Source organism: Protopterus annectens, chromosome 10.part0 (assembly GCF_019279795.1).
Source record: "Protopterus annectens isolate FY-2018-M chromosome 10.part0, PAN1.0, whole genome shotgun sequence".
In the NCBI taxonomy this organism is placed as follows: Eukaryota; Metazoa; Chordata; order Ceratodontiformes; family Protopteridae; genus Protopterus; species Protopterus annectens.
Genome location: NC_056744.1, coordinates 1,221,618,950 through 1,221,691,038, shown reverse-complemented (window position 1 = coordinate 1,221,691,038; position 72,089 = coordinate 1,221,618,950).

Sequence of the window (72,089 nt, the reverse complement as noted above, 5' to 3'; positions counted from 1 at the left end):
AATATGTAGAACAGCAATACTTACAGTATATCTCCATGTCTGGAACATCCCACTCCTGTTTGTTGGCCTGTCTCCACAGTGTATGTTGTAAGAGGTGTTTCCAACTACCCTCTGTGATGCTGTTTGTCAGACACCCACATGAAGTCCTGCTCACAGAGACGGAAAAGGGCCAACACCTACATGAAGTGCTTAGTTGTAGGAGTGTGTTTCCATGCAATTGGCTATAGGAATGATACCACAGCTGTTCCATATGCAATTAGCAAGTGGGAGACTGCAATTCATGCACAGGCCATCAACTGATCATGAGCATTACATACAAAACTCAAGCTGCTGCCTATGCAAAACAGATGCACTTTTTCACATCCACCAGAGAGGTAGAGAGAGAGAGAGAGAGACAGAGACAGAGATAGAGACAGAGAAAAAGTAAGAAAGGAAGGGAAGGAGTAAGAGAGCACAAGCCAAGTGTGTTTGTGTATGATCCATGGGTGGAGAGTGGTATCTGGGTATTGTAACGGTTGCCTATATTGTGTACTAATCCATACTGTCACATACAAATTGCACATGGTTGCACACATTTATGGCTGAGGATTGTCTACAACAACTTCTACAGTGTTTGAAAACTGTTGGCCTTATAATGTGGACATTGGGGCATATAGGTCCTCAATATAATGATGTAGCAAAAGCCACACTGCAATGGATCCTGTCATTACACAATCACCCCAACAGGATACTGATGACACACACAAACACCAGTACTGCGTTTCAAGCCCCTACCTGATTATGTATTGCTATTACAGTGTTACACAATTATTGCGCACGACACGGAGCTTACATGTTAGAGAGCTGTCCAAAGGTATCTTTGAAGGTGAGTGACATCAGCAACAGTGCTATAGGAAGGGTAAGGGAAGTGCAGTAAGTGTGAATGTCCACAAAATCAGGTGTCAACGAAGACACATACACATTATCACAGTTGGCAGAATCAGGATTAGAACTCCTACCTAACTAGTTTGCTACACTATAGTACTAAGCAGTTATCACAAGCGCCACAGAACTTATAGGGCTGCAATATGGCCAAAGAGTTATTTCAAGGTAACTGACATAGCAGGCATGCTAAAGTAGGGCAATGGGATCATTCATCTCCACACACACACACACACACACACACACACACACACACACACACACACACACACTGGCCAGTACTGAGTTGCATAGGTTCACTCCTTCACAGGTGTGTAGTAGATGAATTGGCCTGAAGGCTGTACAAGGCTAGGCAAAGGGAACACCTTGGCATCAGGCCAAATGACAATAGTCTCCAGTGTGGCTCAGGGGTGTAGTCCCTGGAGTGGTCCCCAGGAGTGGATATTGTATTCACCATCCACTCATCTGGGTTACTGTTGTGGGTAGCCAGTGATGTGCACTGCTTCCCATGTGTGTGATCTATATTACATAACATGGACAGTGTCTGGGTTGTGCACATATCCCACACTCATGTTCTTTGATGTGTGAAGTGTACTTGAGGTCTCTGGAGCATGTTGTGTGGACAGATTATCTTCTGATGAAGCATTTCTGACCTCATTTGGTGAGACTTGGCTATGTAACTGAGGTTCTGCTTGAACCTACATTGACAGCATGATACAGGTATTCAGTGGAGTTAGTGGCATCTGTCCATACATACAGGGTATGTGTATAAGGCATGGTATTCCCTTTGTGGGTTACATTTGCAGACTCTACAGTTGTTGCAGGTGTCCAGTGGGGAACATAGCAAAAGGGCCACTGTAAGCATTTATTTGCCTACTGCGGGGATGAAACAGGGTGCCATGTCCTTTTACTTGCTGGATAACACACAGTCAGGAGATGTAACACATCAAAGTACTTTCTGATGTCAGTGGCACTGTTGTGGTCAACAGGCATGTAGTCCACTGCAATCACACCGTGGTTATTATCTGTGAGGCAATATGCGGGGAACTACCAATATAGTGGTTTTTGCCTAGCCAAGTGTGTTTGTGTATGAGATGTGGCTGGAGAGTGTTCTCTGAGTAATAGAAGGGTTGCCTATATTGTTTACCAATCCATAATGTCACATGAAGGGCTATGGAATGTCTACACTAACCTCTCTGGTGTTTGACATCTGTTGCCCTTGTAAGGTGGACATTGTGACATATACTATGTCCTCAACATAATAATTTAGCAAAACCCGCCCCATAATGGATCCTGTTATTACACAATCACAGCAACCTCCACACAGGATACTGATAACAGACACGCACACACATGCTTGCCAGTACTGAGATTCAAACCCTTACCTAGCTATGTATTGCTACTATAGTCTACAGCATGTGCCACAGAGCTTATAGGATGGATGCCATCCCAAGGTACTTCTAAGGTAAGGAACATCACCAGCCCTTGTAAATACTGGCATTAGGTGATGCAATGGGTGAGAGATCCCAAAAACAATTTTACCCTACACACAAATTTACATTTGCCAGGGGTGAGGTTCAAACCTCTACCTAACAATCTTTATTGATCATTATGTTACGCATTTTCCACATGCACCACTGACCTGACATGATTTAGGGATGGTAACAGGTACTTCAAAGATGGATGACATCTGCAGGACTGCTAAAGTCAGGCTCTGAGATGTGTACTGCGTGTAAATGGGACCAATATCTTTAAAGTACAAACATACATATGTACACACACAAACACTTGCCACAGTTGAGATTCAAACCCATACCTGTGTAGTTACTACTACTACATTGTTCCACATTTATGGCATGCCTCATGGAGCTTACATGTAGGAGAGTTCTCCACAGGTATCATTGAAGGTGACTAACATCAGCAGTAATGCTAAAGGAGGGGTAAGGGGAGAGTAGTAAGTGTGAATGTCCATAACATCAGGTATCATCAAGACACACGCACTCTCTCCCACAAAGACACACAGTTTCACAGTTGCCATCTTGGGGAGTAGAACTCATACCTAACTAGTATACTACACTATAGTATTATGCAGTTATCACAAGTGCCATGACACTTATGGCACTGGCAGTTCTCTAAAAGGTTATTTCAAGGTGACTAACATCAGCATGCTTGCTAAAGTAGGGCAATGGGAGGTGTACTGACTGTGAATAGCCTCAAAATCATTGACCTCTACACACACACACACACACACACACACACACACACACACACACACACACACACACACACACACACACAGTTGCCAAGATTGGGATTAGAACTCCTACCTAACTAGTTTTCTACACTACAGCATTACATACATATCACAATTGCTACACAGCTTATAGGGCTGAAACTCGGCCAGAGGATTATTTCAAGGTGACTGATATCTACCAGAGTGCTAACATGGGCAATGGGAAGTGCAGTGTGTGTGAATGGGCCATAAACTATTCCTCTGGAAACACAAATGCACTCAGTCACACACAACTTTACATTTGACCAGACTGGGTATACAAATGCTAGATGAATACTGATTTGTACTATCATGTTACACAGTTATCACAAGCACCGCAGACACTATAGGACTGAGGGCTACCAAAAGAAATGTCTACAGTGATTGACATCAGCACATCATGTGATATTGGCCAATTGGATGTGTGGTGGGTGGGACAGGCCTCATGATAGAAATCTCTCTGTCACTGTCTGTCTCTCTCTTCCCCACATCTCTGTGTGTGTATGTTTGACATATTATAGTGTGTTGGCCTTGGATATGTGTGAGTATTCCTATCTAATGTGTGTGCAAAGCATGAATGGTGTACAGTTTGGTGTGTGTACACAGGCATCTGCAACTGACAGATATGTATAGTCCTCTGTGTTGTCAGACATGGGCTTCATTTCTCTAAGTGTAGCAGCATGCCCAGTATAACCTTCTGTATTGAGTGTGTGAATCCATTCCAGTTAAGTTGTACTCCAGTCTAGGATTTGGTGTTCTACACCTACAGCTAGTAACCTGGTTCTGCAGGATATCTGTAGATAGGTTGACAATATGGAGTCACAATGGAAGACAGATAGTGGGATACTGTAACTATTGTGTCTGTGCTGCCTGTGTTACATGGTTGGTGTTAGCAGAGATATTCAGACATATGTACTATTTTACACTGTGATGTATTATGTCATTAACTACTAACAGATATACTTATTTGTTCATAGTTATTTCCTGGGAAATACAAGATGAATGAAGCTGTGTCCATTACTGTGGTCTGCAGCCTACATATTCTTGCACAGTCATGCCATTCTGGAGGTGTAGCTGCAGACACTTGTTGATGGGTCTGTGTAAATGGTCCAGCACCTTGGTACTGTGGTGGCTGAGGATCCCCTGCTTGTACATTTATCGACATAACAGAATGGCTATATCCTGCTGTGGACATACCTCTCATCTGCATAGATTCACACAGGTTACCCAGAGGCAGGGCTCATATATTTGGTCAATTTCCCTTCACATTTTGGTTACAAGCAGGTTTGTAGCCACCCATTACTGTGTTTGCAGGCAGGGGTAGTATGAGCACACATCAGAGTTTTAGACTTCACACACTCCATGACGTCCATGCTTCTACACCCCCCACTCTGTTATTCTATCCTCATCCTAACATTATGCAAGCGATATCTGAGAAGTATCCCTATAGTTGTCCCTTCATCCCAGCGGTATTTAGGGGTTGGTCCACAGTTCATGCAGTAGGACATGATGGGCATGCTACCGGGATTTGTCAACATGGCCTTGTATTTGTGTTCTGTTGACTGTTATATTGTTAGTTGGAACCCCATGAGATAACATTCATTGGCAGTATGGATGAGACACAGACCTTTGACAGAGGACTGTAGGGCATTTGGTAGTGATGTAGGCCATCTGAAGTAGGCCAGTGCACTCTGTCACTCCTACATTCCCAGGCTGCGAGCCACTGGATTCTCCTGGGGTGACAGGCTAAGTGTTTGAGGTGTTAATGGCAATAGTTCCTGTCCATATTAATCCATTGGTCTGGATGCTAGCAGGGTGCTGCTTACAGCTAGGATCACACCTACATGGGACACCTCTTCATCATGCTGCATTCTGTGGGTATTCCCATGCAGAAGTGGGGGTCATACTGTACTCATTCCCAACAGCAGGGATATGACCTGTGATAAACCTGTGGCTGATGGTGAGGTGAGCTGAGTGCATGTGTGATATGGAAGCTTCTTGCAGCTGACTCACAGATATACCTCAGACATTCGCTTTATGCTGCCTTGTGCAGGGATATAGGCAGTCTCTCATTACTTCGTAACTGTGCCTTTTGTGGTCTGCCACTGATTGGCCAGACTACATCAGTATTCCATACTACATAGACAACTAATATGCTGCTAACCTGTATGTACAATTTCAAAGGTATGTGCAGTTGACAGTTACATTTTATGTACTCTGTCTAGGGTACTTTCACCTGTGTACTGTGTGTATGTCTGGGCCCACATTCATGGCATGTCCATCTTTCAGATGGTGACAGATATTGATATCTGGACAGTGAGTATGGACGACTGCTGACATGGGTATTGCTGAGATGCATTGTGGTTAGCACTGCAGTTGTTGGAACATGGCCCTGTCATCAACAGTACTGGCCATAGGCGACTGAGACACAACCCTCCATTCCTACATGCTTACCACTTCCAGACAATATTGAACACACAACAACCTAACACATGGATCCCTGCATATTGTACACATGCAACAATCTATCCTGTAAATTGGGCCAGCTCAGGTAATATGTGCTCCACTGTTATTAAAGCCACACGTTCATGTTACTGCATTTCTACATAGGATTGTGGGGGGACCACACCTGACAACTGTAAACATTTGCTATGACTGTACTGGTATTTCTGTTACTCTGCTGGCTTCCATTTTGTTTTGCATTCTGACCTATCATGTAGACTAGAGGCATATCAGTAGAGTATAGATCTTAGGTTTTATTGACCTACATTTCAGTTTCAGACTTCATACCCTTCAGAACTAACATACAACTGCCAGACCTGTTGTAGTCTGTCTGTGTAGGTCTGGAAGGGGGCTGTTCACCATTGCCATCAATTGGAGGCCTTAGCACAGCCTTTCTTTATGGTCATCTACACCTGTCCTGCTGGCTGAGGCTGGTGTTGGGTATGTGAGCCTCACTGGCATGCATGTGTGTGTTCTATGGACACACATTTGGGCCACCACATGTACTGCAGTGGGATTTGTCACCTTGTCTAGTATTGCCTACTTTGTTGACACCAGTATTTGTTATGAATTTCATGCTGCCCATATAGGTGTCCACTATCTGCTGCCATCCCATTCAGCCATCCGATTCCCTTGTATGCTCACATCCGTACAATAGATACAACTAGCAGAACATACTATTCCATTCAGCAATTGATAGGAAGAGTGACTTACCTTGTGGCTGTGCCAGTATTGAGGACGATGCTGGAGGGCTGACTAATGGCTAAGGTGTTTGCCTTACAAACATAAGGTGCAGGGTTTGAGTCTCACAAGGGATAATTGGCTAGGCTTAAAATGGCTCACAAGGGCAGGTAGCCTAGTACTAACCTATGAACCTATGAACCTATGTCAGATGAACATAGTACACAATCTATACATGGTAAAGCATAGGTACTGTCATGTTTGGCATCCCCTTTTACTGTATGTGTGAGTCAGGGAGAGGTATCATTCCCTGGGTCCCTACCATATCAGTGTATGTGCTATGCCTTGCCTCTTTCCCAAAGCCTGGGCATACTTGGCATGCCTCCTTCAGCCTACATGGGCAGGCTCAGGTTGTTCCTCCTCCAAGTCCCTCTGTGCCTGTGATGGCCTGGACAATGGTGGGGGACTGTATGGCCTTGTGCCGTGCTGTTCCTGCTACAGCTGTTTCCGCAGGATCATATTGTGTGCCATGGCACATACAATGAACATTTGTGTACATGTAGCTGGAGAGTACTGCAAGGCTCCACCGGATATGTCCAGGCAGCGGAATTGTGACTTGAGCATCCCAAACACACGCTCTATTATGATTCTGGTTTGTGCGTGTGCCTCATTATGGAGTTCTTTTTTGGGTGTGTGTGCATTTCTGATGGGTGTCATCAGCCATGGCTCCAGTGCCAAACCAGCATCAGTCACTAGGTAGCCATATGGGATGTCCCCACTGGCAAATGTTTGGTACAGCTGTGTCATATGCCAGTTATGGGAGTCATGATAGCTTCCAGGGCTGCCAGCACACACATTCAAAATAATGCCCTGGGCATCGCACACGACCCGGCAGTTGATGCAGGGGAAGCCCTTGCGGTTTATGTAGACCCTACCCCACTCACTGAGTGGTGCTTTGATGTGTATGTGTGTGCAGTCTGTAGCACCCACTGCTTCAGGGTATTCTGCTATTTGGTGGAATAAATGCATATTGCTGGTCAATGCCTCATGGGTGTTGGGGAAATATATGTGCTCACCGGCATGTGCTGACATAGCATCCAGGAACTGGTGGAGTACCCTGGATATTGATGCCTGTGAGATCCCCATGATATCCCCAGCTGGCCTTTGGAAGGTACCTGAGGCTAGTATTCTTAAGCATACACATACCTTGGTATCCACTGGGATGAGTTCCCCCTCTGTTGGTTCTGTGTGTGAGACATGTCCGGCATTGCTCAACATTTTGCTGTAGAATGTCCCTGTCTACCCTATAGCACTCCACTATCTCCAGCTCATGTAGCCCCTGGTAGGTTACCCTGGTCTGCACACTCTTCTCCTCCTCCTCCTCACTGTGAGTTGGTCATCAGCATTCACATCCTCACCACCTCAGTCTCTTCCACATATTGATGTATGAGAGCAACAGCAGCCCCTAACATTTTGTTAGTTTCGTCAGGTAAAATTTCCCTATCTGTGTGGGAAAAACCAGAGTGAAAGGTGTTTGCATAGTTTTAGAAGTGTATTGGACTGGGCTTCTGCCTGTGTAATTGGCTGATTCTGATACATTTCACCTGCCAGCTATGCTAGTTCTCCTCGATTGCCTTCCTACTGCTGTTTTCCCTTCCCATTGCCTTCCTGTTTAAGCCCCAAGGTGTGCCGCACATACCCAGTGATTAGATGTGAACAGAGATGCTATTTTCAGTGGGGTTTTTTTTGTTGTTGTTGTTTAAAACCCAGTGTTTGGCACGCACACCTGTTTAGGCAATGTAAACACTGCTAGGCAGCCTCAGACATAACCCCTTCCTTAGCTGTGCTTAGCTAAGGGCAAACATGTGCCACAGAGCTCCAATAAGCTTACAGCATGCATAACACTCCCCCTTATGAAGTCATTTACCTCTTATACTTATACCATGGTGTTGCTGCACCTACATGGTTGGGTGCAAGCTAACACTGAGATGAAATCTATGATTCAGTATCAATCCCCTCATTTGAATAAAACAGAATGCTAATTCATAGTTACCACACTCATACTGAGCCTTACCCCTTAGCAACCACTATTCCCTGGTATTGTTGTCTTATACATGCCATTGACTATCATGGCAAAATGCTGATTTGGGTTTAAAAGCTTATTTCCAACTTTTCTTTCATATTTTCGGGCCGATCCTGTTTATGCACCGCTGCCCTACACTTAAATGGCCAAAATTGGCCAAAACAATAAATAAAAGTTATTTTTTATAATTTTGCAACTATTTCCCATGCCAATGGCCATTGCCGTGGCTACTACATTGAATACATGCTTTCTTTGGAGCTGTCATGCCTCCATTTTGTAATTTGCAGAAATGTATTCGGTTAGTAACCGAATACATTTCTGCAGGTTACACTATTCCTGCACATATCCCTGCCTGCTTCCTGGATCGCTAATTCACCTCATTTGTATGGTTTTTCACCAGCTAATGGGGTAATTAGCATATAGCAGTGGTGTCTGTGCAGGAATAGTCTAGGAGCGCTCATGCACATCCCAGCAGCTCATTCCTGGATCGCTCATTGGCCATATTGTCTGCAGCAGCTCTTGCGCTATTCCTGCACTCCGTGTAGAGCTTGCTGAATCCCAGGGAAAATGTAAGATACTCAAATATGATGGGTCATTGCCAGTTATAAAACTTCTGAACCTTGTATTACAGTCTCTACTACTAGCTAATCTACAGCTTAATAAATATCATTTGTATTTCACATGTCCTCCATTCCACTTTCTTACCCATACACCCACCTTACCTCTAGTCCCTAATCTCTATCCTCTTTTCTTCCCCTCTCTACACCCTTTCCCTCTTTTACCCTCATCAGAACTAGTGTATAATCTGAAATTATTGTATATGTGCAAATTTAATAAATTCTTCAATACTTGTCTGTGTACTACTAACTTACTGTATTATCTCACATATTCACTTTAATGATGTATGGTACAATATGATAATCCATTTATTGTTCTGCTTTTTTTTCTTGCAAATTGTGCCACTTTTCTTTTCATTCTTTACAGTACCTCTCCTGACTGAACCTGAAAATGGTCCCTTTGGATCAGCATTCTACCCCAGGTAACAAAATAAATTAAAATACTGTCAATATAAGATTTAAAATAAATAGTGTAGCTAATACATGTCTGTGAGTCATTGCTGTATAGAAACAACTTTACTTGCATTTCAGAGCTTCAGATGGCTTGCAATATAAGCTCCAACATACAGGTGGAGTTGATCTGTAGAAGCAGAAGAGTGGGGCGCTGCCTGTGGATCTCATGCATGCATGGAACTCTATTGCACAGCCATCCCTTCTTTGTATGAAGAGGATTGCACAGCCATCCCATCCATACACAGAGACAGCTCCAAATTGTATTATTAAAAAAAAAATGTAAACTGTGGTTATGCACTTCAGCCCAAAAGCCTTCCCCAGTGTAGTTTGGGACAAGAGGCAGCATCAATGATAATTTTACATATCACACATACAGTATTCTGGTTTACATACAGGTGTTACTGTAGGGTTGAATACATTTGTGGGTTATTTGGTGCCAAGCTGCAAGGCCCAGGGAGAAACACTTCAGATGCATGTTTTTGGAACATAGGAGGAAAATGGAATACCCAGAGAAAACCCACATGAACGCAAGGCGAACATGCAGACTCTGCATGGAAGGCACTTCAGCCGAGAATCAAACCGGAGAATCTTTTGCTATGAGGCGACAACACTACCACTGCACCACTGCACCTTCCGATATGAGTCCCAACACCTGTTTGATCATGTATGTATTGTACAGGACAGTGCTCCTGATATTATGTCTAAAGGTAAGTAAGTATACTCCACTCCCCAGTATGGCATCATGGAGCAGGACTGAGCAAGGGATGGAACTGGTTTTCACATTCAGTGTAGTGCTGCAGTTTGACTTTGGCTCTCTGCATTGTTACTTTATGTGAACTCTGTTATTAAGGACTATACGTTTCATCCTAAAGTAACAACTTCTATGAGTGCCATATTAATCTCCTATTTCAATTTTGATTAAAAAGTACAGAGAGCTGAACATTTCTAACATGGGGTAGATCTTTTTTTGTGGGAAAGTAATATATTTCTTTGGCTGCAGTCTGTGTATTTATTGTCTATTACTGTCCTATATTATTTAGCAAAGTTACCATTTACACATATTTTTTCTATTGAATTGACTGACAGATTTGTAAAAGTATGTCCAGCCACATTTTCTATACAAGACATTATTAATCCTTTTATTTGTGATTAATTAAAAACAAGAATTAGTAGCTTATACATGGAATTTGTGTTTCATAACAAAGGTTGCTAATATATTACAGATTCATTAATCTTAGACAAACTTCTTAAATAGTTTTGGCGTTTTATCACACTTGCTTATATTATTATTAATTCATATTAACAGACAGCACTTTCTTCCACTGATCATGGCAGAATTTATAATTGTTAAATACTGGTATAACTTTTTCCATGAAAATGATGTTTACCCCCATATTTAACTATTTATTTTCTCAACTTTCAGTCTACTGAGTGATTTTTTTTTCTAAATGATTCAGGTTCAACTAGCAAAGTTACTTGGACTGATATCACTATTAATGTATCATAAGCATCAGTGTTGATAGGCTGGTTGCACTTACCTGTATGGGTCACTTGTAATTTCCTGTTGATAACTGACTTGAGATCTGCTTCAGCTTTTGCCAGCATGCTCTGGACATTAAAGTAAGACAGGAATTATTTGAAGATTGCCATAGGGCAGTTCACAAAGGTCGAAAAGCACCACTCTGCCCTTTAATAACTGCAGTACATCAAGTATTCTTATTATACTTTCTTGCTACACAGTAGTCTTAAGAGGAAAGGTTCGTGCTTTCAACCCATGTTTTCTGAACTGCTTCTAGCTTATATACACATTAAGAAGCCATGTACTATTCATTATAGTTCTTGTAACAATCATGACCGGAGCTGTATTACATTTTCTTTAGACCATACCTTTTACATTCATCTGCCATCGTAGAATGATACATGGTGCTGATGCTTATTTTATATTAATTTATACATCTTTGTTTGCTGCTACCACTTCTACAGTAATATTTAAAGTATTTTCCCTTATTCCAGTGGCAGTAAGACAAAATCATTTTATCACCAATATAGATTGACTTCAAACCTAGAATAGCAGCAATGTTTGAGGTTACTGCACTCAAAAGTTTTTTTTTGCAGTTTAGCAGCACAGAAAAAAATAGTGCAATCAAGGAAACTGGATGCGACCTTGTTACGCAGTCCTGTCTCATAGATCTGCTGAAGTGCCTCTCCACAATTTCCATTTTAAGGTCATTTTCTCAGCTAAGCCATTTTTCTTATATGAGACTCATATCTATATCTCTGAGCCATCTCACCATTTTTATGTGAAAATGAGTTTGTAATAAGTATACCACAGTTTAAAAGTCACCAGGCTTTCCGGGATGGAGTAGATTATTCATTAATTTGTAAGACTTAGTTTCATACATAAATAGAAGTGCACTTCATTTTCTGCCTACATTCATAAGTCAGATTTGCAACTAGAAATTGTTTCAGTATTTCACAGTATTTTCAAGGAAGTGGAATTTCACATAAAAGTCAGGTAAAGCACTTAAACTTACCATTTTAAAGTTGATACAACTGCTAAAACACTTTAACTGACTTCATGACAGAAATGTGAAATAGCTGAGCAACAGCAAAATTACAACAACAAAGATGTGAATTTTCAGATAAAGATTAGCTCTTGAGACTTGGTAGAGCACTTTAAAGGCCCCAGCACCCATAATGTTAACAAATAACAACTCTGAAATTCTCTCCTTCATGTGCATGTTATATACATGAATATACCAATAAGTACAGATGAAGGGAAGCTGCATATTTACAGATGCAGACACACGCACATACATATGCAGGAATTCACACACACATGCACACAGGCAGGCACGCACACACACACACACACACACGCACACACACACACACACACACACACACACACACACACACACACACACACACACACACATATATATATATATATAGAGAGAGAGAGAGATAGATAGATAGAGAGAGAGAGACAGAGACAGAGACCAAGAGTCACATTTCATTCACTGCATGTTTCCACTTTAAAAATGAATTAATTTTACATGGAACCATTGGATGTTGTTTAGCTGTTGTGATTACTATACCTTTTCTCTGCTGTGTAAAAGACAAGTCCCTCTGGATTGGAAAATGTGGCTGATGGTATAATATTTAAAAAAATGGGCAGGAGGTCATACAGAAATTACAGAGGGATCAGACTCCCCAGCCACCCTGGAAAATCATGAGTCAATGTGCTAAAAAGGAAACTGAGTCTAACAAATGTGCTTCTGATTTAAGAGGAGAAATACAAATTGCGTCTTCACAGTGGAAGAACACAGCAAACTTTTACCCTTGTATAGCATATTTAGCTTAGTCTTTAAGTTGAGTAAGACATTCACAGTGGAGGCCTTTTCCATGTATATGTTTGTTTACATTTACTTCAGGGATTACAACTACTAGAAGCAAGCTCATTTTCAGAGGTGACCTGAAAGGGAGCAGCCCACAGATACAGAAATTCAATACAGAATATAATAGGGGCAGTAAAGCAGTACATACTTAGAAAAAGTCAGTGTAAATATGTACCTGATACACATCACCAGTGAATGCACAAAATACTACACTGACTCTGTTGCATTTATCTTGACAAATGCAGCCTTATATATTTCTTTACAGGTCTTCATAAATGTGATAGCCGCCGTTTTCCGGTTTATGATGAAATGCATTTTTTATCTTCAGAAGAGAACTTTCAATCTTGCTTTGTGAAATGAGCTTCTGGCATATCTGAAATTATATTTCATTCTTTCTTTGATTCCCAAAACAATATGATAAAGATAAATCTGCTGAAAACTTTCAGATGTGTGATGCAGCATGTAATCAAAAAACATAGCTTCCTAATTCTGTCAGTTTACAGAGTTTTTCCCTATAGTATTTTTTTAATCTCTTCAGGAATATTGGTTAAATGCAATTTTTCTACTAGAAAATAAGACGTTTTTCATTTGAGACGTTACTTTCTTTGCCACATGTGAACTATTTTCTTACATATGTTCATGAAGAATCATTTCAGAAATATTATGCTTATGATTTACAACAAATCTAAGGGGCTTTCAATCCAAATAAATGAACAAAGTCCTGCCTGACTGCTTTTGCTTATCTGTAACTAATAAACAGCAAGAGCACCTTACATCCAATCACCAGAATGCTAGGCAAAAGGTAGAGACATATTGTAATCAGTTGGTTATTCACCCACAAGCATTGACAGGGCCTTAATATCAACTACCCCACTTCCTACCACTCCAGTTCAAATTACTTAAGGTGACGTCCTTTCCCAACCAGTAACACGTATTAAACAATTAAATTAATTTATCAGTTATGCATCTATCATCTTTGCCATCTAACCCTATACAGTTTCAGCTACACTACTTCTTCTCTTAGATACGCACAGCACATAATCACTTCTACTGAAATCTGCACAACTTCTAGTAAATTCCATTCAAACAGTACTTTGTTTTTTAATCAAACTCATTCTCACTATTGTTCACTTGTATACATTTTCTACAGTAATCTATTTTCTAAATGTCTTCAAAAACAACTCTACCTCTTTTACAAACATCTTTCTCCATTTTCCTTCATTACTTCCCCTCTCTCCCTCTTAATGTCTGACACAAATCCACTGCACTAATTACATAGTAGTTAATACTTCTACAACTATAATTTATGTGTTGCTCCAACCCACAATGTCTAACTTACTCTAACTCCACAACAGTTGAACACTCAAGACTAAAGCACTAACAATTATGGTATAATCTATAATCCATCAGCAGACTATTACATAAAATTATTAAACCAGCAGTCAATAAAATGAGCAGCAAACTGCATTCAAAACAAAAACACCACTTAAACAATTTAATTACTGGTAATTATATCTATATCCATATCTGGGTCTTCTTGTCTTCTTTGAAAATACACTTCTTCAAAGAACAGATAGCCGAGACCTACTTTAACGAAAGTGCACTTAACTGTAAATCAGTTAACCAAATTTATCCTTTCCCCATTGTAGTGCAATCTTGCAGTTAGTATATATAAGTGGTGGAGGTGTGTTCGGCAAAGTAAAACATATTTTTGCAGGGGGGCAAGCTCCCCTGCATCCCATACCCCTACTACTTATATATACTAACTCTGAGATCACAATACAGTGGGGAAAAGTATATATTTCCTTATACCCACTGTACCACGCTTCAGTTAACTGATTTACATGAAATTGCAGTTTCGGTTAATTGCACGTTCATTAAAGTGGGTCTCGGCTATCTGTTCTTCGAAGAAGTGTGTTTTTGAATAACAGAAGTAGACCCCTATATCTACACACACACACACACACACACATATTCCTTCACAACTAGCACTGAGAAATGTCTGGTTTACAATCTGCTATAATAGAATATCTAGTAGATGGACGTTGGCTAGAAAAGCCACTATGGGGTAGCAAAAGTTTTAGCCCGTAAGTGAAAGCCATGGAAGAGAGTTACAAGCCATCCGTGGCAAACATAATAGCTTGCCAATCCTTTCCTCCATTGCTGCCACAATCTGGATTCATCTATAATAATAACAACTATCTGACCAATTGTTAAAGACAATTATTTTTGTCTTTGAATTGAGGCATTATTCTAAGAGATATGGCCATACTATAATTGATCTAACACCTACAATGTTGATACACAAAACACAGAGTCAAATATCTAAAACTCATAATATCAGCAGATGAATGCCTTACTGGTGTAAGATCATTGTTATAACAGGACAGGGAATATGCCCTTTCTCCATTATTGTGTGTATTGTGTGACCCACAGTTGTTGATATATATATATATATATATATATATATATATATATATATATATATATATATATATATATATATATATATATGGGTCTACTGCTCTACATTAAAAATACACTTCTTCAAAATAGAGCAGTGGACCCTACACTTCAGCGAAAGTCCACTTAAATGAAAGTGCACTTTCACTGAAGTCTAGTTCCTCAGGCTACCCAAAATAAAAAAAATAAAAGATTAAAACATGTATTTTCAGGGGGGCAAGCCCCCCTGCACTCCCCATGTGGGAGGCTGTGCCTCCCACATACCACACTACTTAAATATACCAATTCTGAGATTGCACTACAGCGGGGAAAAGGGAATATTCCCATTCTGCGCTGTAGTATGACTGCCGAAGTCAATGTTCGAAGTTTCACTACTTCAAACAAGTGGTCTCTGTGAAGTGGGATTCGAAGTAGTGAAACTTCAAACATATTGATGGATCCCATATATCTATATATATATATATATATATATATATATATATATATGGATCCCTTTCAAAACATCTAAAGTTCACCCCACTGTAGTGCAATCTTTGAGTTGGTATATTTAATTTTTGAGGGGTCTGGGGGGTGGGGGGCTTGCAGAAACGTAGTGCAAAGTTTGTTTACTACTTTGGTGTTGTTTTAGGTGGAGGGGATGTTATTTACATGTGATTCATAGGTTTTGAAGTTGTGATGCAAAGGTTCAATGTTATGAAATTCGATGTTATGAGTTTTAGACGTTATGGGTTTTAGATGTTATGGTCTCAATGTTCTGAGCTTAGATGTTATGACCATTCAATGTTTTGAAGAGGATCCATATAGATATATATATATCTATATATATATATATATATATATATATATATATATATATATATATATATAAATATATATATATATATATATATATATATGTGTGTGTGTGTGTGTGTGTGTGTGTGTATGTATACATATATTTTATATATATATATATATATATATATATATATATATATATATATATATATAGCCATTTAAATTTGACTTCCAGTTGAGGCATCATTCTTAGAGAAGGTAGAATGATGCCCAAGACTAGTGTGTTCTCTGCCTCAGACACATGAATAGTAAGTGTCAGCATGTCTTTCTGCAGGCTTCACATTGTAATTCCAAGACCCATAACTCTGAGCCTGGAAATTATGAAAAAAATACAATAAAATAACAGGAAAACAGTGAATGTTAAACCTCACTGTTCTCTTTTAATTTTACCTTTTCCATTAAGCAAGCCACCCCTACATCTCCCCAGTGTGGGGGCAGTACCCTCAATACCTTCACATACAGTATACTAACTCCAAAGAAAGGGAAGAATACTCCAAGATACACAGTCTTGGATATTTTATAAACACACACACACACACACACACACACACACACACACACACACACACACACACACACACACACACACACACACACACACAATCCTTTTATCACACACTTAGTCTCACTGTTCCAGGGTTGACAGTTACAAGTCTACTGAATTAAAAACAGAGACCCTCTCTGCATCTCCATCTTTGTGGACCACCTATGATAGTTTACCCCCAGGTTGATTGTACTCATCCGTATTGGATTGGAGGGGTACCTATGATCCCTTTTCTCGCCATGAATGTTTGTATCAGACAGCTTACTGTCACCCTCTTCTTGTCTAACCTGGTAGGAATGAAATCAATGTGTCTAACTATGTAGTTATCAAGAAATAATGTTTATCATGGGTGGATGAAGACTTTGCAGGCCTAACGGGTTAGGTCTGCTGCCCTGGTGACTATAAGAGGTGGTATGCATGTATGTGTGGTAAAAAGATAAAGTGGATGAATTATCTTGTGGTGATGCCTAAGTGGCTTAGATAGGGATTTATTGTATTCTTCAGCATAAGTTAGGGTAGTGGTAGTTTGTAATGTAGGTTGTATGGGGGGGGGGGCTCACAGACTAGTTCTATGTAAGAGATTAGCCTCCAGTCTGAACAAATACTTGTGTCAACTACACAGACTGTTGATAGGTGTGTGAGATCGCACATTCTCATGGTAAGGAAATATGCCTTTTCACTGATAGTGTGCAATCTCAGAGTTAGAATATACATTTACCAGAAATTGCTGGGTGTCAGTCCCCTCTGCAAACAATGATATTTTATTTATTTATTTTTTTTTTTTTTGTTAAGTTTAAATTTTGCATGCACCAAGACTGTTGCACAGCTCATGCATAGTAGAGTATCAACATTTTTAAAGTTAACTTTTTGTGGTCGACTTAGTATATGTTGGTCTTTGGATGCTTTAATTAATTTCAGTACACTTACAGATATAGATATAGATGCAGATATAGATATAGATATAGATATAAATATAGATATAGATATATTTTTATAATCATTTTTTCATACATCCAGTCTCACTGTTCCAGGCTTGACAGTTACAGGTCTACTGAACTGAAAACAGAGACCCTTTCTTCATCTCCATCTTTGCGGACCACCTATTATAGATTACCCCCAACTTGAGAAGCCACCAGATTGTACTTATTTGCATTGGATTGGAGAGGTACCTATGAGCCCTTGACACATCATGAATCATTGCAACAGACAACTTACTGACCCCCTCTTCTTGTCCATCCTGGTAAGAATAGACTCAATGAGTCTAAGTATGTCCTCGTCAAGAAATAGGAGGTCACCATGGGTAGATGCAGAGTGAGAATTTAAAATCAAAAGCAATTAGGATGAGGAAGGTGAAGCCTTCTAAGTTGAACTTTATACCCTGAATATAACAGGCATGCTTTGTTCTTCTTCCACTGTTTTCTGTCTTCAGCTGTATGCCATCACACTGTCCTCAAAGTGTCTAGTGCACCCATATTATTTCTTCTTTTTTTGTCTACACTCAAATGAGAACAGATTTAGCTCCTGTAACCTTACCTCATATCCTTTACCCTAGTTCCATTTCTTAACTCTGTAGCCATGTTCTTACCTTCTTGACTAGCTCAGCATCCTTATCCCTGTATAGATACAAGCCATGACTACACCATTCCAGATGAAGCTTGAATGAGAATTTATAGATGGGTTATATTCCTTGTTCATTAAGTCTGCAGCCCTGATGAATATTGGAGGTGGTATGTGGAAGTGATGAATGTGTGAGTGGTACATGTGTATGTAAGGTAAAAGGACAAAGTGGATGAATTCTTTTAAGCTGGTGCCTAAGAGGCTTAGACAGGGATCTCTTGTCTTCTTCAGCATAAATTAGGGTAGTAGTAGCTCATTATGTAGGGTGTGTGGGGGCTCACAGACTAGCTCTATGAGAGAGATAACCCTGCAGTCTGAATAAATACATACATTTCTCCCAGACTGTATTAGTGCTGAGTAGTGGAACTGGATGGTCGTTAAGTACTAGACAGTTGATATACAGTATCAAAGTGCTCAAGTGCAAGTACGCTGGACACATAAGGGCTAGCGCAGACAGATATCCCATGCTGAAAGACATAGCTGATAGACAAGTTAATTAGTAGACTGATATGGTTAACAAATATAGGTGGGTGCAGGCAGTGCAGGTTAATAGACTGGTAAAAATAGGGTACAAGCCAGAGAAGATAGGAAGAGCTACTTTTAGTTGGTAACATGCCGTGGTTAAAATTAGTTAAAGGGAGTGTTCAGTTTATGCAAATTAGTGTTGAAACTGTTAGTTAAATGGAGTAATAAGTTTCTGGAGCTACAAGGTTATAACTTAAGTAATTTTGAACAATAATCCCTGTCTAACTACAAAGATTTACTTACCACTCCAGTAGTTACAGTGCATAATAATCTGCTGTCAGGTGTAACTTCCACTGAACAGCAGGAAGTACAAGCAGAGTGACAGTGTAACCTCGGTGCAATACAAAAGACAAACAATGAGTGTAGCTACAAGGTGAAGTCTATTGTTTTTGTTATAACAACTCACGAGGAAGCAGTTAAGCACACCCCTGAAGATGATGCTATGTAAAAACTGAATGCTATGTAAAAATGTCAATAATCAGCCACATATATGTACTAAGTTCTTGTGATAGGGTCTACTTTAGAACAGCAAACAATGTGATGATCCAACACTGTTAGAGCAAACACAACATGTTGAACCGGCAAAATAGCGAACGGCCGGAACAGCAAATTTTTTCCCAAGGAAATAAATTGCTGGGCCGGCTGTACGGGTTGTGCTGTTTCCTCCACTGTAGTGCAATCTCGGAGTTGGTATATTTAAATTGGGGGAGTGGGGGGTGCAGCCCCCCAAATGAGTGGTGTGGGGGGGTGAAGCCCCCCAGTTTATTTAGTGTTTAATGGTTTGTTTGTTTTTTGTTGTTGTTTTTTGGGTTGTTCACTGTTTTGGATTTTCGACATTTAGGGGTCGATATAACAACGTTCGATCATCTGATCGTTCATTGTTATAATATAGACCCTTGTAATACCAGATCAGTGTAACATGATGTTTATTTTACTTTTCTGTAAGTAAACTGTGGCTGAGAAGAAACCCTTGATGTCCCATCTGTCTACCAGTTCAAAATGAATATATTAATAATGAAAATTATAACAATTATAAACAATAATTTAATATGACAATTGCAACCATTTATTTTTGACATGTTGCACAATATTATCCCAAAAATACCAAACAGAAACTTCCTTAGAGGCCTTAATGGCAATAAACTCTTGTCTTTTTACACAAATAAAAGTTCAATCTTGGTTTCAGAATCTTTACCACTGCAACATGGGGCATTTGTTTCTGTCAGGGTTAATGAACTATCCCAATAAACTTGTTCTATATTTTACAGAGAAAAGATCAGAAAAGAAACAAAATCAGAGTGACATCAGTTTTCAAAATATTTACTTGCAATTTACAATATATTAATTTCCTTTATTTTATTTTTATATTATTTTACATTTGATTACTGGGAAGGTACACTAATCCCAAATGATAATTGTCAGGTTCTGCCTGGGTAACCACATTAGGAACATTTCCATATGACCAGTGTTTGTTTAGTGGATTGGGTATTAGAGGAGCTGATCAGGGGAGCAGGGAAATGAGTGGCCAGTGTCAGCTCACACATCTTGGAGTGAGAAGAAGCAATCCATCTCAATGCTTGGCTGACACAAAAAGGAGTGTCTGTTTGTGTCCATAACAATATGGGCTATAGTGTTCCATGCTGCACAAATGTGTATTACATTTGTAGGGGGTTGGCATGAGCTTTTGCATGCTTGCATGCACACTCTGTAATCAGTGAATGCAGCTGCATACGGGGAGGGGCTTAGAGAGGATTGAGAGCATGACTGGTAGACTGGTCTATGCCCTCACAACTGACAATTGCTTCAAGGGGGGGGGGGGGTTGTCTGACCAGGATCTCACTTTGTCAGGGAACATTTGTGATGCAGAGCCATTGCCCTGCTGGGGGAATGAAAGGGCCGGGCTCTCACCACAGTCGAAGAACAGATCAGTCCATTGAATATAAGAAGGGGAAGGCAGACCTCATGTTTCAATTTCTAACATTCAAATGTTAAGCCACAATACTGACATTTTGGAGGCAAATGCACTGCTGATTAGAGTGATAAGTCTCACTTTGGTCTGTACACTATATGTTCAGTCAGCACTTACAATGCATTTCAAATCTAGAACAAACATAATGTTTTTTGTGCGTGCCAAAAGCAATTATTGCATTCCCAGTGCAAGACTACTTTGTATTCAGCTAACATACTATATCTTACTTTATGAAAGAAGAATGGGAACTACCAAGGGATGAGAAATGAAGTTGTCAGGCATAACCATTTAAGCATGACAGTACCAAAACTGTTTTTTCTTTTGGGTAAACCTACCTTTCATCCCAATGTGAAGATGGGTGAAGGCTGCCAGCCTAGCCAGATATAATTTTGTTGATAATTCTGTCATTTGTAAATATTAATGAAAGCCACAGGCTTGTCTCTTAAATGTGAAAAGACTGTATATGATATTGAACTGAAAATAATGTAACAACAGTGCACTCTGCTATAAGAAAGCTGATAAGTCAAGTATTGTAAAATTCATTTGATCTAAAACTTGGAGCCGAGATGTCTAGAGGGAGGCATTCTGCCTATTGCTTTGAGGCCAGAGTTAATGGCTAGAATTTACATGTATAATTTCTTTTATTGCTCTGGCATCCTGACCAGCTGCAAGATCAAAAGGGCTATTAACCTCTGAGTTTCTGTTAACACGGGAACCAGAAAGAAATTATGTAATCTGAAATGAATCAGTGGTACTGTGTTATCAATTTAAGGAGAGAAAGAATGAGGGCATTTAGCATTTTTCTTGAGAACATCCAACATCACCAGCACTGTCTTGCTCTATATGTAAGTTTTTTTAGAACTGTGTTTTCTCTTAGATATAGCTAGGAACTAGGATGATTAGATTAGTTTTTTAGTTTTTTTCTGTATTGATGTCAGAACTTTTCTACTGTATTATTTTAAGTATTTCTCTGTGATCTCTGAACTCTTGACTAGCACTGTTTAGTAAGATGTATTGTCTTGTGCTTTTATTACTTATTCTTAAATATTTTTAAACCTTTCAACTGTGGTTGTTTTGTATAGAGATAATTTAAGCTCTAGAGTATATTGCATGTAAATAGTGATACTGATCAAGCCACTCCAATAAGCCTTGACTGTTCAGTTGCACTTACCATTTGGATAATAATAATGCACAGTAATAATTGGACACCCTTTCATAAGGGAATTTTAGTAGCTGATAAATATTAGTGGGTGGTGACAAGTGGTACTACCGTATAGTCTGGGTAAAAGGGGCACAGCTGGAGAACCTGTGCCAGCTTTCCCCAGGAGTGTCTCTGTGGTTGTATATAACTCTTATCTCAATGTGAGTGTGTGTGTCAGCTAATTGGGCAGGGACATGAAGCACTGGTTGGACAGACAGAGGAGTACTAGGAGGACTTGGCTTGGGACCCTGGCTAAGGACTCTGCCCTATAGTTGCGCCAGTGAGGAGTCTTATTTGGGGATCTGGAGTGAAAGGGAGAAACCAGCCCCAGATTGACTGTGATCTTTGTGTGCTCTTAAGGAGAATTGTATTTTACTGTGTGTGTATTTATTATCCTTTCCCTATATGGATGCCCCTCACTAGTGTTAGTGGTGGGGAATGAGGCTCCTTGATTGCTGGGTCAATGCACAGGTGTCACACCCAACACCATGGTCATCAATTCAAAATGCTAACTTTATTTGAAAGGTAGTGGTATTTTAGTTATTATATGAAATAATGGGAGTGCAGGAATGCTCTATTCCTCCCTGCAGGAAAAAAAATTCTCTTTCATTATCAGAAACTACTGGGTTTCAAGCCACACAGTTCTCAGACAACCTGTTTCGTTTAACAGCCACTTGCTGAATTACACTGTAAGAAGTTGTCTCTACTCCTGCTGGGCCCCTTCGACAATTATAAGTATCAATTTTATCTTACCAGATGTAGCTCCATTGCAAATGCAAACGCTGCACTGTGGCTGCATTTCTCAGTGCACCATGCAATTAAAATCTTCATGAACGGCTGTTAACTAACATTCTGCTTTGCATCATCACAGGTGACTCTCCAAACAAAGATACACAAACACATGAACACATGTGCGTACACACACACACACACACACACACACACACACGCACACACACACACACACACACACACACACACACACACACACACACACACACACACACACGCACACACACACACATGCACACACACACACATTCATACACAAACATCCTTACACAACCACATACACACTCACAAACACATACACACACACACACGCATCTACACGTACATGCACATGCACACACACCCACACACACACACACACACACACACACACACACACACACACACACACACACGCAAATGCACACACACACACGCACACACAAACAGAGAATAATTATTATGTACACTGAACTGTGTCTTCATTTTCACCCTTATAATGTTACTTATTGCACATCTTTAATCACTGCTGTAAGTTTCTGTCTCCATCTCATGCTGACATTCCACCTAACTTGCCATACTGGGAGTAATGGCTTTTTATCCACCTGCACAAGTAGCTGAACTGTAGAATAAAGGCATTGTTATTCCTTACATAAACTGATAGCTGAAGGATTGTTGCTTTTGTCTCTAGTTTGTATGCCACTAGTGTGATACTGCATGACAAGTACTGGCAGAGAAAGAGTAAACAAATTCTCAGATGCCCATCCAGTCTTTGGCCCATTGCACTATTGAACAAAGCAGTGAATGACCAATCATTCCTTCCAAATTTATAGCCTGCAGTCCCCATGCCCCATAACAGTTCAGCTTGAAATTTCCAAGCAGAGCACTCATAATGCACTCTTAATGAAACTAAGTAGTTTATACTGTCACTTCACATAGCTGTTGGTATTCTACAAATTACAAGTCATGCTTCATAATGTGCATTAATAAGAAAGCAGAGGAATACGTTTTTACTTCTCTACACACTATAATTTGCTTACTGGAATGTAATACAGTCACCAGCTTTATACTATTTTGTGGCTATGCTGCATATCATGAAGTCCTATCTACAATGAAACACTGATGTACATCCTGTTGAAGGAAACACTATTAGCCATCAGTCACTGATGGTCAATAATGACACATTCTCTTTTACTTGTTTGTCCTCTGTGGTGATAAAATGATGGTATTATATTGCACTGCATTGCTGTAGTCATCAAACAACCATTATTACAGTACAGACTGTATTAACTGTACATTCTGTACAATGTAATGCTTTGCCTTGATGTACTCAATGACAGCTGACCTTTAAACTGAATGGAAAGTACACATAATGGGCTATTCATTTACTTTGAGATATGATTGTTATACAGGACTCTCTAGTATGTTACATTTACAAGTTAAGCCATTTAAAGAATAAGCCGGTAAGAATAGCGGGCTCCAGGTCCGACTCTAAACCAGTCACAAGTGGTGTCCCACAAGGCTCGGTCCTGGGACCCCTACTGTTCGGCATATACTTCTCAAAAGTACAGGCAAACACAGGAGGACTATGGCTAACCAAGTTCACTGATGACTGCAAACTGGGAGCCATAATTGACTCTCCGGCTGACACGGACATTCTCCAAAAGGGCCTTACTGAGACGGACACCTGGTGTCAAAGTCATGGTCTCAAGCTAAATGCCAAAAAATGCATAGTCATCCCGTTTGGGAAAAACAAAACACTCATGAATTATCACATAAGTGGCAGCCCCCTTAATACAGAAGAGGTAATAAGAGATCTGGGGACCCAGGTAGACAGTAATCTCTCCTTTGACAATCATATTGCCAAAGTAGTTAGGAAATCCTTCTATGTAGCCCATCTAATTATTAAAGGGTTCGCATCTAGAATAAAGAGGTTATAGTGCCCCTCTACTCGTCACTCATCAGACCCATCATAGAGTACAATGCCCCATTTGGGATGTACCTCACAAGACACTTCCAACAGCTGGAAAGACCACAAAAGTACCTCACCAAGAGGATTACTGGTCTCAAACATATGTCCAATGCAGCCTGACTGGAAAAACTCCAGCTGTACTCAGTGGCGTATCATTTACTCAGAGGTGATCTCTGCCTGACTTACAAAGCCATGTCCAACTCAGAATTGATGGACATGCTCCACCTAAAGAAATCCAAGTCACTGCGAGCCACTGGCTCTAGTGAGCTAAACCTCGCCACAACAATAAATAGAACATGCTGGAGGGATAGATTCCTGTCACAGAGACTCCCCATTGTTTGGAACAAAATTCCTAACTACATTAGGCAGAGCCCCTCACTAACACTCTTCACGAGAAACCTTGACAAATGGATGGGTAACAGAAAATACACCCCTGGGATCACTTCATTGGCTCTTCTTGACAGAGGTTCAGTTAATTAATCAATGGGGCGGCAAAAGCTGACACACTCTGGCTAGGCTTATAAATGCCCTCGGGCAGATAGCCTAGTACCTACCTATGAATCTATGAACCTATAAACTTAAAATATATCCTCAGTAAACTAAACTGCTATTTTTATTCAGAAAAGTTACTTTTATGACACATGATATACAGCCAGAATTACCCCACATACAAGCTGTAATCATTGCCTTTTGCTTAGCTGTGAATGAATTTGCATTCAATAGTTTAGAAAACTATAGTTCAAGACAGTCAAAGGTTAGCATAACCCCTAATTTAAGTTTATCCACACTGAAAAAGATTTCTACCCAGAGTTGGATGGGAATTATTTCAGAGGTACACAGGTGGGGATTATTTCAGAGGCCTACGTACAACATCCTAAACCTGTTATTGGTCAATGATGGGACAGTGCTTATGCAGGGCTACGGCTTGGAGAAAGCACCTCATTGATTCTTTTGAGATTTTTTTAAAGTTGTTTCAGGTTTCAACTTTCTGTTAAGAAGTTAACTTGAGTGTTTCAGCCGTTGCACACAGAGCTATCTGAGGAGGAGCAGCTGATCTGTGATATATAGCAATAAGTAGCCTTTTTTTTTTACTTATTTGTAGTAGTTATTACTTATTCTAGATATTTATAGCAATTGTATTGTATACTGCATACTTGTACTGTATTTCATAGCTATTGGCTCACTTGTGATAAACATTTCTGTAGTGTTTTCTGCCTAAAATAGTTTAGGTTGTAGCTGTAATATTGTCCATATTCCTGATTGTGTTTGTGATAAACATTTCTTCAGTGTGTTCTGTCTAAAATAGTTTAGGTAGTAGCTGTAATATTCTCCATATTCCTGATTGTGTTGTGGGCCTAGTTGTTTGTTAGAGGCTGTATTCTGAGCTCATTGTCCAGACCATCTTAGTTGGCAAAGACCATCCCCCACTTCAGTGAGAGTTTAGTGTTTATGGTCATTGTCTAGTTGGGTTGCCAGGGCTACGGCTTGGAAAAAGCACCTCACTGGCTCTTTTGAGCTTTTTTTTAAGTTGTTTCAGTTTCAGCTTTCTGTTAAGAAGTTAACTTGAGTGTTTCAGACATTCTCCCACCCTCCCTGCCTATTGGCATCTTGTCTTTATACCTGCTGGCCTTGTAGTTGCCTGTCCCTACTCTAAATTTGATCTTGGACACTCCTCCCAGTCTAGTGCCATTAGGTCATTCTACCTAATACAGAGAGAACATCTGTGAAGACCGACCCACTTAGTTTCTTTGCTTCTGTTTCTCCTTTCTCCCTTTCTTAAAAAAAAAATGTCTGAATATCCTTGTGTTCTGACTGTGCTTCTCAAACATTTTGGAAATATAGAGTATATTTTAGTGCATTTATTAAAACTGTATTTGCCTTAATATTGCTACATCTCAAGTGCTCTAAGTTACACTGCATCTTTGTTTTAGTGTATTTTAGCTGCTTTTCTGTATATGTAGACTAGCTACTTATTCTACTGTATTACTGCCTCTTAAATCATTTTTCAGTTGTGCACTTGCCTTACTTCATTTAAAAGGCTTTAAATTGCTAATTTTGTAGACTTTTAACTGTATTTACTGTTTAGGGCTACACACTCAAGTGTGTTAGCCTTTTCTGTGTTTATTTAGTGTATTATTGCATTGTTTAGCCTGTTTTAACAAAAAAAAATACTATCTTGTTTGCTCATTTCCTGCCTTTCCTAGCTAGTATAGTTCAGATCCCAGGCTTTGTTGGTTTCAGGACTTTATTTTCTGTGCTCAGAGCTATCCAGACCTTGCTGTGGTAGAGGGAAGTCCTACTGCTTACCAGTGGGAGTGGTGAGCATTGTACTGCCTATGTAACACTAGAGGAGTGGTTTCTAGCATTGAAATTGTAATTTTACCCTTTTTGGGCTGATTTCTATCTCTTTCAGTTTTCTGGCTTAAAAACACGTGTGTTAGCACATTTTTCGCATTGTGCAGCACCACAGAGCAATGGTTAAACTATTCCAGGTGCCAGAAAGTCTGCTCTTTAAATTTTCCCTTAGAACTAGCTGGTTTCTCAGTAATAGCACTAAAATCTGAACCACTGTGAATAGCACTTGCTCTAGAACCTGCTGGAAAGCACTAGGAAGCCTTAAACTGATACAAGCACTCAACTCTCCTTGTTAATAAGTAGAAATTAATCATAGGCACTAAACAGCCTATAATTGCAAAGTACCTTGCAAAGGTAAGGGAAAACAGCTCTTGTACTTTAGAAAAAGAAAGCACCTAAACAGGCATGTCCAAGGGTCAGCTTCCGGTGATTTCTCCTGTCCACCTGGTGAATCTGGGCATACTGGGGCAATGCAGCAACTGCCTCATGTACACAGACAACCCTCTCCTCCTACCACCCAACACTACAACCTGCGAGAGATGCACTTACATAGCCAAACTGGAAGCAAAGCTCTCTCCAGCCAAGGTTGTGCTAGACAGTCAAGAGGAGAAGGTTAACACCTGCACTACACCTCAGGCAACACATAGCCCTTCAAAATCTACACCATCAACACCCACACATAGCAACACTAAACCTACGTATGCAGAGGCCCTTAACATTAACCTGCCCAAGCATTAACCTGCCCAAGCCACAGTGACCTCCAAAACACAAACAAATGCCAGTCACAACCAAAGTGACACATAGCTCACAACACCAGTGTGCCACTCAACAACAGCCCCTAAGGCAAGACACATATCCAACAATTTAGTCATAGGTGACTCTATAGTCAGGCACACTGATGTCCCACTCACCAGGCTGAACAAGGAGAAAATTACAGTCAGCTGCCTGTCGGGTGCCAGGATCCGCCACATAACTCATGCACTCAAGTCACTCCACAACAAGTACAAATACGACTGTGTCATTGTCCATGTTGGAGTGAATGACTTGAGACGTACCTCCCTGGACTACATGAAAAGAGACATGGAAGAGCTCTCAGATCATGTGGCCCAGACAGGTATGACCCTAGCCCTGAGTAGCATCCTGCCTTCACCCAGAATGATACCACAGTATAAGGACAACATGACTGACTTCAACAATTGGCTAAGCTTCTGGTGTCATTCAAAGGGGATCCAGTATCTGTCTGCCTGGGACGACATGATTGACAAACCATGATGCTTTGCCAGAGATGGTCTGCACCTGTCACCCCTGGGATTCAGGTTACTGGCTAAAGCTCTTGCCACCCCTATAGTGCCTTTTTTAGGTAAGGTTCAAAGAACAAAACCACCATCATAACAGATACAAGCATGCAAAATCTGAAGGTAATGCTACTCAATGCTAGAAGTCTAAACCTCAAAATGCACTCTCTCAAGGCACTACTAAAAATGGAGAACATTGATATCTGTGCAGTAACTGAGACCTGGTTCAAGGCTCCAGAGAGCACCCCTGCAATACCAGGCTACAACTCTTACCACACTTTTCAGCCACCAAACCAAGACTGAAACACTAAATGTGGAGAAGTGTCCATATTCACCAAGGATATTCACACCTCCAGGCTAAGTTGCCCAACACAATGCATCTGAAATTCTCCAGGTGCACCTAACACTAGGTAAGACTGCAGTCCAAATTGTAGCTTGCTACAGATCCCCCACCATGCCCCAAGATTGTCACTACACCCTTCTAAACATACTGGAAAATATTAAGATACAACCAAACACCCAATACTGAGTGATTTCAACTACCCTGCCATTAACTGGGAAAACTACTCAGGTACCAATACCTTTTACCAATGGTTCATGGAATTCATAAATTCCAATGCCCTGGATCAACTAATCCCTTGTGCCATCAGGGGCTCCAATATCCTAGACCTGGTCATTATCAACATGGGAGATAGATGCTCCACACCAGTGGTCACCCCCTCATTGGTCAGGTCTGACCATAAGCAAATCACCCTTGACATCCACATCCTACCCCCAACCCGCAGTAAGGAAACCTGCATAAAAACTTCTCCAAAGCCAACTTCATGCTACTCAAGTCTGAAGTGACAAACTTCATTACACCCATGCAGACGGGAGCTGAAAGTTCGACTACTGAATCCTACACTAAGGCACTGTACGAGCACATCCACTTGTGCACGAATTGTGTCATCCCAAATAGAACCAAGACACTCTCCTCCAAAAAAGGAAGCCAATCTGGTGATCCCCTGCCATAAACAAACTATACAACAGAAGAAAGAAACTGTTGCAGAAAAGAGGAAAATCCCAGGATGCAAAAAACTCCCTTACCAGCCTCAGTAAGAAGCTGAGATCCCTCATAAAATCCTCCAAAGCTACTTATGAAAATAAAATTGCCAAAGATTCCAAAGACAACCACAAGGCATTCTATAATTATGTCAAGACTCTAAATGGCAATGCTCAGATATGCTCTGAGCTACAACAGAATGGCATTAAATATACTGATCCCAAGGATATTGCCAATATGTTCGCAAATCAATTTAGTCCCAACTTCACCTCCCTCTCACCCCCTAAAGGGCCCATCTCAACACCAAAAGATTGCCAGATTCCAGTAATCACAGCCACACAGATAGAAACTGCATGCTCCAAAGCTAAGAATACAGCATCCATGGGACCAGATGACATCCCGGGATGTGCACTACATGAACTACAAAATGAACTGGCACATGACCTAAGTGTCATGTTTAATCATAGCCTCACCTCAGGCTTCATGCCTACTGAGTGGCGCACAGCTACAGTTATCCCACTCCACAAGGGAGGCTCCACCTTGGATCCCGGGAACTATCGTCCCATAAGTCTGACAACCCTGATCTGCAAGGGCATGGAATGCATTATCATGGAACTTATAAACAAAGACATTGGCAACCTTCAAACACTGGACTCCACCCAGTTTGGGTTCGTGAAGGGCTGATCTTGTCTCCTGAACCTGATTGACTTCTTTAAATCAGTCTACAGAGCTGTGGATGAGGGTAAGGCAGTCCACACAGCCTATCTGGACCTCACCAAGGCCTTTGACACCATCCCCCACTCTGGAATCATAGATAAACTTACTAGGCTGGGCATAAATCCCTACGTCACTCGATGGGTTGCCAACTGGCTTACTAACAGAACCCAGACTGTAAACGTAGCCGACTCCAAATCCAGCTCCAGACAAGTGACAAGTGGGGTATCTCAGGGTTCAGTCATGGGACTGCTCTTGTTTGACATCTACTTCTCTGAAGCACAGGCCAATACTAAGGGACTCTGGCTAACAGAATTCGCAGATGACTGTAAACTGGGAGCCATTACTGAATCCCCAAATTATGTGATATTCTACAAAAGGGCCTTACAGAAACAGATGCTTGGTGCCAGGGCCATGGCCTCAAGCTTAATGCCAAGAAATGTATAGTTATCCCCTTTGGGAAAAAACATGTATCCATGAATTACCACTTAGGTGGCAATACACTAAACACTGAAAGTGTAATGAGAGACTTAGGGACACAGGTGGACAGTGGTCTCGCCTTCGATAACCACATTGCCACAACAGTCAGGAAATCCTTGTATGTGGCACACTTCATCACTAAGGGCTTTTCATCCAGAAAAAAGGAAATCATTGTCCCATTGTACTCATCCCTCATTAGACCCATTATAGAGTACAATGCCCCATTTGGTATGTACCTCACAAGACATCTGCAACAGCTGGAAAGGTCAAAAAAATACCTCACTAAAAGAATCACAGGCCTAAAGCAAATGCCCTATGCTGACCTTCTAAAACAACTCCAGCTATAGTCTGTGGCATATCATCTACTCAGAGGTGATCTCTGCTTAACATACAAGGCCATGTCAAACCCTGAGCTGTTGGACATGCTTCACTTAAAGAAATCCCAATCCCACAGAACCACACGCTCCAGGGATCTAAACCTTGTCATCATAATAAACAAATGCTGGAGGTATAGGTTCCTGACCCAGAGACTCCCCATACTCTGGAATAGACTGCCCATACATGTCAATCAGAGTGCCTACTTGGCCCTCTTCAAAAGGAACCTTTATGATTGGATGGGAGATAGGAAATTCATCCTGCGGATCATGTCAGTCACCCTGCTAGACAGGGGGTAGAGGGAAGTAAATATTGTGGGAAGAAATATCCAGAGAATTGTTATGGCCAGGCTTGTATAGGCCCTAGGGCCAATAGCCTAGTACCAACCTATGAACCTATGAACCTATGATATAGCTGAAGATTTGTTCTGTGGCACTACTACCACATCAAGAAGTGGCTGTGGAAATGTAGGACTTGCTGGGGGGGTAGGGGGTGGGGAGAGACAGGGAAGGTGAGTGGCAAATTCTAATTCTTTTTCCTTAGGGAGAACTCCCTAGATTTTCTCCGTGTTTCACTATTGCAGTCATTACAATTGGGTTATCCTGCTGGCAGGCTACCCTCATTCGGCCCAAATTCCAAAGTCTAGGTCCGGCGTCGGTTGTTGTCGCCTCTTCCCTGACATCAGTGTGCCAGGGGTATAAAAGATGCAGCCAACACCATTTTCTTCAGTCTTTCTTGCTGCGCGGTGCCCGAAGCAAAAGCAGTTCGCAAGTGCCGGTCGGCCGACTCCTGAGATTTTCGTGTTCGAATTTCAGATCCGAAGTCTTCACTAAAAGCTAAGTACCCCGTTGGGGAAACTTTTTTCTTGCTCCAGACAGATGTCAGAAAAAGTTAATAATTGTATTTCTTGTGGGAAGCAAATACCTCGTAAGGACTTTCATTCTTACTGTATTCCTTGCCTAGGCCCTGACCACGATGTTGCTAGTTGTCGGTTTTGTGCTAGATTTAACCAATGCACTATTAAGTGTCAGTACGATTTTGCATTTCACTACTTTGGCAGAAGATTTAACTATACAATGTCATCGGATAGCCATCTGACTACCAGAATTCAAAAGAAAAGCAAAGAAAAGGACAGGCATCCGAGGTCCAAAACCGACGATGAGGCTTCTTCTCAGCCAGTCGCCGGTTCGCCGGTTCTCAGTGAGGTGCCTTCGCAGCCCCTGACGACTGCTACTTTAGACTCACAGGTCGCTACCGATACCCACATAGTGTCGACCAGGCCGCTGGAAGCTCAAGGTATTGGACCTTAAGAAACTATTCCCTCAGATGGGTCCAGAGCCGCTGAGCAGGCATCGGCTTCTGAGGGTGTTTTCAGGCCTATTCAATTATATGTTAAAACGACTTCAGATTCAAAGGCAAAGACTAAAGCACCTTTAAAGACAAAGAAACAAGTACAAAAGCCTCATGGACAGGCCTCCATGCCTAAATAACAGATGCTCAAAATGGCCGAAGACCTAATTACTTTGATCAGGGGTTCCCATCCCCCTCCTTATAAGAGGTCTAGGCAAGAGACAGAATATGAATCTTCAGATCAGGTTTCTATTTCATCTGATTCCTCTTCTGATCAGGAATACTCTCTTCCTCCCTATGATGATTCTGATGCTGAAGAATCTATCCCTTCAGCCTCTCCTCCTGAGGATTATTCTTTTGGGGAAATTTTACATACCATGAGGGAGCATTTCCACTGGGAGAGCCAAGATTATTCAGAATCTAAGAAAAGGCTCAGAGACTTCCTTTTACTACCACAACACAAGCCCCTAGCTATCCCACCTGTGTTAGACATTGTAGATTATGTATTTTCAGAGTCCAGTCTGACCCCTGACTCCTTACCTCCAGCTCCTGTTAAGCAGGACAGGTACTACAGGGTTCCTGATTCTCATAAATTCCTATTCAAAAACCCTGCTGCTGACCCAGAAACTATCTCTCAGGGTCTCAAAGGGGTCAACGCTTCGACTGCAAAAAACTCTACTCCCTCTGACAGGGATTCTAGGGCACTGGACAGATGGGGAAAAAGATTTACACTTCTGCTACCTTGGATATAAGGGCTTTAAATTATCAGTTTCATATGCTCAAATATCAACAATATATTATGTCACTGCTTAAACAGAAAATATTGATAAATCCTGAATGTGCAGAAAACAAAGAAATGCAGGATTTATTGCATGCAGCTGAACAAGTTGGAAAGCATACTTTGCAATGTGGTTTTGATTCTCTGGAGGCCTCCTGCAGGGCCGCAGTTACGGGTTCTGTCATTAGGAGGTATGCTTGGTTAAAGGAACAAAATCTACCTGATCATGTTAAAGCAAAATTATTAGATGCTCCATTACAGCATGATGGTTTGTTTGGTGTTAAAGCAGAAGTGGGGTTAAAGAAAATGGAGGACAAAGCTAAATCTATGCAAACAGTCAAGGATTTCTTACAGGTACAGCCACCAGGATTTAGCAGACACTGGCCTACAAAGAATTGGTCCTTTCCAGTGTCAGACAGGCCACAAAGGGGCAGATACAGATGCCCTAGAGGCAGATCCCAGCCCCAAGGTTCGTACAGGTCTAAACAATGGGGTGCTTCTACCTCCAAAACTGGAGAAGACAAATCACAGCCATACAGGAGACAGTCACAATGACTTCCCCCTACCTGCGCCAAGCACTTATCTCCTGGCAGCACCTTTAGGGGAAAACTAGCACTTTTTTCTCAAAATTGGCACATAATAACCCAGGACAAATGGGTCTTAAACATAGTGTCACAAGACTGCAAGTTTCACTTCCATACCCTGCCAAGGCCAAATGGTTGGCCAGACCTGCCAAAACATCAGTGGGCAGAGGCACAAAAACAAGTTTCATCCCTCATGGACATGAGGGCCATTCAAAAAGTACCAGAGCATGAGCAGGGACAACGATTCTATTCAAGACTGTTCTTGGTACCCAGAAAGGACAAAGCCTGGAGACCAATACTGGACCTATCTATTCTAAACACATATCTGGATATTCCAAAATTCAAAATGTTGACTCTACAGCAGCTTCTGCCCATGTTGGGCAAGAAGGCTTGGCTTATGATTTTATATTTTAAAGGGGCATACCTGCATGTTCCAATCAGACAAACATGCAGAAGATACCTCAGATTCAAAGCTGGTTCAATGCACTACCAATTCTCTGCACTGCCCTTTGGCTTATCTACTGCGCCCAGGGTCTTCACAAAGTGCCTGGCACCAGTAATTGCATACTGCAGACAAAGAGGAATACAAATATATCCTTACTTGGATGACTGCCTCATTCAAGCAGAGAACAAAGACATTCTACTACAGCATTTGGCATTTGTAAAGAGATTACTACCATGCCTAGGGTACACAGTCAACAAACAAAAATCAAAACTAGTACCCTCTCAAGAGATAATATTCCTGGGTGCAAGCTTAAATACAACTGCCCAGATGGCTTATCTCACTCCAGACAAACAAAGGCAACTGACTACCTATTTCAAACTGTTGGAAACAAAGGCCCAGTTATCTGCAAGAAAAATTCTGCAGGCTTTGGGCTTCATGGCATCCTGCATTCTACTAATTCCATATGCAAGACTGCATATGAGGAAACTTTAATGCTACATAAAAAGTGCTTGGACTCAACATTGCCATAGCCTGGAAACAATAGTTACTCTCATACCCTGCCTACAACAGGAGTTTCGATGGTGGGCGAAGGCCTGTCACCAGAACAAGGGACAGCCATTCACTCTACCCTCAGCCACACAGACATTAACAACGGATGCATCGGACTATGCCTGGGGAGCTCACATGGCAAGAAGATGTATTCAAGGCACATGGTCCGCAAACCAAATGCATCTACATATCAATCAAAAAGAGATGCTAGCTGTTCAAAATGCCCTGACAGCCTTCAAGGACCTACTTCATCCGGGACAACTACTGATAAAGACAGACAATACCACGGTCATGTGGTATATAAATAAGCAGGGAGGCACTCATTCTTACCCCCTTTGTAGACTAGCCATGACTTTGTGGGACCCAGCATTGACTTACCAAGTACATCTGCAGGCACAATTCCTGCCAGGAAAGATAAATACTCTGGCAGTCAAACTAAGCAGAAACCTCATGGATCCCCACGAGTGGAAATTGGATCCACAAGTCTCCAGCATGGTAACAAGGAAATGGGGATGCCCAGACATAGATTTATTTGCCTCACCTCATAACTGCCAACTAAAGAGATTCTGCACAAGGACTTATTACAGACAAGCATGGAAAGTGGATGCCCTATCTTTCAGCTGGAAAAACTTAACAGTATATGCCTTTCCTCCTCTGCCTCTCCTCACCAAGGTACTCCTAAAGGTCAGACAGGAGAAGCCAAAAATGATACTGATTACCCCAGACTGGCCACGCAAGTACTGGTATCCAATCCTAAGGAACTTGTCTCAATGCCCAGCTTGGAGCTTACCTCAAGTGCCTCATCTACTGTCCCAGCAGAACAATCAGATACTGCACAGCCAACTCAAGACCTTAAATCTGGCAGCATGGCGGATAATGTAGTCATACAAAACACAACCCTCACTATGGTGATGGATGTCATTTTGGAGGCCAGGAGGCCTAGTACGAGAAAATCCTATGCTGGAAAATGGAAGAGAATCTGTGCTTGGAACCAGGCACAAGGAATTGACACAGCTGTTCCAAATATTCCTCAGATTTTGCAATTCTTGACTGAGATGCTGGACAAAGGCCTATCCTTTTCATCTATAAAAATTCATGCCTCTGCCATTTTGGCTCATTACAATACAGAGCCACCAATCTTTTCTCATCCTTTATTAAGGCAGTAACTCAGAGGGGACAAAAATTTAAGGCCTACAAGGAGATCACCAATACCTACATGGGACCTCAATTATGTCTTGGAAAAACTCACCCTGCCTCCTTTTGAGCCAGCCGCTACAGCTGATATAAAGTTTTTATATTGGAAAACAGCTCTGCTCCTTGCAGTAACTTCTGCAAGATGAGTTTCAGAGCTACAGACACTCATGGCTGTGGAACCTTTTATCATTTTTTTATCCAGACAGGGTTTCTCTGAGGACAAATCCAAAATTTATGCCTAAGTTAGTGTCCAGTGTGGCCCTTAACCAAACTATTCTTCTGCCTACCTTTTATCCAAACCCACAGAATAAGGGGGAGAGAATTCTGCATTCTTTGGACATACACAGACAGCTACGCTTCTATTTGAACAGAACCAAAGCTTTCAGAAAGACAAAGCAACGACTAGTGGCATATGCTACAGGATCACAAGGAAAGGCTATCTCAAAGTATACCATTTCAAATTGGATAGGCCACTGCATTCGTTTCTGCTATTCACAACATGGTAAGCCAGTACCTAAGGGCATTAGGCCACATTCAACCAGAGCAGCAGCCACTTCAGCAGCTTTCCTCAGGGGAGTACCAACCAAAGACATTTTAGAGGCTGCTACTTAGAGTTCAGTGCACACCTTCACAAAGCACTATCACTTACCACTCTACTCTAAATCCAGGGCAGGCTTTGCCACTGCAGTTCTGCAGGGCCTAATCGCCACTCCTAATGCTATTTAGCTCCAGCCTCCCAACCTTAGCTTTGGGATTCAACCCAATTGTAATGACTGCAACAGTGAAACACGATGAACATAGTACAGTTGTGTACACTTACCATAAATGTAGATGTTCGAGTGTATTCACTGTTGCAGTCCAGGTTACCCACCCGCCATCCCCCATTTCTTTACTGGAACTTATCTGTACTTCTCTATTCTATACAACCTATGTGGTGTATTTGCTTGTAGATGAAGGCAGAATATATACTTTGGTGCATGCATGCTTTATTGACATATTTTTAGCCTACCCTTTCGGGGGCACCTGACATCTGGGGCAATAAAAACTGAAGAAAATGGCGTCGGCTGCATATTTTATACCCCTGGCGCACTGACATCAGGGAAGACGCAACAGCAATGAATGCCGGACCTAGACTTTGGAATTCGGGCCAACTGAGGGTAGCCTGCCAGCAGGATAACCCAATTGTAATGACTGCAACAGTGAATACACTCGAACATCTACATTTATGGTAAATGTACACAACTGTACTTTTTTACTGAAGCTAGGCCATCGTCTACTGGAAACTGAAGGGTGACCATAAATAAACACATAACTGTGTGGGTGTAGGGCAGAAGGCCAAATAAATTTAGCTCCAGTAACCTTACCTCATATCCTTTACCATGATTCCCTTTCCTACATCTACAGCCTTTCTTCATTCCTTCTTGACAACTCAATAAACTTATCACTGTGTGGGTACAACAAATGTCCATAGTATTCCAGCTGGAGTCTAAATGGGTTTTATAGATGGGTTATGTTCCTTGTTACTGTTCTGTTTTCCTGTAAGGGTACATATCACAGTCTGTGCAGCATGGTGTCTCACTGGTTAAGATCTCTGGCTCACAGTTAGGGTTCAACCCTTACCATCATTCACTGTCTGTGTGCATTTTGCATGTTCTCATTCTGCCAGAATGGGTTTTCTTTGGTCATCATATTTCACAAAAACATACAAGCTAATTAGCCACTCTAAACTGCCCATATATACTTTATTACCCTTGCTTTGTGGCCTGGGTCATAGCTGAAAATAATTTGCATCACATCATCCAATACACACTGTTTACGTGTACCAGGTGTTTGTATCACAGACAGCATGCTCTATACACTGCTCAAGTGTACCACATTTGCATCACAGCACTCTTTATACACAGACAATCTCTATGCTGTGTTTGTATCACAACACCATCTGCACACTACCCATCTGAACGATGAATTTGTAACACAGCTCCCTCTACACACTGTTCATCTATACAGCATGTTAGTATCATATCACCCTGCACACATTGCTTGTCTGTACCATGTGTTTGCATCACAGCACCCACTGCTCATCTGCACTATGTGTTTGTATTACAGCTCCCTCTACTCACTGTGCATGTGTACCATGTGTTAGTATCATTGCATCCTGCACACACTGCTCACCTGTAGTATGTGTTTGTATTACAGTACCCACTACAAACTGCGCATGTCTGCCATATGTTTGTATCACTGCACCCTCTACACAATGCTCAAGTGTACAATGTTTTTGCATCACAATATCCTCTACACACAGGTCATCTCTACCATGTGTTTGCATCACAGCAAGCAATGCACATACCGTTTATCTGTACCATGCCTTTGTATCACAGCACCCTGTACACATTGCTTGCCTGTACCATTTGTATCACAGCACCTTCTGCACCCAGGTCATCTGTACCATGTGTTTGTATCACAGCACCCTCTACACACATCTCATGTGTACCATGTGTTTGTATGTACCAGTGCTCCTTGCACACAGTGACCTTGTGTAACCTGTATAATGAAATAGTGCCATTCTGTGACAGCACTCTCTACCCATTAACCATCCATGTTCTGTGTGCTTAGCATTTCTGTCAGTTAATCACACCTCACATCTATTAATCATCTGTGATCTGTGGTACACAGCATTCTTGTTGTCTAATACCACCCTTTACCCACTGATTGATTATCTTTATCTCATGTGCACATAATTCATTATGTATAACAGCACCTTCCATCAAGTAATCATTTATGTCTTATGGTGCAGTGTCCTTGTTGCAGGCAACACCCTCTGTCCACTAATCATTAGTACTCTGCATAATTTAACATCCTCAACCATAAATCATCTCTCACCTTTGTTACACTGAGTCCCTATCAGCAAGTAACAGCCTACATACTGAACACCTCTTCTGCATTAGTTAGCATTCCTGTTGCTGTTATCATCACTCTGAGCATGGACTGTGACAGCTCCTTTCATTCTTCCCAACCAACTAAATTCTTCTCTCTCAAATATAGAGCACTTATGTCATGAAGCCACTCTTTCTGACAATTTTTTTTCCTGATAATAATTGGTAATCATATTGTTTTGGGGGAACATTATTCTAAGTAAACACCTATATCCTCCTGTGCAAAACATTCTAGTTGTACTATATTACTCTTCACACTCTTATCAAAAAAATCATACAATATACAGCATTCTCACTGTCCATTTTAGTCAATGCACATATTTTGCAAATCAATATTTTTAACTCGTCTTCATTAGATTTTCAGAAAAAAAGAACATGAGCAAGAAGAATGTTTAGAGAATTTCTTTAAACAAAAGGAGATAGGGTCCCAAAGTAGACCCCCTCCCAAGACACACTGCTATTAATACTGAAAGAAGAGAACTATTCAGCCTTATATTTTCTTTACATACTATGCAGAAGTTATGAAAACACTTCTTGGCAGCTGGATAGATTCCAAAAGCTGTAAGGCATGCATATAGGAAATTATGAAAAAAAAACATACAGAAGACTTTGCAAGAAAACAAGCCGTGCAAACTTACTATGTCAAAGGTTACAATAGAAAGAGTTTTAGTTGTAGTACAAACTGAAGATGGGTTTTGTAACATTCCTAGAAGGAATGTTGTTTTCTCCTTACTAAACCAAATTTTCCTAAATTGTTTCCAAGCTGTCTAGATAAATAAGAATGCCATATCTTGCACAGAGGGAATAGGACTGATTTGGATCAATGGTTCCAAAGTTATGAGGACTTAGCACCCTTCAGGTTTAGAAAGAATACAGTTTTCCATAACTCATGAGCAACACCCATTTAATGAAGCTCAGCTCCATAGATATATTCTGCAAGGGAGTTGGGCTAAACACAGTATGAATCTTTGGAGCTCTATCTGACTTATGGGATATTTAACTCAGTCAGTATAGTTTTAAGAAAGGAGAACAGGGGCAGGACATTTTGAAAAAGTGACTAAACAGTGGGAATAGGAAGGCACAGCTTTACCGGAGAAGCTAGTAGGTGAAAACGTACATAAGGAAGTTCAATAGTTCTGATTTTAAAACATTCAGTTGTAAAAAGATTTATGGATGCAACTTTAAGCTGTCTGCTTGTGGCTTCCTTAATATTAACGTAATTTACTAATGGATGAGGATTGCACATTTTTGCTATTGGTTTCCTTTTTTGTAAATTTTTGAGGGCAAGTTGATCAATTATCATTGAAATGCGACACCGGTTGCATACTAATTGGGAAGTTTTTGAATTTGTACCATATACTAACTTAAGCTTGGGAAGTCACACCCCAGGATTTAATAAAATCCATGTAGGCACCGTGTAGAGCCTACATGGAATGTATCAGTGTATATGGCTATGGTTCCCCCTCGGCAGCGCACCATGCATATTAATAATGGCATGCTGCTGAAGGAGAGCATAGGAACAGGAATATTGAATCCATGTAGGGAGAAGTGTAGATGCTATGCATGCTTGTGGATGCCTGGTCAGATGTTATATACAGGGTGGGGCTCCCTGTAATGCTCCCCACTACTGTTGAAATGATGTGAAGTGTTTAAATGTGTAATATTTTATTTTTTATGAATTATTTTTTTCCTGTCTGTATGTTTGTGTGGCACAGAGCATAGCAATGCCAAGCTATGTTCACATATAGACAGCTGACACCTCTGACATATCTAAAAATAGAAACTGGATGTAATTAATTACCCTAATTACATAATTTTTTTTGATTGCTGTTTGCGTGGCGCACAATACAGCAGAGCCAAGCACGCTTATACATACATAGTCGACATCTGCCAGGCATCTAAAAATAGAAACTGGGTGCAATTATTTATTTCTGCGTCTGTTTAAGCATGTTTGTGTGGTGTGGTGCTCAGCAATGCTAACAGGTAGTCCAGCAGTATATGTGAGGGTATACTAGTTTTTATAATATCCAAGTAGCTAAATGGGTAGAGTTACCAAGAGACCTTAATGCTTAGTAGGTTCTGGGTTCGACTCTGTAGCAGTCATAAGATGTCTGTAATTTAATTTAGTTTATATGTTTAATTTTAAAAACAAATTTGCAAAATATAGCACTGCTTAAACATGCTAACAGGTACTACTGTTTGCGTGATGCTAAGCTTCGTTAAAACCTCGGTCATGTGATTTGTCATGCTGCTTAGCTCTGCTTAACTGGTTTGAGGGCTGCTAAGTGGCATGGCACTTTTGTGGATGTTGCTCAATGATATGTAAGGGTGGGAAAACAGCCTTTTGGATATGCCAGGCAGTGATGGAGAGGATTTGGGCTTTCAGGCACAGAAATGAGGTACGCAGTCCAGGGACTTTGTTGGGCTCCTGGTAAAAAATTATGAACCCAGAATGATGTAAGGCCATTTCCAGGACTCAGACTGTAACAAAGATCCCTGGGACCAGTTGGCCATGGAACAAACCAGTGGTACTGGTGTCCCTCATACTGGTGAGCAGTGTCATCACCATTGTGATGACCCAAAGAGAAGAAAGAGGGGAACCTTGTACCCAAGAGGCAAGAGCTGGGCATGCCCCACTAATATGAAAGCATGTTTTCCACTGTTTTATCAAAATGCAAGCTGAATGCCTGCAAAACTGGAATATATAATGGTGTGCTTCTCTCCCAACAGCTGCAGCAGAGAGGACTTGCATTGTTGAGTCCCATGCTGGGCACCTGGCCAGGTTACACTGTGAGTGAGGTAAGTACAGATTCATTATGCTAACTGTAGTGCAATAAGCAAGAAAGAGTAAATCATTTACTGCATGCAATAAAGTATACACAATAAAAATTGTAGTGCAATAAATGGGCAATTAAAGCTGTAGTGCAATAAATGAACAATAACAACTGTATTTCATAAAAAATAAACAATACCAATAACAGTAAGCAAACTGGTATAGAGCAGGATTGTGTTGTCATAACCATTGTAGTACAGCCATATGCATTGCTTGTCTAGGGTAAGGTTTCTGCAGTCAAGTATAACACTGTCTCCAGGCCAGTATCAGTCACATAATGCTCTCTGTTCCTCCTGTTCCAGGTAATAAAGGTATATGGGTGAGGTAACCCACTCTACGGACAGATATAGTGTGTGGACTTCACAGACATTTATCAGCAATACCAATAAAGTGTTAAGAGCATTGTTGATTCCTAATGAAATCTGCCTTAATAAATGTAGTATGGCTGTATTCCATACAAGTGTGTTCTACTGTCACTGCCGTCAAGTATAACACTGTAATAATTCTAGAATGCAAAATGAATGTCCTGTAACATATATTGCTGAACTCATAGTATGGTCCAAGGTTGTCTCCAGGCCAATGTCAGTCACATAATGCTCTCCTTCTCTCCCACTCCAACAACAAAAGGTATATGGTTAAGGTAGCCCATGTTATGAGCAGATAGTGTGTTTAGATTTCACAGACACTTATCAGCAATATCAATAAAGTGTTAAGCAGCATTGTTGATTCCTAAATAAATCTGTCTAAATATTTCCAGTACGGCTGTATTCCTTGCATGTCTGTACATATTTGCTGCAGTCAGTTGTTACATTATTTGCAGATGTCCCCTGCAGTCACAGCTATTGGTTTCTATTCCCATGACTGCCAGCTAAGGCATGACAGATGTCTAGTTTATATACTGTACACAAACATGCCTCTCAAGTGTCACAATTTCTCATAATGTAATTAAAACTGCCTAATCTGTCTGCTACTGGACTACCAGAAAAATGATTACCCGGAATGCAATGTATTACCAAATCTACTTACAGAACACCTTGGTAGCTATATAAGTCCACATTATGTGAAACTGTTCTGTGTAGTTACATACCTGCATTTGTTATTGCTTGTCCCATACTGACCCATGCTAAGAGCTTGAGAGCTATGCATGTGCTACATCAGATAAAGGTGAATTGCAGTCACTGTACCAAAACTGACACTACACACCTGTAGAGTACTTATTATTAATGTTTTCAGAGATATAGTCTGCATTGTTAGTAATGAAATGTTTCTCTCCCCCTTATCTTCATTTATTTATTATTGTTTATTATTATGGTTTAATATTAGCATGTTTTGTTAAATTAACTATATTTTGGTAAAATGTGATTTATTATTGTTATGCTTTATCATGATTCAATATTAACAGTGTTAAACTATCTATTTAAATTATATTTATTATTTAATTAAACCTTATGGTTTAATTCTTACTGACATGCTGTTAACATACTGACTGCTATGTTACTTAATGTTGTGTTACACATACTATACATTAATATGTATTTTAATGAATTAAAATGATGTTCCATTCTGTTAATACTAACAATGGTTTGTTTACTACTAACTTTAATTTATTGGTATACCTCATTTACCACAGCACGTCAAGGTAGGCCGGTTTGGCTGATCCACCTACCTTGTCTCCTTCTGCCATGCACTGAGTCCCAGCACAACTGAGATTCAGACCAGTGGTGCCCTCTCTGCTGCCCCTGCACTGCCTGAGATGTCAGGTAGTACTTCCCCATGGGATGGTGACGGACCCCCCTCTGAGAGCAGTGGTGGAGGAGGACTTGTCATCCATGGTGAGCTGCCGGTTTTGGTGATCAGGATAGTCTACCATGGGTTTGACTGCCACCTGCACCAAATTGCGGACATGCTGGCCAGACTGGTGGGGCAGCCTCACCCTGGTACCCAGCTTATGCCACCGCCACCCCCAGGGCAGTGATGGAGCAGTGCTGACAGTCTCATGAGTGGGAATGTGAGTCATGCTGCTGCCTTGTGGAGGCACATGACTTAGATTCCACAATGTCCTCCCTATACAAGGTGTTCACTCCCCTCATGTGTCACACACCACCCCTGTCTGCTGTCTTGTCTGTCTTGCCTGTCTGCAAATGCATTCTCACCTATCCAACTGACCTCCCCTACAAAGTACCTATGTCCCTTCCCAACATTCCACTTACCTTAAAAAAAATGGCCACCTGTTCCAAAAAAAAAAAAAAATTATCCCATACATAGCTCTCCATTTCGAACATCTTCCCTCGACACATGTAAGTTTGCCCAATTGGCTTGACAACGCAGTTATGTTGTCCTCACCTCTCTCTTTGGTGAGAGTTCAAAGTCATGTACAAATTCTGTCAAAGTGCACAGTTGTTGCTTTACAAGAAATGGATAGCTATGGTTCTATCCTACACCCTTCTTGCACATCCCTACTTGACTTTCACTATGTTTTCCCCCTGCTTGCACCCAATTTCACCACTTTCCTATCTCCCCATTTTTTTCTTTATTTTTTTATTGCGACGCTGAGCAAGGAGATCAGCTAAATAGAGCTATATTGACTATATGTGGTTTTACAATTGTAGTACACAGTTACAAAATAAACACCTGTCACATATTTGAAACCCAAGACCATCATACTTGCAGACCACTGCATTAACCTACCATGTCACGCAACTCTTACTTAAAACAGGTGGTTTAAACAAAACACAGTAATTGTCAATTACAGTCATACGTGTTTCAGCGGAACTGCGCACCACACCACACCACGCAAACTAGAATAAAAAGTATTGTAAAAAATGGGAGTGTACCTTGGACTCTGGTGCAATAGTACACACTAGACATCCAAAGACATGATAATGGATGTAACCAAGGCCTGTGATAGCAGGTAAATGTGCCCTTTATCAGCAACATGTAGAAAGGGGTCTACTTCATTTGCCCTAACTTCCAGTTGACTGACACCCATTTGCCCGACCCCATTTGACCAACATTTCATTTGACCAACACTTCATTTGACTGACAAGTATTATTGGCAAGTAAATGGAATATGCCCCCTTCCCCACTGTAGTGCAACCCTGGAGTTAGAATACATAGTTGGGGGGTGTGGGGGGGGGGCAAAGCCCCCCACTTAATTTCATATTATAATGTTTGGTTTTGCTTTAATATTGCTTATACAAATGTAAGTGGGGGGCTTTGTCTCTACACCCCCCATTGTGGGGGGCTGTGCCTTGCACACCCCCAACTATATATTCTAACTCCAGGGTTGCACTACAGTGGGGAAGGGGGGCATATTCCATTTTTTTGCCAATAATACTTGTCAGTCAAATGAAGTGTCGGTCAAATGAAATTTCGGTCATTTGGTCTCGGGCAAATGGGTGTCAGTCAATCAGAAGTTAGGGCAAATGAAGTAGACCCATAGAAAGACACCTGCTAAGGCATTAATGGCAAAATACATATTCAACTGGGATACTGGTGCAGGAATACATCCATATAAAGCCATGTACATACTGATTGATGTAGAAAATGTTTGTCACAGTCTCTGTAGGTGCACATATATCTTGCAAATACAACTGCTTTATTAGTGACTCAGTAGCTCAGTCTGTTAAATACCTCACAAACAGTTCATTTTTCCACACACACAGTCCTGGGTTCAAATCCTGTAGTGTGTAGCAGTGGAATCATAGTATTGTGAGGCCACCAAATAATGACTGAATCATGCACTCTTTATCCACAGAATACATATCAAATGAAATGTCTGCATTTCACTGATGGAAGTCACAAGCCTGCAGATAGAAACACACTTTACATATACCTATAGCAAAAGTATAAGTGCATAATGTGTCACATCATGCATTAATATGCATTCACAGAGAAATTCAACTCGGGTACTGCAAATGAGGGCCACTAATATCACAGTACACCACGCAATCCTTTCAAACTCACAGCGCCAATTAGCACAGCTACACACCTAAAATACACATTTGAAGTACCTGCTTGTAATATGGACTGCCCTCATGCATGCATGCTCCAAATTACTACCAGACTGAAACACATGGCCTGACAGTCACGCAAATGGTGGATATATTGTGATATCTATCCCCCATGTTGCTCAAGGACACAACAAACATGTGGCCTAGTACTCTGTTATTGATATCGTTGCCTAACATACTTACCTAAAACACATGCCTTAATTGGACTGGAAAGGGTAGCCTCACTCTGGCTCTGCCTCTACAACAAGGCTGACACAGTGCCAACAGTTACTCCTACAGCTTGTTGTCCTCCAAAGTGCTTACACTCTCTGCCTATTCCTACTATCTGCAGCAGCAGCTGTAGCCTGAAGCACACTCATCTCTATGCAAAAGTTGCTGCTATAGACCTATCCTCTGCAACAAAATAGTCTTCACACCCCAGTAATATCCAGCACAACATAACAGAAAGGGCCCCTAATCTACATGAAGGCCTTATCTATTCTACTGTGGTTGCACATGATTGGCTGATGATAGCGCAAATCAGCCGTGTTGGCTGCAATTAGCATTTCAGAAGTACAGATTGGTTAAGAGGGAATCACCTGCTGATGAGAAAGATGTTAAAAAAGCAAGCAGCTGGCTACAGGGAGCCATTCTGTATGAGATTTTCCTCATGCAGACCACGCGTATGCAAAGTATTGACTAGCAGCACATATCAGCAGAGGAGTACTGCACTCCATCAGGTATGTAACCATCTTGTTTACATCAGGATGCTGATGTTGGACTATACTTATGGGGAATAGGGATTAAACCATTTAGCCTAAGAACTGCGATAATCACATGTCAATGATCTCCAGATTTGTTACACATACAGAGGATGTGCAAGACATCAAGGGTGAAATGTATATTGTCAGTATGGCACATTGGGCTCATAGAACTCTCCCTTTACAGTGGTTGTAATAGCACACTGCTATTTGTTTGGCACAGTTGGCTTGTCATATTATCAGGGGGTTGCCCCTTGGGGACACACTACAATAGACTCCAGCGTCGGCTGTATGAACACACAGCAGTATCTGTCATAGCACACATGGGAATATCTGGCTATCACTATTATCTTAGTTGTATCCACATGCTTAGTATATTTGCACACTGTGGAATATAATATGTGTGATCAAGCAGTGGATAGTGCCAGCCATTCTGTCCTTGCTGTATCTCTACGTAGTGTACTTCCACGTATGTGGTCCTGACATGTGTTCCCATGTTGTTGTCTTTCAGGGAACATGTATGCAAGATGCTGTGTAGCTTTCACGGATGCAGAAAATGAGTTAATACTGGAAGGGCTCCGTCAACACCATGAACTCTTACTGTCAAGGGGAGGCACAACAGGGAACAGCAGGAGGCATTGTGGGCTAACCTTGTCCATGATGTCAATGCCACTGGCCATCAGAACAGAACATATGAGTAGGTTCAATACTGCGCAATGGACATGAACAATGCCACACACAGAAGAGCAGCAGATGCATCCAGGGATAGTGAAGCCATCGATGGAGGGCCTGCAGTGGAACAACCACTCTCAGCCACTGAGGAATTCCTGGCAAATCTAGGCACACACAACAGCTCCCAGGCATCCATCACATCATACATGCTGGATGTGGGTGCCATAGCATTCATGGCACAGCAGCATGCAGGTAAGCTTAGTTTGATCAGCATTGCAATACTATAGCATTCAATGTGTCAGGGCATACATAGTATTATGTGGATGTCAGGTCTGTCTGCTTTTGGGAGGGGAGAAGAGTTTCACTGCAGTTTAACTGTCATGCTCAGATTTTGACCAATATAACAGCACTGTAACTACTGTAAATGTGAGATATATGGACGTATTACCTTGGTGGTGGAACATGCGGTGGCACTGACATTGACTGTCCCTTAGCTTTCCACAGGTCTGTCAGGTATTGGCCTAGCCCATGGTCCTGCTTCTGGTAAGCATGACACTGCTTTGTTATAGATGTAGGTTTACAGCAGTGTAATCCCTAGACTGTCATCCCAGGCCTTCCGCCTGCATTGTTGCACTGTCAGCATGATTGCCAACTGCACACATATATTCTGTATGTACACATGTTAGACTCATACCTATGCCTTGTAGGTGTGACCACACTGATAGATGTGATGGCATTGTCAGGACACTACAGAGTGTCATATGTGTCAACTGTGTAGAGTCTACACAAATGTCAACAGTGTACCTCACTGTTGCTGATGAGATTACAGTGTAATGAGATGTTATTTTCAAGTAACTACAGCTGTTAGTGGGAAGAGTACTGTCCTCATGTCCTACTATATGAGGTTGGGTTTTAAACAGGTCTGTCATAGTGATGACAGTGTATAGAACCTTACACATATCACAACATAGTAGTGCAGAGCATACTAGTGCAGGTATTAATGTACTGCTTTTTCCTTTCTTATCACAGGTGACCGGGGTGTTGGTGTCTGTCCCCTACACAACCTGATGTTCATGTCTCCTCACACTCTGATGATGATGGTGGCCACACTGTAGCACAGGAGGGGGTTTTGGGGACTTAATCTGTCCCACAGGTTGTCATCCCTCTTCTGGCATCATTGTCACTGCACACAGTCAGTATGCCCACACATACCCAGTCCCCAGAGATCACAGATAATGGACAGTCAGGGGATGGGGACATTGGACAGGAAAGTGTGGCAACTATGGCTTCAGTGAGTGTAGACACTGGCCACAGCCAGAGAACTAGCAATGTCCCACACAGGTGGATTGACAGTAGTGCTTGTAGGAGGTCAGCTGTCCATCCACTACCTGTTGCAGGTGTCACATCACAGGTCGCTCGGTGCATGTTTTGGGCCGTCTTGTAGGCATAGACCATTCTGAATGGAACACCAGATGTATGCTTAGGATTATGGATGCAGCACAGTCTGACATACGTGACTGCTTCCACCACATTGGGGACACCCTGGATTGGTTCACTGACACAGTGGACAGAAGGGGGACTGAGACAGTGTCTGTCTTGGACCGCACATTGTCTGTTCTGGAACATGTGGTTGGAGTTGAGTGCGAGCTCCTGGATGCAGATCAACAACCCCATCTGCTAAGAGTCCACGTGGCCATGCACAATTATGCTCCCATAGTAACAGTTCATCCAGCACAACAGAGTGGAGTGTGCTGTCCACACCATAAGTGGCAGAACATGGGCTCATGGTCCTGGAATTTCCCATGGGGGACACAATCCCAGCAGACAGCAGTCACCATCAGGTACTAGCACCTCTTCTGACCTTGGGCATAGAGGTGCCAATGCAACTTCTGGCAGAGCCAGTTCCTCTGTTCAGGGCCAGAGACATATAGGGCTACCACTGAACTTGACTGTGTACAGGCACACACTCACATACCACTGTCAAATGCAGGCCACCTAGAGACACACTTGGCACCTCTCCATGGTCCATCTTACCTGCTTCTCTTAGTGACTCACACATACGCTGTCAACCATTTGGGTTGGCATAGGCCTCCTGCACCCTCACACAAAACCCTGTGCAAGTGCTCATACCTGTGCCACATACCTGTCATCCTCACCATCGATGCAGGGAAATTAAGCTATGTGTCTGGTGCACAGGATGACTATATAAGTTAACATGTACTTGTGTAATGCAGTGTTGTTTTCCCATGCCACTTGTACTGATTACTGAGAGATACTGTGTGCTTGCATTTGTCATGAATATGCCACATACTTTTGTGTACCTTAGTTGTTTGATGTTGTAATGGCTGTATAGTTACATAATGACAGGTGTGTCACAAACCTGTTTATGTTTCTGTTTCAGGAATCTGTTGGGATAACCTATGGATACACAGCAGCAATTAAGCAGCACAGTATGGCATGTCAGCACAGCAGAAATATGTCTTCAGTGAGGTACAGCACTACAAGTGCATGGCTCCATTGGTTCATATGTGTATAACATGCTAACAAGGACAATGGGGGCATTCAGTGTAGTAATGTATCTCTAATCTGTGGAAAGGTCTGCTACCCTTGATAAGTGTCACCAGGGTTTTGGGAACTAACACATCTACAAGGTGTGGTGGTGGAGATGACCAATCTACAAGGTGTGGTGGTGGAGATGACCAATCTACAAATAACCTGTGTCTAGTACAGACAGTTGCCTGACACTAGTTATGTTTGTCGTGTTCTGCATTCCATTGTATGACCTACATGAGGTGTGTCACAGCAGATATGTGCTTCACATGCATGGTGGGCCTGTTTCATGTATGGTGCACTGTCTGTGTTACATACCTGTCTCTCCAGCATGTACTATGCATACCACAGTGATGTTGTAGGCATGTGTTAGTCCTGTAATGAATACATGGCAGGTACACAGTGGGATCCGACACCACCCTGTATGGAGCCATACACATCTCCTCCAAAGCATTTAGGCGATAGACTACACAAGTACGGTTGTGACATGGACTCCATAGAACATGTTATCTACACTGTGTATTGGTGTACCATGGAATCTATGTGGTTGCTACAGTTGTTCAATACGCCTGTGTGGTGACATAGAAAGGAAGCCATTGCACACAATGATAGGTGTGATGACTGCCACATTCAGTATAGCAGTGACAGTCTGAGATTTACATCCCAAACCTGCCAGTATAGGTTGTATAACAGTGAATGCATCCCCGCATCTTACCAACCATTGAAAGTCAAAGGCTACATTACTCTCTGTGTCCATAACTCCATGTGTAATAAATAGCACAACTGTGTGTGGCATGCAGACACTACAATATTTTGTAGGGATGGCTGATTTCCCACAGGATAGTATTGTGAAGTCATTGGCATTTAGTTTCTGTCAGTGGCTCAGAGAACAACTGATTGTGTCTTAGGCCATCCTGGATAACTATTGGGTCTGTGTGGGATTCTGTGACAGCTCCTAATATGAAATCACCTGCTAATGTACTCAGTCAGATGTCATTGACAGTGGCTGTGACTGCAGACAGGGAATAGGTTGATGGGGTATGCCAGTAATGGAGGATGGTGAACTTCACTGGTGACTGACGTCACTGCAGCATAGGTCTCCCAGTGCTATATTCCCAGACTATGACTGTCAGACACTTGCCTATCCACCAGCTGACATAACACTCTGTACATGACATACACAGTTGTCAGCAAGGCCTGCTGGCCTAATATTGTCATACACCTTGTCAGGCCATGGTTGGTGGAGTGAGACATATGTCCGGCATCATTTGCATAGTGTAACAGTCAATGAGCTCCACCAGTTACAGTTAGTAGGCATGATCTGGTCTTGAGCAAAAGTAATAGTGCTTGGTCCAGTGTCAGTAGGTGTATGACAGTGTTAGTGCTCGTGTTCATGCTAACTCCTATCATGGCATTTCAGGTGACATGACTCAGAGATCTGGGGATATCGCTTGGCACTATATGCTAGTTGCCATCTGTGCAAGTAAGTATTGCAGTTACTTCCAGCATGTTGCAAGAAGAGAGTCATGCAAGGTGTTTGTACAGAGCACAGACAAACACATTAGGGAAGTGCAATATGTACACACTGTGTTGCTTAGTCATCCTGCCGCTCATTTGCCCAAAGGATGGTCCAGGTCCTTACCTACAATACCCTGCAGCAATGTCGTGACATTCCCACATGGGGAACCAACATATTGTATCATGTGTTTACCAATATGGGTGACCAGTACAGCCCCCCCCCAATGTGAGGTCCTCCATGGTGGGATCTTGCCACAGATCAGTCTCCTTACAACAATCAGCACGTGCCTCCCCTTGCAGACAATACAGACATATATGTCAATAAAGCCATTTATTACCTTCTGTGGAACGGGTGACATAGCATGACTGCACCTCCTTCTTCAGACAGAACAGGCAAGTATACAGAGCTCACCACCCATGCATTATGTCAGTAGCATTACAACTGCAAGAACTCAGCTGTACATGACAAGAGGGACACAGGCTCATCATGGCTCAGCAAACCTAACTGGTGGACAACTGCCATTAGCAGGCTTTACAATAACAGGTAGACAGTGCTGTGTGACACCTGGGGTGAGGGTGCCCCCTAAAATGGAGGCACTACCTCCTCAGCATAGGCATTAATGCCTTCTTCCCAATATACCAAAACATTTGTTCCCTTAATAAGTGTCCAGACTGTTCTTAAAAATATCTAAACTAGTACTTTATTTGATGTAATTTGGTAGTCTGTTCCATGCATCAGCTATTCTGTCAGAGAACCAATTAATACATCTCTCATTCCTACAGAATCTTCTACATAGGCTCTCTGATGATTCTGTAGTACTTTTTAATAACCCCAAACATTCCCAGAGGTAGTTGTCTCTAAATGGCCTATATACCTGAATAAGATCTCCTTTTAGATATCTGTAAGAGACACTGCCACAAGTTCAGATATTTTAGTCTTGCATAATGACTTAAATTTTCACATCCATGGATGCTCTTGTCATATTTCCGCTGTACTCTTTCCAGTTTACGTATGCTTGTTTTCTTATACGGTTTCCATATTGTTATTCCATACTTAAGTTTGGGTCTAATGGGTCTAATGTAACTAACAAACAATAACTTCATTTTTGATTTCCTAGACTTTATAAAACTTTTTATACAACCTATAGTTCTATAACTATTATTAACCAATTAGCTGATATGATTAGAAAAACTCATAGCTGAATCTACCCATATACCCAAGTCCTTAAAAGAGTCTACAGTTTCAATCACTGTGTGCTATATTAAATGTTCACCTTTCGATTTATGTCTCCCAAATCTCATATACTTAGTTTGTGATGTATTTATCAGCATATTATTCTCCTGTGCCCAAATGGTCAATTTAGTCAAGTTATTTTGCAGACATGCCTTATTTGTAACACATGTAATCAGTTTACCCAATTTCATTTTGTCTGCATATAGACTGAAGAACACCTCAAATAAAAAAGTTAGGTCTCAAAGATACAGTCTAAACAAGTAAGGGCCTAGGACAGAGCCCTGTGGGACACTCTGACTGTAATCAAGGATTTTGCCTATCCAGTTGCTGTATGATACTTGTCATGTCCTATCTGTAAGCCATGCAGCTATCATTCTTATCAAGAGTACATCAATACTTAGTTGAACTAATTTATTGATCAGTCTTTTGTGTATGACCCTGTCAAATGCTGAAGTTAAATCTATAAAAATTACATCACAGCATAATTTTTCATTCATAGCTGTTAAGTTGTTATAGAACATCATGTTACAGGTGGTAATAGACCTATTTTCAACATATGCATGCTGATATATGGTTTCAAGTCCCAACCTATCCAGTTCTGACAATAATTTATCCAATATTACCTTCTCCATTATTTTTCCACAACATGAAAGTAGACTTAAGGGTCTATATGACTCTGGGTTTGTCCTACTCCCCTTTCCGTTAAAGACAGGTTTAATAATGGCATGTCTCCAATCTTGAGGACTCTTCCCATATTTATATGACCTAGTGAAAAATAGATATAATGATACCACAGGTTCTTGCTGAAGTGTTTTGAGGTCATTGTTACTGATCCCGTATCCTCCCTGTGTTTTGTTTGGATCCAGTTTGGGCAGTTTTTTTTCTATATAATCTAATTTGATTCCAGTATCTGGGGTTACCTGGATGTCACTAGGCCAAGTTATCGCCCCTTTTGTTGTGATGTTGTGTACACACAGTAAGTGACAAAAGTAGCCACCCACACAAAGCAGAACCACAACACACAGTGTATTTACATGTGGGACATCAAAGGACAGGCCCAGATTGTCAGTGACCTCATACGTCATGATGCCACATATGATGGGACTGTACTCATACCTAACCTGTGCTATCACACTGTCTGCATCAACTACACTCTCTTGTCCCCATCACATGTCTCACATGACATTCCTACAACCTGCTAAATAACTTCCAAATTTACAGAGCAGTTCATAACTGGTCTCTCATCAGAAGATACACAGCATCTATTACACGTGCTAACATTCCAGGCTGCATCCCACATATGATCCGATGGGTTCCTATCAGAAGACCAAAGCCGCATTCTGTCGAATGCGTCTTGGTCGAACTTCAAATGTCAAAAACGCAAAATGATGAAGCGACATATAAGCAAATTCTTTCCCTGGGAAAGAAGTCGCTTGGCCGCTTCCGTCACTTTGCCATTTTCAGCACGGTAGTGCAATCTTAGAGTTGGTATATTTAAGTAAGGGGTGTGGGGGCAAAGCCCCCCCATTTAAAATAGTGTTTAGTGTTTTTTTTTTGGGGGGGGGCAATGATTTTTTTCGCTGGGAAAAAATCGTTGATCTGGGTGTTCGCTCTTTTTAGGTTTTCGGTGTTTTGGGGTCAATATAACAGCGTTCGATCTTTTGATCATTTGCTGTTATAATATAGACTCAATCTGACAAGGATGACTAAGAACATTGGGAAACCCTTGCAATCATACTGACACCACTGGCTGCACATCAGCTGAGTGGACAACGGTAACTGTTATACCCTTGCACAGAGGTGATGCATCGGCTGACCAACATAACTATACACCTCTTTGTCTAAGTATACATAACTGTATGCCTGTAGGGGCACTCATCATGGAGCTGATCAGCAAACATATATGTGATCTGCACACAGTTGACTGTACACAGTTAGGGTGTGTGACAGGGGTAGCATGACTGCTACACATGGTGGATATTTCCTAGGCAGTCACCAAGGACCTGGATGAGGGTACATCAGGGCTTACAACCCACTAGACTGAGCCAAGCCATCTAACTATATCCACCAATCAGGCAACATTTACAAAGCACCCACTTAGGCTTCCACGATGCTGTCATTGTAGGGGTCACTAAGTGACCCATTGATGGCACACATATGCAACATCTGGACATCCGCTTCCAATAGCTGATCTGTAAGCAGCAGTGCTCAACAGGGCATAGTTCTGGGTTCTCTACTGCTTCCATTTAAACACAATACACTTGACTATTTACTGACTGTGGTTAACAATGCTGGCTGATGCCTGCAAATTGTGTGCACTCATACAGTCTCTGTGGTATGCACTCTGCAAAACAGTATTATGAACACATGCCTGTTGACATACTAATGACCATAAACTCCATGCACATATATATGTAGTTTCATTTCCATCAATTAGACCTATGTACCTGGTAAGTAGCACATCAGTCGCAGTATGTGATGTACATACTCAGAGGTGAAATAACTGGGCACACAGACCTGGCAACACAGGTTTACACCTAATGTGCCTCATATCACCATATCTCTACAGTGGTATGGCAGGAATCATATGGCATAGCTATGGCCACAGTCACCTATAAGTGACATACTCATAACCTCCAAGTACACTTCCCTCAACATGCCAATATCTGAGTGCAATGGCCATTTGTTGATGTACCTTTCCAAGCAGTACTGGCAATTGCACACAACAGTATGATCCCTCTCAAGGACACTTCATGTCATCAGTCTGTGTTTAATGGGGATCATCTGCAATGATTGTCATTGTCCTCTGTGGCATATAGACTACTAAGAGATGATCTGTGCCTTGCACAAGGGGCAATGTGTGACTCTGCTTGATTGCATATGCTGCCTATCAGTAGAAGGCATAGTAGATGGATAACTCACTGTAAGTACATTAACCTCATATGTAACATTAGTACTACATGCTTGTGGGACACATTTGTCTAGCAGACTTAAACATAACCTTGAAACAGAACCCTGTCTAATGGCACACAGAGCACCCTCAGTGCACTTCAGCACATGCCATCTGTATGATTGGCTGGGCAACCATCATCTCAACATAGGGAGTCTGCCTGTGCCCTTCTTCATCTTGGGCAATATGTGCTGACCCTGTAACTACAGGTATAAAGATGTCTATGATTGTGAGGGCTGTATGGCCATTATGCTAGTTAAGTTCAAATGTCCTGTGGTTCCATACGATGATGTAAAATGCTCTAACAGGCTCACAAACAAACATGGCTACAGTGAGGCTAACACCACTTCCAATGACTGCATATAGGGCATACCAAGGCACACACACAGTGCAAGTCAGCTGTATGTAGATGAGAACACTTACTTATGTAATGGTACACACTACAGATCACAGTATGGGATGCATCCAACACACCTCATGTCTGCCAGTACTACCAGTTTAGGACATATTCTGCTTGATAACATCAGCAAGTCTTGTTGCGGACAGTCTTTTGGCAGGCCACATCACATGCTGCAAATAAAATACTGCAAAACCTTATTTATTTCTAAGTAACCAAGGTGATCATATTTATGCCATATGGACATACACACACACACACACACACACACACACACACACACACACACACACACACACACACTCACACCAAATAGCCTGGAGGAAGATTAGCACCCCTACCTAGTTAGTCTTACTCACTATAGCTCACAGTATTTATCGCATGCACCACAGCTTAAGTCTAATAATACATTTTCAGCTGGTAGTTTTAAGGTGGATGATATCATCAGGCCTTGTAGAAAAGAGCAATTTGGAAGCCAGCAGAAAGTTACAGGTCCAAAAAGTGCATAAGCATTGCAGGTGGATAGCCCATGAGGGCATGGTAGTTGTTTGGCATGGGTATACACACACATACACACATGCACCAAGTAGCCTGGAGTGAGATTAGAACTACTACCTATCTAGTCTTATACACTACAGCTCACAACACTTATCACACACACTACAGCTTAAGTCTGGTAATACACTATCAGCTGGTAGTCTTAAGGTGGATGGCATCATCAGGCCTTGTAGAAGAAGGCAGTTTGGAAGCAGCAGCAAGTTACAGGGCCAAAAGGTGCATAAGCATTGCAAGTGGATGGCCCATGAGGGCATGGCAGTTTTTTTGCAGGGGGGATGCACACACATGCATGCCAAGTAGCCTGGAGTGAGATTGGAATCCCTACTTCTCTAGTTTTACACACCATAGATCATAGTACTTATCGCACAAGCCACAGATTAAGTCTGCTATACATATATATATATATATATATATATATATATATATATATATGGGTCTACCTGAAAACACCGAATGCTGACAACACCAACAACGAAATAACCAACACCAGAAGATCGACAACGGAGATGACCGATGATTGAAAATCCTGATGCTGAGAATGCCGACATGTTAAGGTAAGTGTGTGATAGTGACGGACGTTAGCGTTAGGGTGCGGGTAAGGTAAGTGTGTGATAGTGACAGACTTTAGGGTTAGAGGCGGGTTAAGTGAGTTAAGGTTAGGGTGCAGGTTAGGTGAGTGTGCGATAGTGAAGGACCTTAGGGTTAGGATTTGGGTTAAGGTTAGTGCATAGATAGTTGTGTATGTAAGGTTTAGTGTAGGTTTGTAAGGTTTTTGGTGTGCTTGTGTTGTGTGTGTGTTTTACAGAAAAGGTATTTGTTTTGTTTTGTTGATTGTCGGGATTGTGGTTTATCGGGCATGTGAAGTTTCGTGTTTTTGAACTTTCGGTTTTGTGGTGTCGGTTATCTCATTGTCTGTGTTTTTGCATGTCGGTGTTTTCAGGTAGACCCATATATATATATATATATATATATATATATATATATATATATATATATATATATATATATATATATAAAACTAAGAAATGAACTTCATGACAATAACAGCATTCAAAAAATAGTAAATCACACCAACAACTCTTGAAGTACTTTAGCGCTTTCGTCTTATTTATTATCAAGACTTCTTCAGAAAGACATGTTTCATAACTATGAGCAACCATTTTCACTTCCTTTAAATACATTAGTTCTAGCAGGCCATTTAAATTAACAACAGTTCCTTTCCAATAGTAAAGTGTGAACAGGCAGGGTGCTGTGTGCATTTTCATTAACATTACAATCGCAGTTACATAAGTAAATTGGTCAGACAGTAATAGCCTTGTGGTGATGTGTGCATACTAATAGGGATCGTGTGCAAAAAGGGATTGTGTGCAAAAAAGGGATTGTGTGCAAAAAAAGGGGATTGTGTGCAAAAAGGGATTGTGCAAGAGGATTTAATGTGTTTATGGATTTACAACTGTGCAAGTAAATATAATGTGTTTCCTCTCTCTCTCTGACTTTTGCCTCCCCCCCTACCCCCTATACACATGCTCCCAGTCATAGGCTATCCCCCACTGACCCCACCAACAACCCCCCCCCGGTCTCACTTTTCACGCAGCCATTCAAGGGGTGATACCATCCGCACTGACAGTCTTCTGGGACACTCTATTATTCATATTCTCCTACCCATCAAACCCCAGCTCCACACTCCTTGTCATGGGAGGCCCCCTAACAGTCCCCCCTCAAGTCCACACTGCATTCCTCCTAATCTCCCATCAGGTGACATACCCACACATTTCTCTACACACACACTGATAGCCAAGAATAGTAGGACTCTCTACCTGACTCCTCCTCCTTTCTCCGTGCACTTCTTTACTTACCTTTGGAGGCAGAGTCTCATATGTTACGTGTTTATATTAGAATTATCACAGCATGACTCTCATCCTTCCCGATTCCCCCATATTTTTAAAAAAAAATTTTTTTTTTTTTTGCACACAATCCCTTTTTGCACACAATCCCCTTTTTTTGCACACAATCCCTTTTTGCACACAATCCCTTTTTGCACATGATCCCTATTAGTATGCACACATCACCACAAGGCTATTACTGTCTGACCAATTTACCTTATGTAACTGCGATTGTAATGTTAATGAAAATGCACACAGCACCCTGCCTGTTCACACTTTACCATTGGAAAGGAACCATTGTTAATTTAAATGGCCTGCTAGAACTAATGTATTTAAAGGAAGTGAAAATGGTTGCTCATAGTTATGAAACATGTCTTTCTGAAGAAGTCTTGATAATAAATAATACGAAAGCGCTAAAGTACTACAAGAGTTGTTGGTGTGATTTACTATTTTTTGAATGCTGTTATTGTCACGAAGTTCATTTCTTAGTTAAAATTTCTTCTCTTCGTTCATTTTTTTTTGAGTGCGGTTAATTTTAGTTTATATATATATATATATATATATATATATATATATATATATATATATATATATATATATATATATATATATATATATATATATTTGCAGGCACAGCACTTGTGCATTACACAAACTAGGCTTGTGTTGAACAGCATCTGTGGCCTGCAAAGTGATATTGCTTCATTCTGTTATCTGCATCTAGTATCCTTTCAGTGAGATAGCTGTTATTAGACTAGCTATGTGTGTAGTTACCAGTATGGCCATATGTGGCTGTTTGCCCTTAGATAGGCAAATCTATGGGCAGGAACAATGTGCCCTGTCCATGCATGTGTTGACAACATAATACATTACACCACCTGCTTAAATACGTCTGTCTACATGGTGACTTCCAGCAGGCACAGGTGTCTGTAGGTAAGTGGATTATGTACTGTTGCACCCTTAGTTTGGATCATTTGAGCAACAGTATGGATGTGTAATACTGCAGATGTACTTACCATTATTAGGGTTTGTAGGGTAATACAGACATCCACACAGATATTTATGCATATAACAGGGATGTATATATAAATGCCGATCTGTGTATGTGTGTGTGTGTGTGTGTGTGTATGATATGTATATGTATTATGTATTAATATGGGGAGAGTCTATGTATAATTTTAATATACAGCTATATATATATATATATATATATATATATATATATATATATATATATATATATATATATATATATATCAGTATATATCTATTTGACACTACATAGAGATAGATATACTATGTATGTGAGAGAGAGATAGTGACACATGGATATGTATATGTATAAGTCTGTATGTATAGACATATTTATACATAACAGGACATTTTGATGAGGGGCAACAGAATTGCACTCATTTTAACTAAGTGTATGTGCATGCTCAGTGAGACTGTCAGTACTTATAATGTGACTCCAGGTCACACCTACCTGTACTCCAGTCCAGGATTTTGTGTGTTACAGACTGACATCTGTCCCTGTTTCTGCAGTACTGCACTTTGCTCAGAATGTACATGGCATTCCCCAGCTATTTGCTGTACTTAATATGTGACTGAGATTCATAATGTTATACCACGCACAGACTGAAAACACCAACATAATAATACTTCACATGCAAAATATGTGACTACTTCCAGATTAGAACCATCAACAGTATCACCCATGCTAACTTCTTTAGTCCATTGAGCCACACAGGCTGCCAGACATAGAGGAGTCATTCATCATCCAATCAATAGCATAAATATGTACATTGTTATTCCTGCATTATGTGTGACATACAATGTGTAATCAAGTTCTGTGTTACAGCCCTGGGATTACCGGTCTGCTGATACTGTTAAGGTGGTTATACAGGAATCCTGCTCTGTTGGGGGTGTGGGAACAACAGCACATGACCTGCTGGAATAGGCAGTAGTTTAAATATCCCGTGACCCCACTGTTTACCATCCCCCTTGACTGATGTAGTGAATATTCCAACCATGAGGTCTAGTGATTATTAGGGAACACATACTGTTGGCCTGGGTATCTGTAATCTCATGTGTATGTTACTTCTGAACATATAGCCAACTATATTTCCTTGTATAAATGCAGCAGATCCATGCATACAATACCATATTATAGTAATACAAGCAGTGTGTAAGTTAGAAACTTACCTTGTGAATGCAGCAATTGACAGGTGTGTAGTTCAGGGCTGACTCTGTGTGATACAAGCAGTACACAGCCAATACATGGATAGGTACAGGTTGTGTGGGTTGCCTGGCATCAACAATTTTAATATGTGTATGTGAGTAGGAGTAAGATGTCAGTCCCTAGGGCCCTAGGTTGTCAATGAATGTGCTATCCATTGTATCTTAGTCAAATCCATGGCATACTGGGCATGCCTACATATGCCTACAGGGACATCATCAGAGGGTTCCTCTTCTGAGTCCTTCTGTAACTGTGACTGTCGTGACCTAGGCACTGGTGGGAGGCTGTGTATCCCTTCTCTTTGCTGATCTTGCTGCAGCTATTTTCACAGGATCATATTGTGTATCATAGCACATACTGTGAACATATGTGCACATGTGGCTGGAGAGTACTGCAGGGCTCCACCAGATATTTCAAGGCAGAGAAAGCATGACTTCAGAAGCCCAAACACACACTCTTTGATGTTTCTAGTTTGTGCATGTGCCTCATTATGACATTCCTCCATGGGTGTGTGTGTGCATTTCTGATGGGTGTCATCATCTACAGTTCCAGTGTGTAGCCAGCATCCCTCAGTAAAAGGCCGTGTGGGATATCCCCCCTAGTAAACATCTGGTACAGCTGTGATGCATGCCAAATATGGCAGTCATGATAACTGCCACGGCTGCCAACACACACATTCATGATAATCCCCTGGACATTCATATGACCTGGCAGTTGATGGAGTGGTACTCCTTGCGGTTGACATAGATTCTACCCTCCTTACCAGGTGGTGACTTGATATGTACATGAGTGCAATCTTTGACACCCAGTAACTCTGGGTAGTATGCTATATAGTAGAAATGTTGCATATTGCTGCCCCTCACCTCAGGGGTGAGGGGAATGAAATGTGCTCACTGGTATGTGGTAGAATGGCATCCAAGAACTAGTGGAGTACTCTAGATGGCAATGCCTGTGAGACCCCCATCATGTCCCCATTTGGTCTTTGGAAAGTACCTGTAGCTAGTATCCTAAGGGCTACACATACCTTTGTTTCCACTGTAATTGAGTCCCCCTGTTTTGGCTCTGGGTCTGAGTTGAGGGCAGCAGAGCTCAGTGAGGTTTTTGTAGTATGTCCCTGTCCACCCTGTAGTGCTCTACAGTCTCCAGCTCATGTAGTTCCTGGAAGGTTACCCTGGGCCTGAACATTCTTCTCATAGGCTCATAGGTGTTTACTAGACTAATGATCACAAGGGCCTTTTTAAGCCTAGCCATGCATCCCAAATCTTTGATGAATTCTGATACCCTTGATAAGCATAAGCATGGACCTGGGAGATGAACCATTTACAGGTTACCTGTTTGCATCAGAGACATAGGTGCCAAACCAGGGATGAATTTCCAGTTTCCCATCCAAATTGTCCAAGTTGCACTTGGATTAGGGTGGAACTCTGCTTCACATGGATGGGGGGTCTGTTCCATAGACAGAGTAGTCTCTGTGATACATACCTATCTCTCCAGCAGGTCCTATTTATATCACAGGCAAGGTTTAAGTCTTTAGAACAGGTAATTCTGGTACTGTTTTTATGTGGATATGCAGGAGGTATCCTTCTATGCCTAGTCCTATTGTCAGTAGAAGCAGCAGCATTGACTTCAGCATCTACCACATACAGATGTAGCAGCCCTGTGGCAGTCCCTAACATTCTCTCAGTTAAAATTCTCATGTCTGTGCTCCAATGGTGCAGAGTACTGGGGAAAAATCAGATTGTAGGGTGTATGCATATGCTATATTGCTCTGCTGTAGGTGCTGACTGTGTGATTAGCTACCTATGATGCATTCCACCTGCCTAGTATATCATTAACATTATTTAGTGGCCCTAGTTTAAGTTAAACAGGGGTCAAAACTAATTAGTATGTAATTGACATTTAGATACAATCAGTACTGTGGTGCACTATGCAAATGTGCAGCCCATAGGTAAACAAAGCTTAGCACTTAGTGTACACACTCCCCAGACCTCCCCACTCATCATAGTGGTGTGCCACGCAAACAGATGGAAACATGCACCTCTTAGCTAAACAAAGTTTAGAAGTAAGTGCATACACACCACCCTGAAAGGGCATGCTCAGCATGATGGCATGCCATGCAAACAGGCAAAGCTAAGCTGAAATAAGCTTAGAAGTCATTGGACACACCATCCCTTGATGTCAGCTACCACATCTGTAAACACCTACATGGTTCTCTGCCTACACAAAGGGGATATGCAGACATGATTACCCCTTTATGCTATTCAGTAACTCAACCTCATTTGCATAGGAATCTGTGCTCACAGCCTGGAAAATACATGCTTAATAGCCCTACCACATTAGCAACAGCACCAGTGCACCATTGTAGATACTCCACGCAAGGTTCTGTAATTTCTGTCACATAGTATTAATTTTGTTTTTTCCAATTTTTTTTAAATAAAGAATGTTTGCACACTGCAGCATGCCACACAAACATGCCCAGATTATTAAAAAAATAAAATTAATTTAACTTATTTTCTTTAATTTTTCAGACACACAGGAGGGTAGTTTCACCATATATCTATATTTTTACAGCCCCTTTTGTCTGTATACACTCTTGTAGACGGAATATTTCTGTGCACACTACAGACACTGATATGGGGTCTGAAGAGCTGCCTATCTGCTTGCTGGATTGCTCTACCTGACTCATTTGCATGAGATTCACATGCTTTTGAGGTGATTTGCATGCCGCAGAACTTCTCGTGTTGGCATGTGCATGTGTGCCACTCAGTAGTGTTTACTGAATCTAAAACCTGCTTACTTTCATGTAAGCAGCACAACACGATGCCTACATGGTAAAAAATACAGTGTAGGCTTTATTAAATTCCCCCCAATATAATTTATGGCAAGGTGGCAAATTATAAACCTATTTACCAAGACTCTTAGAGTCCTATACCTGATTCTTTAATTCCAAAACAGAAATCAGCCTTGTTATGCCAGAACACTTTCATATTGTAAATGCTTCCCAAGGCAATGGATCATATGAGAACCAGGCCATACTGGACCTTGTAATAAAGTCTCTACTGCTAGCTAATCTACAGTTTAATAAATATCATTTATAGTTCACATGTCCTCCATGCCACTTTCTTACCCATACCACCAGCTTAGCTATATTCTCCAAACTCTATCCGCTTTTCTTACCCTCTCTACACCCTTTCCGTCTTTTATCCTCATCTGAAGTAGTGGGCATCCTGAAAATATTGTATATATGCAAATGTTATGAACACTTTAATAATTGTCTGCACTACTAACCTGTATTGTCTAACATATTCATTTTAGATATGGAGGGGTACAATACAACAATCCATTTATTGTTCTGCTTATTCTTCTTTTTCTTTCTATTTTTAACATTGTACTCTTTTCTTCCAAATTGTTTTTTTTTTTGTCTTTCTTTACAGTACTTCTCCTGAATGAACCTGAAAAATGGTCCATTTGGAGCATTCTACCCCAGCTAACAAAATAAAAAAAAATACTTCCAATGTAAGGTTTCAAAGAAATAGAGTAGTTCATACACATTTGTGCATCACTGTGACATAGAAACAGCTTTACTTGTATTTCACAGTTGCTACTGCAGGCATTTCAAAGTGGGAAGACCAGATGCTTGCAATACAAACTCCAACATATCGGGGGGGGGGGGGTTGATCTGTGGAAATACAAGTGTGGGATGCTAGCTGTGGACCTCATGCATGGTCCTCTATTGTACAGCCATCCCCTCCATACAAAAACACAGCTCCAAACTGTATGATTTTAAAAGTTTTCTAGTGTAGTTATGTACTTCAGCCCAAAAGCCTACCGCTAGTGTAGTTTGAGATGAGAGGCAGCATAAATGATAGTTTTACTTATCACACAAATAGTATTATGGTTTACATACAGGTGTTACTGTAGGGTTGAATACATTTGGAGATTATTTGTAGCTAAGCTGCAGGACTGGTTGACTTAGTTGTATGAGAGGAATATGTAAAGGGATTTGCTTTGCTTAGAATTTTCTATTACCTGTCTGGTCATGTATGCATTGTACAGAACAGTGATCCTAGTATTATGTCTAAATTTAGGTAAGCCTACTCCACTCCCCAGTATGGCATCATGGGGCAGGGCAGAGCTAGGGGTGAAGGTGGTTTTCATACTCAGGGTAGTGTTGCAGTTTGACTTTGGCTCTCTGCAATGCTACGTCATTCCTTATGGAATGTAACCCTCTCACATCACTGCTCATAGGAACAGTTATACAAGACTGTACTTTTCATCTTAAAGTAATATCTTCTATGAGTGCCATACTTACCTCCTATCTTTATTTTTGATTAAAAAGTACAGACAGTTGAAATTTCTGACATGGGGGTAGATCTTTTTTTGTGAGAAAGTAATGTTTCTCTTGCTGCAGTTTATGTATTAACCATCCTATATTAATTAGTAAAGTGATTTAACTTCCCACAATTTCCACATGTTGTAGTACTGGGTTGACTGACAGATTTGTAAAGGTATGCCCAGCCATATTTTCTATACATGAAATTATTAATCTTTTTATTTGTGATTCCTGAAAAATAAGAATTAGTAGCTTATACATGGAATTTGCATTTCAGAACAAAAGTTGCTAATATATTACAGATTCTCAAATCTCTTAAATAATTTGAGCTTTTTATAATGCTGTTTATTTATTATAAAGTCATATTGAAGGCAACACTTTCCTCCATAAATCGTGCCCTAATTTATATTTGTTATATACTGGTAGTACTTTTTTCCAAAAATGATGTTTATCCCCATATTTAACTATTTATTTCCTCAACTTTCAGTCTACTGAGTGATTTTTTTTCTACATGATTCAGGTTCAACTAGCAAAGTTACTCGGACTGATATCACTATTAGTGTATCATACGCATCAGTGTTGATAGGCTGGTTGCACCTACCTGTATGGGTCACTTGTAATTTCTTGTGGATAACTGACTTGAGATCTCTTTGAACTTTTGCCAGTATGCTCTGGACATTTCAGCAGCCTAAAGTAAGACAGGAATTATTTGAAGACTCTCATTGGGACAGTTCAAATAAGTTGAACTACCCTACTCGGTACTTTAACAACTGCAGTACATCAAGTATTCTTATTATACTTCCCTGCTACACAGTAGTCTTAAGAGGAAAGGTTCATGTCTTTTAACCCATGTTTTCTGAACTGATTTATTTTTCTTAATTTATAAAATTTTGCTATGTTTCCATTTCTTCTGCAAAGCTTCTAGCTTATATGCACTTTAAGAAGTTATTTATTTGTAGCAATCATGAGTGTAGCTGCATTACATTTTCTTAAGACTATACGTTTGACATACTGCTGTCTTTGTACAATAATACATGGTGCTGGTACTTATTTTACATTTATTTTATGCATCTTTGCTGCTACCACTTCTAAAGTAATATTTAAGGTATTTTCCAATATAGCATTACTTTCTGATAGTAACATTCTTTATACAGTATGTATATTTATTCAATGTATAGAAACATGTCAAAACAACAAATGCAAAAGCACTGCACTCAGTAACTTCACAGAAATAATATTGACAATAAACAAATATTGATATTACAGACACAGAGACAGACTTTCCATCTATACCTCTCAACTGTACAGATTTTCACAGGATGTCCAGATTTCTGCCTTATATTTTTGGTCTGTTTTTCATAAAACTGTGGCTGTCTGGCAAATTAGTGACAATAAGACTGAAGTTAGAAAATAATGACAGACATTTGAGTTTTTGACTTCATACCCTTCAGAAAGTTCATGCTAATGCAAAACCTGTTATTCTATCAACTTTCTAAGTTTGTAAGAGCAATATTTCAAAATTGTCCCTATTTATACCACTTTTTTATGGCTTTGTCCAGATTCCTTACTCTAACAGGTTGAGAGGTATTTCCATGGCACATTTCTAAATATACTAAATTTTAAGCTGCTCAGCTTTGCAGTAAGACAAATTCCCTTTATCACCAACATTGATTGACTTCAAACATAGAACAGCAGCAATGTTTGAGGTTATTGCACTCAAAGGTTTTCTTCTGCAATTTAACAGCACAGACAAAAACCTGCAGTCAAGGAAACTGGATACCCCCTTGTTAAGCAGTCTTGTCTCATAGATCTGCTGCAGTGCCTGCCCACAATTTCCATCTTAAGTTCATTTTCTTAGCTAAACCATATATTTAAAATATTTTTCCTATGAGACTCAAATCTATATCTCCAAACCATTTCACCATTTTATATGAAAATACATTTGTCATAAATTTACCAGTCTCTATAAATCACCAGGCTTTCCAGGATGGAGGAGATAATTTGTAGGTCTTAGTTTCATATATAAATAGAAGTGCACTTCTCTTCCTGTTTACATTCCTAAGTCATATTTGCAGCTAAAAATTGTTTCAGTATTTCACATTATTTCCCAGAACTGGAATTTCGCATAAAAGTCATGTGAAGCACTTACAGTTACCATTTTACAATTCTTTAACTGACTCCATGTCAGAAATGTGAAATAGCAGTGATCAACAGCAAAATTACAATAACAAAATGCAATTTCTCAGATAAAGATCAGCTCTTGAGACTTGCTATAGTACTTTATAGGCCCCACACCCATACTGTTTACATATACTAACTCTTGAGATTTTCTCTCTCACGTATGTATTATACACATGAACACAAAATTAAGTATACAGGAAGTGAAATTACACATTTACAGATGCAGACACACATACATGTGCAGAAACACACACACACACACACACACACACACACACACACACACACACACACACACACACACACAGAAAATGTCACATTTCATTGGTTACATGTTTCTACTTTAAAAAATGAAAACCATTGCATGTTGTTTGGTTGTTGTGGTTAATATACTCTGCTGTGTGAAAGATAAGGAAATTGTCTCTGGATTGGAAAACATGGCTTATGGTTCCCATTTTCAAAAAAAACTGGGCAGGAGGAAATTATAGAGGGATCAGACTCTCCAGCCACCCTGGAAAAGCCTGAATCAATGTGCTAAAAAGGAAACTACATCAAATAGTTGACTGTCTGATTTAAGAGGAGAAATACAAATTCCATCTTCACCATGGAAGAGCACAGCAACACTTTACCCTTGTATAGCATATCTAGCATAGTCCTTACATTGAGTAAGACATTCACAGTGGAAGCTGTTATAGCAATTACCCACACCTGGGTGTGGGTAATGCTGGATTTACCCACGGTTGGTGTGGTTTTGTCACGAGGGCGAAGCCCGAGTGGCCAAACAAAGACAAGCGTGGGTAAATCCAGCATTACCCACACCCAGGCGTGGGTTATTGCTTTTATACAAAGACATTATTTAAGAAAAAAACTAATTACTTTTCTTAAATAATGGCATTGTATAATGCCTCCTTGCTGCCCTTCCGCAGCTGTCTGGTATTCTGCGGCAGTTCTGATGTACTGCGCATGCGTATGCTTATGCAGTACATCAGAGCTGTGGGTGGAAGCAACAGAGAAAGCAAGATCTCCGTTGCTTTTTACAAACTGTCTCACTATGTTAAAGGAGTTTAACATAGCGAGACAGCTTTAAAAAAAGCAAGGGAGAATCTCCATTGCTTTTTTTAAAGCTGGCTTGCTATGTTAAACCCATTTAACATAGAGAGACAGTTTTGAAAAAAGCAACGGAGAAAGTAAGATCTCCATTGCTTTTTACAAAGTGTCTCGCTATGTTAAAGGAGTTTAACATAGTGAGACAGCTTTAAAAAAAACAATGGAGAATCTCCGTTGCTTTTTTAAAAGCTGTCTCGCTATGTTAAACCCATTTAACATAGCAAGACACCTTTAAAAAAGCAACAGAGATAGGAATATCTCCGTTACTTTTTTTAAAGCTGTCTTGCTATGTTAAACTCATTTAACATAGCGAGACAGTGTGTAAAAAGCAACGGAGATCTTGCGTTCTCCGTTGCTGTAAAAAAGAGTTATATTAATGGAAAAAGTCCGGGAGACCGGACCTTTTCCATTACTATAACTCTGATTTACAACGTACATGCTGACCAATCAGCATGCACGTTTTGGAATATTAATGGGGTTCGTTGTATAATTATATTTATTTGATTGTTTGTTTACATTTATTACTTCACTGGATTACAACTACTAGAAGCACACCCATTTTCAGAGGTGACCTGAAAGGGAGCAGCCCCCAGATACAGAAATTCAATACAGAATATAATCAGGGCAGTAAAGCAGTACATACTTGGAAAAAATCAGTATAAACATGTACCTAAATAAACCCAAAGTGTAGCTTTACCAAAACCAACCAAGTACTTGAGGAAATGTAATGCTAGTCACTTAAACAAACCTGACAGCAAAAATTAACTTTAAAAAACTTTTTTTTCCAAATAGATTAAGTATTTTCATCCTTACTGACCCAGGACGTCTTCAGAATGAATTAATAAATTAAAAACCTCCCTTAAATATTATATATGTTTGAACTAAGTTTTAATTCTTTGTTTTTGTTAGTACTGTAACTTTAAATTCCACTGTTTCATTAGCATTTTAATAATTCGATTTCAAGCCATGCTATAATATTTAAGGAGGTTTATAATTTATTAATTCATTCTGAAGAAGTCCTAGGTCAGTAAGGATGAAAGCGCTTAATCTATTTGGAAATAAAAGTTTTTTAAAGCTCATTTTTTCTGTCTGATTTGTTTAAGCTGCTAGTGTCAAACTTCTTCAAGTTCATAAAGATGTATCTGATATACATCACCACTGAATTCACAAACTACTACACTGACTCTTTTGCACTGATTTGTTGAATGCAGCCTTATATCCTTATGTCTTCACAGGTCTTCATAAATGTGATAGCTGCCATTTTCAGGTTTATGATGAAATGCATTTTAAATCTTTGGAAGAAAACTTTCAGTCTTGGTTTGTGAAACAAGCTTTTCTGGCATATCTGAAATTATAACTGATTCTTTCTTTTTTTAGTCACAAAAACTAGGATAAAGATAAAGCAGTTGAAAACTCTCTGATGTGTTATGCATCATGTACTCAAAGTAGCATAACGTTCTAATGCAGTCTATTTATAGAATTTTCCTCTAAACACAGTAATTTTTAAAAACTCTTCAGAACTATAGTGGAAGTATTTTCTGAAATGTAGGCTAGATGCAATTTTTCCACTACAAAAGGAAGATGTTTTTGTTTGAGATATTACTTTCTTTGCCAAATGTAATTTTTTTCTTGCATATGTTTGTGAAGAATCATTTCAGAAATGTTATACTGATGCTTTGGAACAAATCAGAGGGGCTTTCGATCCAAAGAAGAGGGACAAAGTCCTGCCTGACTGTCTTTGCTTATCTGTAACTAATAAACAGCAAGAGCTCCTTGCATCCAATCACCAGAATGCTAGGCAAAATGTAGAGACATATTGTAATCAGTTGGTTATTCACCCGCAGGCATTGTCGGGGCCTTAATATCAACTACCCCACTTCCTACCACCCCAATTCAAATTACTTAAGGTGGCAACATCCTTCCCCAACCAGATGCACATATTAAATCATTAAACTAATTTATCAATTATGTATCCACCATATTTGCAATCTAACCCTATAATGTTTCAGCTACATTGCTTCTTTTCTTACTACATACATACAACACCAGTCACTTCTACTGAAATTTGCACCACTTCCAGTAAAATCCATTCAAACTGTATTTCCCTTTGTAATCAAATGCATTCTCACTCTCATTCACTTGAATACAAGTTGTTTTCTACAATAACCTATTTTCTAAATGTCCTCAAACACAACTTTACCACTCCTAGAAATATCTTTCTCCATTTTCCTTTATTACTTCTCCTCTCTCCCTCTAACTCTCCTATACAAACCCACTGCACTAATTACATAGTAGCTAACAATTCTACAGCTATAATTTGTGTCGCTGCAATCCATAATTTTTAACTTACTCTAACTCCACAACAGTTGCACACTCAAGACTAAACCACTAACAATTGTGCTATAATCAGTAGTCCATCAGCTGACTATAGTATAAAATAATTAAACCAACAGTCAAAATGTGCAGCAAAATCTGCATTCAACAAATATATGTAACTGTATCTACATCTGTATCTATAGCTATGTATCTATCCAATATATATATATATATATATATATATATATATATATATATATATGTGTGTGTATGGGTCTAGTTCACTTGACCTAAAACTCATTTGACTGACTCCCATTTGACCGACACTTGTTGACCTAAATTTTAAATGACTGACAACTCATTTAACTGGCTCATTTCACTGACATTTCTGATATAGACTTGTTATGGGTTTCCCCTTCACCTGTGACTACCTTGTCAGAATTGTTGTAACTTAAAGTGCTGACTGTCAGAATACCGATAGTCATGTAGAAAGTAGTGATGTAGTGCTTCTCAATGTAGGTATGTCTCTTTACATTTTGATGGAAAGTTATGGCAGATGTTTTGTGTGTTCCCAGCAGTAGTAGCAACATGTAGAGTGCTGTAAGGAAAGTACAAGGCATATGCCTCTTTCCCCACTGTAGTGCAACCCTGGAGTTAGTATATAGCTAGGGAAGTGTGGAGGGCGTAGTCCCTCACCTAGTTTGGTTGTACATTGTCCAGTTTCTGTTAAGTGGGTAAGTAGTTTTTAAGTTCTGGAAAGATTTAGTTATTGGTGTTCTAAGTGTGCATGTCTATGGATTTAGTATGTTGAAATTTAGCATTCTAAGATGTCGGTGGAATGAGTGTCAGTCAAAAGAGTTTTAGGTCATGTGAAGTAGACCTATACATGTATATATATATATATATATATATATATATATATATATATACGTATATATATATATATATATATATATATATACATATATATATATATATATATATATATATAGACATAATATATATATATATACATACATATATATATATATATACATATATATATATATATGCATACACACACACACACACACACACACACACACACACACACACACATATATATATATATATATATATATATATATATATATATATATATATATATATATATATATATATATTTATGGGATCCAGACACATGCTCGACTATCATATGTCTGAATCACAAAACATCGAACACACATACAAGAAAGCACTTAACATCGACAAGCTCTTCCATGTATGTGTGCTTGTTTTGTAGATCAGACTACAGTGTGGGTAAGGGAAAATTCCCTTTTCCCCACTGTAGTGTGATCTTGGAGTGAGAATAATAAAGTAGGGGGGTGTGGGGGGTGCAGGGGTGCAGAAACGTAGATTTTGTTTTGAACTACACATACATGGAAGCGCTTTTCGTGTATGTGTGTTTGATGTTTTGTGATTCGGACATATGCTAGTCGAGCATATGTCCTAGACCCATATATATATATATATATATATATATATATATATATATATATATATATATATATACATACACACACACACACACATACACACACACACACACACACACACACACACACACACACACACACACACACACACACACACACACACATATATA